The sequence below is a fragment of the Lynx rufus genome, unplaced genomic scaffold (assembly GCF_022079265.1).
Source record: "Lynx rufus isolate CCGP_SWC_20201006 ecotype Redwood Valley unplaced genomic scaffold, mLynRuf1.p SCAF_2, whole genome shotgun sequence".
Lineage (NCBI taxonomy): Eukaryota > Metazoa > Chordata > Mammalia > Carnivora > Felidae > Lynx > Lynx rufus.
Window position 1 is genome coordinate 112,157,023 of NW_025814834.1, and position 72,089 is coordinate 112,229,111.

Below are 72,089 nucleotides of genomic sequence, written 5' to 3' on the forward strand. Positions count from 1 at the left end.
AGCAGAAAGAAGAAATCGGTAACCAAAAACAGAAATCAATAAAATTGAAAACTGAAAAAATAATAAATCCAAAAATTTATTCTTAGAAAAAAGCAATAAAATTGATATGTGTAACAAACCTAACAAATTAAAGGAGAGAATATATAAAGTACTTGTTTAGACCTAAATAAATAGTTAAACCATGTTTATGGGTTATGCTCAACAATATAAATATGTCAGTTCCCCCCAAAATGATTTATAGATTAAGTGTAATCCCAAACAAAATCCTAGCAGAACTTTTTAAAGATATAGACAAGCTGATTTAAAAAAATGTGAAAAGTCAAAGACTAGAATAGACAATATCATTTTGAAAAAAAGAAAAAGAGGAAAGTTGGAGGAATCACATTACCTGGTGCTCAGACCTAATCTAAAGCTATAGTAATGTAGTCAGTGTGCTATTTCCAAGTAGATAAAAATAAATCAAAGAAACATATCAAAAAGTCTATGTAGAACCAATAAATTATTTCTTGACAAGAATACAGAAACAGAGTGGAGAAAATATAGTGTTTTTCAACAAGTAATTTTTGATCAATTGGATATTCATATGCAAAAATACAGAAAGCTTGATTTTGCCCTTATACAACTTTAACAAACTTAAAACTAGAATTTTAATTTTAGAAGAAATATGGGGTTAATCGTCTTAACCTGTGGTCAAGAAACACCTAAAGCACAGTTCATAAAATAAAAAAAATAATAAACTGTAATTCATCAAAATAAAAAAAAACAACTTTTGTTTTGCAAAATACATAGTTAAGAGCATGAAAAGATAGACAATAGATTAGGAGAAAATATTTGCTAGTCATATGTACAACAAAGGGCTTGTATCCAGAATATGTAAAGAACTCTCAAAACTCAGGAATAAGAAAATGACCCAAATAAAAAGTAGGCAACAGAGCTGGACTTTTGACACTTTATCAAAGAGTAAATAGATATGGCAAATAAGTAAATGACAAGATGTTCAATCAACATCATTGCCCATTACAGAAATGCAAATTGAAACCACAATAAATTACATCCACACACCTATCAGAATGGATTAAAAAATTCTGATGCTGTCAAGTGCTGGTGAGGATGTGCAGCAACTAAATTACTGATAGATTGCTGGTGGAAATATAATATGGTACAGCCACTCTGGAAGACAGTTTGTCAGTTTTCATGAAGTTAAACATATACTTTTCATATGATCCAATATTCAAACTCCTAGTCATCTACCCAAGTGAACTAATAGTTATCTAACAATTGGCACAAATATCTGTATACAAATGTTTATGGTAGCTCTGCTTATAAAAAACAACTGAAAACAACATAAATGCCCTCTAGCTGGTTACTGGCTGACAGAATAGTAGCATATCATATAATGGACTACACAGCAATACCAAGCAATAGTCTATTAATACACAAAATAACTTAATTCTTAGAGACATCATGATAAAGGAAAGAAGCCATTTCTAAAAGGTTACACATTGTATAATTTTATTTATATGACATCCTTAAAGAGACAAAACTGTAGTGACAGAGAACAGACCAGTGGTTATAGACAGGAAGACGGTGTGACTTCAAAGAGAGTTTTCTGGGGTGCTGGAACTGTTCTGCATCCTGATTATCATGTTTATACAAACCTATACATGTGTTAAATTTCACAAAATTTATGGCAATAAAAGCGTATTTTACTGTGTGTTAATTTAAAAAGATCCCTAATTTTTTAACACTTTTGTTCTATTTAATCATAGACCTTATTAAGCACCTACTGTGTGCTAAGACTGTGTTTATGTAGTCAAGCTCAAATGGTCCTTGTTGCTTCTCCTGAGGAGCCCTTGGTCTAAGCAGTTTTCTGTTTACAAAGTCTGAGTGCTGAGCACATCCTCCCAAGGCCTTGTGAGGTGGGAGGGCTGGTGTTATTATGGAGCACTGAGAAACTGACTGGGTTGTAGGAAGGCCCAGGAAATCACAGAAAGAGTTCCCCTGGGGCCATGCTCTGTCCTAGGCTCACCCCCTTACAACCCCACACAGAGGTCCCCTGCTAAGGCTACAGATGGTATTCAAGGAGCAGGTACAACAACCTAGAGGCTGATTAGTATGTAAAGATGATATATTTGGCCTAATTATGGTAAAGGATCCTTAATTGGGTTGTGTCTGAATTATGAAGGACACACAGATGCCTGTCAGGCTCCAGTCAGAAAATATAATGTGGTTGACAGAGATCAGCAGCAAAAATAGAGGAGACAGTCTCTGTAATCAGTAAGAGCTGGTTTTAGACTCAATTTTGCCCCTTAAAAGCTTATAACCTGCCACTAAGGGACTCAGTACCTACAATTTCCCTCTGTCAATCAGAAAAAAGGAAACGATACCTCACTCACTCGTAAAGATTAAATTAGATGTGATAATCTATCTGAGACATGCTAATAAGGTCCTAGGCCTTTAGGGAGCACACAATTAGTGTATCCTGTCTTTGTATGAAAATACAATCATGAGATATTATTTAATATTACCTTAGTGCTACTTATATTTGTGATTAAGAACATACATGTGATTAAGAATTTCCTCAAATTGTTTTAATCATTTTTTGTAATGCCCATTTAAGAATAGTTATTGGCACCTACGTTTGGAAATATAAGTTATGACTCAGCCTGGTCCTTTGTTTGCCCAGGGTTGGGGTCCTCTCAGTGAGTCTGTTAGCACCCTGCCTCAGGCACCCAGGCAGCTGTCACAGCTCCTGATGCACTGGACTGTGACTTCCTGAGGACAGTGACCCTGGGAGAGCTGAGGTGGCTGTGTTTAAAATTTCAAATAAAGTTGGACAGTTCTGAGATTTTCCACTTGTGGGTTATAGAAGAGAAAAAAAAAGAAATAGATATTTGCCATTCCGCAACCATGCATTAGGTTCGTTAATCTGACTAGCTTCTTTCAGCTTCTTGGCAACAGCACAGGACATGCATTACAATACCTCTTCTATAGCTGCATGATTTTTAGTCCTGAGCTTACATTTCTCTTTGGAAGTGACCAAATAGAAGTATCCACATGATCAAATCTTTCCTTCCTTAGGCTTGCATAAACCATTTACCATTTGCCTACTTTGTAGGAGATTTTAATTTATGCCCTTGGGCTCAGGGTTTCTGATTCAATTTAGAGTCCCCCAGTGTTTTCCCAATGCATTACATGTTACCAACTCAGGGAATATTTGTCATATGGATGAAACTGTTAATTTGCTGAGGGAAAAGCAATCTGTAAGGGGGTAGAGCTGTTATTTCAGATCTGACCCACTGAAATGTGACACATGACACTGACAGTGTTAGCGCTACATCTCTGAAATTCTCCCCCAGAAGACAGATGCAGAAGAGGGAGGCTTTGTGCAATTGCGATGGCACTATGAATTGGAAAATTCAAAGGAGAGAGTCCCGTGTAGTTATGTATCTGTTTGAGCAGGTTATACTTTTCCATTAGGTTGAGCATCCACTATTTTATGTGATATCATACTTTTATATTTTCTCACTGTAGCATAAAACAGGGTAGAGCTTTCCATCTATTTTTGTTAGTAGCTCTAATAAATTTGGTCCAAAATGAGAAATTCAGTATGACACACAGAAAACCATCTAAGTTATACTCTACCAGTTCTAACAGTAAAACACAATGACTCTCAGCACAGTCAATGAATTGTTTTTATTTGTCACATTGGTCACTGGATTTCTTGCTTGGTATTGACATTGAAACATTGGATGTTCTCATCCTTTTGCTATCATATTTGGGGGAGGCATTTCTACCTCTTTCCTCTACTAGATTGGAACTCTCCAAAACTATTTAGTCTTTGTAACAAATATTGACTAAAGACAGAGTGATACGATGGCAAAAGCACACACTTAGAACCCAGTGAGGCCCGAGGTGATAAGAGATGTGACCCCTACTAGAGGTGTATGTCTTTTGAAGAATAATTATATTTCTGTGAGCATAAAATGGGAGTACATATGCTTCTCTTTTCAAAGTTGTGAAAATTAAAAATTTTAACACATAAGATGACTGTATCTGTTCTTCAAATATTAACATTCTTTTTACTACCCCACCACCTTGAGGAAATTTTACCTGTGGTGGTGTGTCAGTTACCAATTTATTGCCTTTCAGCTCTGATTTCACCCTTAAATATATATTGTGTGATCAAGAGTGGAGGTTCATTAAGCATTTCTCCTCCACAGTGATATACATCAACGTTAAGCCTTTTAGTAGGGGGTGCTGGTAGGATATTCCTACCAGCAGAAGAGGTTTTCCGGCAGTTTCCAGTGTACACTGAGAGTTGATGATGTTGGCGTAAAAAGTAAATAAAGGCCACCCAGATCGTAAAGAAGTAAAATTATCTCTACTTAAATATGACATCATCTAATATATAGAAAATTCTAAGGAATGCCACTAAAAATTTCACAAGATCAATAAACAAAGTAAGGAAATTTGCATGATACAGGTCAATATGCCAAAATCAATTTTATTTCTATATATTAGCAATGAATAATCCAAAAATTTTATTAAGAATATAGTTTTATTTGCCACTGCACCAAAAAGAGTAAAATACTTAGGAGTAAGTCAAGTAAAAAGAAGTGCAAGGTTTTAATGTTGAAAACTACAAAACACTATTGAAAAAAAAATAAAGAAGATCCAAATAAATGAAAAGACATCCCATATTTATATATCAGAGTGTTTAATGTTGTTTAGATGGCAAAACTCCCTGAATTAACCTATAGACCTGAGCTTAGTCCCTATCAAAATCCCAGCTGACTTTTTTTTTTTTTACCAGAAATTGATAAACTTATCCTAACAGTCATATGCAACTGTAAGGGACACAGAATAAGAAAAAAAAAATTTGAAAAAGACCACAAAGAGGACACACACTTCTCAATTTCTTTTTTTTTCTTTTTTTATTATGAAATTTATTGTCAAATTGGTTTCCATACAACACCCAGTGCTCATCCCAAAAGGTGCCCTCCTCAATACCCATCAACCACCCACTCCTCCCCCCACCCCCTATAAACCCTCAGTTTGTTCTCAGTTTTTAGGAGTCTCTTATGTTTTGGCTCCTTGCCTCTCTACCCATTTTTCCTTCTTCCCCTCCCCCATGGTCTTCTGTTAAGTTTCTCAGAATCCACACAGGAGTGAAAACGTATGGAATCTGTCCTTCTCTGTATGACTTATTTCAATTAGCACTCTCGAGTTCCATCCATGTTGCTACAAAAGGACATATTTCATTCTTTCTCATTGCCACGTAGTATTCCATTGTGTATATAAACCACAATTTTATTATCCATTCACGAGGTGATGGACATTTAGGCTCTTTCCATAATTTAGCTATTGATGAGAGTACTGCTATAAACACTGGAGTACAAGTGCCCCTATGCATCAGTACTCCTGTATCCATTGGGTAAATTCCTAGCAGTGCTACTGCTGGGTCATAGGGTAGGTCCATTTTTATTTTTTTGAGAAACCCCCATACTGTTTTCCAGAGAGCCTGCACCAGTTTGCATTCTCACCAACAGTACAAGAGGGTTCCCGTTTCTCCACATCCTCGCCAACATCTATAGTCTCCTGTTTTGTTAATTTTAGCCACTCTGACTGGCATGAGGTGATATCTGAGTGTGGTTTTGATTTGTATTTCCCTGATGAGGAGTGATGTTCAGCATCTTTTCATGTGCCTGTTGGCCATCTGGATGTCTTCTTTAGAGAAGTGTCTATTCATGTTTTCTGCCCATTTCTTCACTGGGTTATTTGTTTTCTGGGTGTGGAGTTTGGTGAGCTCTTTATAGATTGTGGATACTAGTCCTTTGTCTGATATGTCATTTGCAAATATCTTTTCCCATTCCGTTGGTTGCCTTTTAGTTTTGTTGATTGTTTCCTTTGCTGTGCAGAAGCTTTTTATCTTCATGAGGTCCCAATAGTTCATTTTTGCTTTTAATTCCCTTGCCTTTGGGGATGTGTCAAGTAAGAAATTGCTGCTGCTGAGGTCAGAGAGGTTATTCCTGCTTTCTCCTCTAGGGTTTTGATGGTTTCCTGTCTCACATTCAGGTCCTTTATACATTTTGAGTGTGTTTTTGTGAATGGTGTAAGAAGGTGGTCTAGTTTCAACCTTCTGCATGTTGCTGTCCAATTCTCCCGGCACCATTTGTTAAAGAGACTGTCTTTTTTCCATTGGATATTCTTTCCTGCTTTGTCAAAGATGAGTTGGCCATACTTTTGTGGTTCTAGTTCTGGGGTTGCCATTCTATTCCATTGGTCTATGTGTCTGTTTTTGTGCCAATACCATGCTGTCTTGATGATGACAGCTTTGTAGTAGAGGCTAAAGTCTGGGATTGTGATGCCTCCTGCTTTGGTCTTCTTCTTCAAAATTCCTTTGGCTATTCGGGGCCTTTTGTGGTTCCATACAAATTTTAGGGTTGCTTGTTCTAGCTTCGAGAAGTATGGTGCTGCAATTTTGATTGAGATTACATTGAATGAGTAGATAGCTTTCAGTAGTATTGACATTTTAATAATTTTTATTCTTCCAATCCATGAGCGGGGAATGTTTTTCCATTTCTTTATATCTTCTTCAATTTCCTTCATGAGCTTTCTATAGTTTTCAGCACACCGATCTTTCACATCTTTGGTCAGGTTTATTCCTAGGTATTTTATGCTTCTTGGTGCAATTGTGAATGGCATCAGTTTCTTTATTTGTCTTTCTGTTGCTTCATTATTAGTGTTTAAGATGCACCTGATTTTTGTACATTGATTTTGTATCCTGCGATTTTGCTGAATTCATATATCAGTTCTAGCAGACTTTTGGTGGAGTCCATCGGGTCTTCCATGTATAATATCATTTCGTCTGCAAAAAGCGAAAGCTTGACTTCATCTTTGCCAATTTTGATGCCTTTGATTTCCTTTTGTTGTCTGATTGCTGATGATAGAATTTCCAACACTGTGTTAAGCAACAGCGGTGAGAGTGGACATCCCTGTCATGTTCCTGATCTCAGGGAGAAAGCCCTCAGTTTTTCCCCATTAAGGATGATGTTAGCTGTGGGCTTTTCATAAATGGCTTTTATGGTGTTTAAGTATGTTCCTTCTATCCCGACTTTCTCGAGGGTTTTTATTAAGAAAGGATGTTGAATTTTGTCAAATGCTTTTTCTGCATTGATTGACAGGATCGTATGGTTCTTATCTTTTCTTTTACTAATGTGATGTATCACACTGATTGATTTGCGAATGTTGAACCAGCCCTGCAGCCCAGGAATGAAATCAACTTGATCATGGTGAATAATTCTTTATATGCTGTTGAATTCGATTTGGTAGCATCTTATTGAGAATTTTTGCATCCATATTCATAGGGATATTGGCCTGTAGTTCTCTTTTTTTCCTAGGTCTCTGTCTGGTTTGAGAATCAAAGTAATACTGGCTTCATAGAATGAGTCTGGAAGCTTTCCTTCCCTTTCTATTTTTTGGAATAGCTTGGGAAGGCTAGGTATTATCCCTGCTTTAAATGTCTGGTAGCATTCCCCCGGGAAGCCATCTGGTCTTGGACTGTTATTTGTTGGGAGATTTTTGATAACTGATTCAATTTCTTCACTGGTTATGGGTCTGTTCAAGCTTTCTATTTCTTTCTGTTTGAGTTTTGGAAGTGTGTGGGTGTTTAGGAGTTTGTCCATTTCTTCCAGGTTGTCCGGTTTGTTAGCATACAATTTTTCATAGTATTCCCTGGTAATTGCATGTATTTCTGAGGGATTGGTTGTAATAATTCCATTTTCATTCATGATTTTATCTATTTGGGTCATCTCCCTTTTCTTTTTGAGAAGCCTGGCTACAGGTTTGTCAATTTTCTTTATTAAAAAAAAAAACAAAAAACTCGGTTTCATTGATCTGCTCTACAGTTTTTTTAGATTCTATATTGTTTATTTCTGCTCTGATCTTTATTATTTCTCTTCTTCTGCTGGATTTGAGGTGTCTTTGCTGTTCTGCTTCTATTTCCTTTAGGTTTGCTGTTAGATTTTGTATTTGGGATTTTTCTTGTTTCTTGAGATAGGCCTGGATTACAATGTATTTTCCTCTCAGGACTGCCTTTGCTGCATCCCAAAGTGTTTGGATTGTTGTATTTTCTTTTTCATTTGTTTCCATATATTTCTTAATTTCTTCTCTGATTACCTGGTTGACCCATTCATTCTTTAGTAGGGTGTTCTTTAACCTCCATGCTTTGGGAGGTTTTCCAGACTTTTTCTTGTGGTTGATTTCAAGCTTCATCGCATTGTGGTCTGAAAGTATGCATGGTATGATCTCAATTCTTGTATACTTATGTAGGCCTGTTTTGTGACCCAGTATGTGATCTATCTTGGAGAATGTTCCATGTGCACTCGAGAAGAAAGTATATTCTGTTGCTTTGGGATGCAGAGTTCTAAATATATCTATCAAGTCCATCTGATCCAGTGTATCATTCAGAGCCCTTGTTTCTTTATTGATTCTGTGTCTAGATGATCTATCCAATGTTGTAAGTGGAGTATTAAAGTCCCCTGCAATTAACACAATCTTATCAATAAGGTTGCTTATGTTTGTGAGTAATTGTTTATATATTTGGGGACTCCCGAATTCGGCACATAGACATTTATAATTGTTAGCTCTTTCTGATGGATAGATCCTGTAATTATATAATGCCCTTCTTCATCTCTTGTTACAACCTTTAATTTGAAGTCTAGTTTGTCTGATATAAGTATGGCTACTCCAGCTTTCCTTTGACTTCCAGGAGCATGATAGATAGTTCTCCATCCCCTCACTTTCAATCTGAAGGTGTTTTTACGTGTAAAATGAGTCTCTTGTAGACAGCAAATAGATGGGTCTTGTTTTTTTATCCATTCTGATACCCTGTGTCTTTTGGTTGGCACATTTAGTCCATTTACATTCAGTGTTATTATAGAAAGATATGGGTTTAGAGTCATTGTGATGTCTGTAGGTTTCATGCTTGTAGTGATATCTCTGGTACTTTGTCGCACAGGATCCCCCTTAGGATCTCTTGTAGGGCAGGTTTAGTGGTGATGAATTCCTTCAGTTTTTGTTTGTTTGGGAAGACCTTTATCTCTGCTTCTATTCTAAATGACAGACTTGCTGGATAAATGATTCTCAGCTGCATTTTTTTTTCTGTTCATCACATTGGAGATCTCCTGCCATTCCTTTCTGGCCTGCCAAGTTTCAGTAGACAGATCTGTCACGAGTCTTATCAGTTTCCCTTTATATGTTAAAGCATGTTTATCCCTAGCTGCTTTCAGAATTCTCTTTTTATCCTTGTATTTTGCCAGTTTCACTATGATATGTCGTGCAGAAGATCAATTCAAGTTACGTCTGAAGGGAGTTCTCTGTGCCTCTTGGATTTCAATGTCTTTTTCCTTCCCCAGTTCAGGGAAGTTCTCAGCTATGATTTCTTCAAGTACCCCTTCAGCACCTTTCCCTCTCTCTTCCTCCTTTGGAATCCCAATAATGAGTACATTATTTTGTTTAATTATGTCACTTGGTTCTCTAAGTCTCCCTTCATATTCCTGGATTTTTCAATCTCTCTTTTTCAGCTTCTTCTTTTCCATAATTTTATCTTCTAATTCACCTATTTTCTCCTCTGCCTCTTCAATCCGAGCTGTGGTCACCTCCATTTTATTTTGCAGCTCATTTATGGCATTTTTAGCTCCTCCTGACTGTTTCTTAGTCCCTTGATCTCTGTAGTAATAGATTCTCTGCTGTCCTCTATACTTTTTTCAAGGCCAGCGATTAATTTTATGACTATTATATTAAATTCATTTTCTGTTATATTGCTTAAATCGTTTTTGATCAGTTTGTTAACTGTCGCTGCTTCTTGGAGTTTGTTTCGAGGAGAATTCCTCCGTTTCATCATTTTGGTTAGTCCCTCGATTGGCGGGGAATTGCAGGGCTCTTCCTCTGTGCTGTCTGGAGTAACTTGCATTGGTGGGCGGGGCATCAGTCAGACCTGATGTCTGCCTCCAGTCCACCTCTGGGGCCACAGTCAGACTGGTGTGTATCTTATCTTCCCCTCTCCCAGGGGGCAGGACTCACTGTGGAGTGGTGTGGCCTCTGTTTGTGCTACTTGCACACTGCTAGTCTTGTGGCACTGCTTCGATGGGATCTGGTGTATTAGCTGGGGTGGATACGCAAGGTGCACAGGGGCAGGAGGAGCAGGCTCAGCTTGCTTTGCCTTCGGTGGTCTGTTTCCGGAGGGGCCCTGTGGCACCAGGAGGGAGGCCGACCCATCAGAGGGATGGATCCGCAGAAGCGCAGTGTTGGGTGTTTGTGTGGTTTCAGCAAGTTCCGTGACCGGAACTGGTTCCCTTTGGGATTTTGTCCGGGGGATGGGCAAGGGAGACAGGGCTTCCCAGCACCTTTGTTTCCCACCAAGCTGAGCTCTGTCCTCCGTGGCTCAACAACTCTCCCTCCCACTCTCTGAGCAGAGCTGTTAACTTATAACATTCCAGATATTAAGTCCCACTGGCTGTCAGAACACATTCGATCTGGCCCCTCCACTTTTGCAAGCCAGACTCGGGGGCTCTGCCTTGCCAGGTGGGCTGGCTGCCCCTCCACTGCCTTGGCTCCCTCCTGCCAGTCCATGTAGCACACACTGCTTCTCCGCCCTTCCTACCATCTTCCGAGGGCCTCTAGTCTATGCTTGGCTCCGGAGAGTCCATTCTGCTGGTCTTCTGTTGGTTATTGGGGTAAATTGGGCAGATGTGGGTGGAATCTAAGCAATCAGCAGGATGCGGTGAGCCCAGCGTCCTCCTACACTGCCATCTTCTCCCTCTTCCCACACTTCTCAATTTCAAAATTTACTACAAATCTACAATGATCATGATAGTACAATGTGGCATAAGGATGAACCAATAGATCAGCACAATATTTGAGGGTACAGAAATAAACCCTTACATTTATGGTCAATAGATTTTTGACAAGAGTACCAAAAAAAATACCAAAAAGAAATATAATAGTCTTTTCAACAAATGGTACTGAGATAATGGGATATCTAATTACAAATTCAAAATAATGAATTGGAGCCTTTCCTCACACCTTACTTAAAAATTAGTTCACTCATATGTGGATCCTGAGAAACTTAATGAAGACCATGGAGGAGGGGATGGGGGAAAATTACAGAGAGGGAGGGAGGCAAACCATAAGAGACTCTTAAATACTGAAAGCAAACTGAAGGTTGTTGGGGAATGGGAGAGAGGGGAAAGTGGGTGATGGGCATTGAGGAGGGCACCTGTTGGGATGAACACTCAGTGTTGTATGGAAACCAATTTGACAATAAATTGTTATAAAAAATTAGATTGTGGAATTTGGTGTTATATGTAGGTGATGAATCACTGGGTTCTAATACTGAAATCAAAACTACAGTGTATGTAAACTAAAATGTATTTAAATAAATAAATTTTTTAAATAGCTAATGGAACTAAATGTTCCAATATTTTATTCCAAAAAAAAAGATAAAACAACTCAATTTCAAAATGGACTTGAATAGAAATTTGTCCCAAAAGGATGTACTAATGGCAATCAAGCATATGGAAAAATAGGAGGCTTCAGATATTCCTAGTGGGGGGTACAAAATGATGCAGCCACTGTGGAAGACATTGTGACAGTTCTCCAACAAGTCAAACAGAATTACCATATGACCAATAATATTACAATATATTCAGGATAAATAAAAATATTTGTACACACAAAAATCTTGTACATGAATTTTCATAACACCATTATCATAATAGCCAGAAGGTCAAAGCAACCCAAATATCCATCAACTGATGAATGGATAAATGAAATGTGGTGTATATCCATGTAATGGATTATTGAAGTTCTGAGGCAGATAAACATGGGTGAACCTTAAGAACATATGTTCAGTGGATGGAAGCAGTCACAAATGACTACATATTATATGATTTCATGAATATAAGATGTTCAAAACAAACAGAGCCATAGAGGCAGAATGCAGATTGCTATTTGCTTAGGTATGGGGAGATGTGGAAGTGACTACCAATGGGTTTCTTTTTTGGATGCTGAAAATGTTTTAAGTAAGTTTTGGTGAGGTTGCACAGTTCTGTAGATATACTAAAACCACTAAATGTACACTTACCTAGGCGAATTTTACGGTATGTAAATTATATATCAATAAAGCTGTTAAGACAGAAAGAAAAGAAGGGGAGGGGATAAGGGAAGGGAAGGGAAGGGGAGGGGAGGGGAGGGGAGGGGAGGGGAGGAGAGGAGAGGAGAGGAGAGGAGGACTCAGGTGTCAGTGGTTATGCCCAGAGTGGCAACTTTGCAGATGGTGCCCCAATGCCTATCTTTAACACCTCCTGTTGACTTGCAATGATCATTCCTCTTTGCTTTCTCACCACCTCAAGAAATGGGTATGTGAGGAAAATCAGAGTGCCCTTCCTGCAACAGCACCATTGGTGACATTTCATTTCAGGATGCATCTGGAAATCCATTGATTAAATCTGCTGGTGCCCTCTGGGACACCCCCCACCCCCCACCACCACTGCCAGCTTCCTAAAGGCAGCCCTTCACTGATTTTCAACTCTCTAAAGTGCCTTAATATTTCCTCTCCCTTGATTGGCACATACCTAACCAAGCTTATCCCACTCAGTGTTTAGTTTTTACTCTTACATTTAGCAGCAAATACATTTATTAAATTTTAACAAATCCCTGAGTGACACAATGTGAAATTTACTGATGAGGTTATAAATTTAAGTACACAAACTGTAGAAACAGGATGACTTTTCTCATAATGAAACATGTTTGATATTGAAAAAGACATGAATTTCGTAACTAGTACCTATTTCAGTAAATTTTTGCAAATGAAATTATATTATTATGAGTGGGGCTATGTTACCAGAGAATTCTGTTTCCCAAATCCTAGTTTTGTGTGTATAATTAGGTAGCTTTGTTATAACATCTTTGTGGCCCTTTATGTCTTCATTTTATATACAATATTAATTACAGTGCAGGCATACAGGCTTGCTAAAGAGACACTTTTCAGCTGTCTTTGGGGGAAATTAGGGAATATCTTTGAGGCAATGATCATGTTTAGTTACTAAATTATAATCCTTACCAGATTAAGCATTTTGCCAAATAGCTTTTTTTACAATTATTTATTTATTTTAAAATGTTTATTCATTTTTTAAACTTGTTTTATTTTTTATTGTTTTAAATTTACATCCAAATTAGCATATAGTGCAACAATGATTTCAGGAGTAGATTCCTTAATGTTCCTTACCCATTTAGCTCATCCCCCCTCCCACAACCCCTCCTGTAACCCTCAGTTTCTTCTCCATATTTATGAGTCTCTTCTATTTTGTCCCCCTCCCTGTTTTTATATTATTTTTGTTTCCCTTCCAAATAGCTTTTTAATGTTTCTAAAGTTTTACTTTATTTTTTTTTTTATTTTTAAATTTTTTTTTTCAACGTTTATTTATTTTTGGGACAGAGAGAGACAGAGCATGAACGGGGGAGGGGCAGAGAGAGAGGGAGACACAGAATCAGAAACAGGCTCCAGGCTCTGAGCCATCAGCCCAGAGCCTGACGCGGGGCTGGAACTCACGGACCGCGAGATCGTGACCTGGCTGAAGTCGGACGTTTAACCGACTGCGCCACCCAGGCGCCCCTAAAGTTTTACTTTATTTTTAAAAAATATTCTGGTCATCAAACAGTTGAATGCTTTATCACATATACGCAGGATATCACTGTTTCGAAAACACTTTCATATTGATGGCCCATTTCACACCTTGTCTGAGGGCCTCCAGGGCAGTGGTGGGGCATGTGTCTCATACCTGGACCCTTCCTCTTTCCCTGAAGCACCTGACTTTTCAGCCTGGCTGACCATTTGAGCTCCTTCTCCAAAATCATCCTGCTGGTCTATGGCTGAGAAGGACTCCAAGCTGGGGAGTGGCACAAGCTAAGCTACTTTGAAGAAGAGGACAATTATAAAATAATTTGCAATATCCAGTGCCTAAATTGGGAGTTACAATTTTATTTCCTCCCTTCTTTACTTTCCTCCTCCCACCAACAAATACATTTTGAGCAGCTGTGCTATGCCAGGAAGAGTGCTGGGTGCTGGGGAAATTGTCTGGTTCATCTGCTTTAAACTAGCTTCAGCTTTATGGTGGGCACACCACCAGAGGCTAGGTGCCAGATCACTCAGCAAAAGCCTGGGCCCCTCCAGCTTCCGTCTAGTACAGTTTATACAACTACTAGCCCTGCTCTGTCCTAACCTTGGGGGTTGCTAACAGCCTTGATTGTGACCCCTAATCCTTCCATGCATGAACTCCCTTATTTGGGCTTCAACCTCAACTCCATTAAAGTAGCATGTTCCTGGGCTCCAGGTCATACCTAAACACTGAGGATATCTGTAGGTGAGAACTATGAATCTGCATTTTTCATAAACTCAGCAGGTACATTATGGTTTGAGAACGAGTGGCTTAGACAGGAAAGAAAAATATAAAAATAAATAGAAACACTGCTTATAAGTCTGTTGTGGGAAATATATGGCTCTGTCTCTTCATTGTGGCTCAGTAAACTATAATTTATATAGCACCTGTATAACCTGGTGCTTGAGAAATATGCACTCATTTAATCCTCAAAGTGCCCCTAAGGGGATGGATTGTACCTGTGCACTGCCAGAATGTGGTGTGTGAGAAGCCACTGTTATCCATAGTGCCAAGGAAGGCCAGAATTCTACCCCAGAACAATTTTCTTTCCCCCAGAGCCACAAAAGCACAAGGCACCAAGGAAAGACCAAGGGACCCTGGATCCTTACCTGGAACTTTGATACCCAGTCAGCTGGGGGACAGGTGTGTGTGTGTGTGTGTGTGTGTAGAAAATGCCATTTTTTTCTAAGCTAATTAGGCTTAAATAACTTTAGGCCAAAAAAGTGTATCAGACCTGCTGCTCTGGCAGTGACCACCACTGACCCACACGCCTGCTAGACACAAATTTCACCTGGAGGTGGAGAAAGCTGAAGGGTAGATGCACAGAGCCAGGTGTTAAGCTGGCCTAAGACAAGACCAGCCTTTAACTACCCAGCCCCAGCTCTAGTTGGTGTCATTGAGGCAAGATAGAGACCACAGACAGGTACCATCTTGCAAGGAAGTGGCTCCTGACCCTTACAGTTCTAGCTGAAGAAGGAGAGGATGGAAGAAGAGCCATATTTCTACCTGAATGCAATGACTTCCATTGCACATCTGCTTCCGTCCATAGGTGCACAGCCCTCTCAAGGCCTGGGACATGAACCAGCTTTCTGATCATCAGAGTCACCTAAAATCCTTGTTAAAACCATGGGCCACTTTTCTGGAAAGTCTTATTTGCTCTATCTGTAAGATGTTCTGGAATTTGATAGGGACCAGCAAGTTCCTACCATCAGGGAGATATGGCTTGGGAAAAGGGTGAAGAGGGTGATGAGGACAAGAGCAGAGAATGGCTTCAAATCCCTGTGACACAGGGCCCACTTGGATTTACTCCCCTCTCTCCCAAATCCCTGCTTCTGTATTTCCCTTTCTGCCAGCCTCCACTGTGCTGGAAGAAGCTCCAGTCCCTCCTACACAGTAGTTTGAATGAGCAGACACTCAGCAGTGCTCAGGAAAATGTTGGAAATGCAAATCCAGAGGGTCAAGGATATGGAGATGATGTGGGAAGCATGGGGCCAGGGCGCAGACATGCCATCTGTGTCTGTAACGAGCATCCCAGGAGAGGCCCAAGGCAGGCCCTGGAATGTCTTCTTTCTGAAGAATAGGGTGGATCTACTCTTCTTCCCTGGGTCTGTGGGATGATTCCTTCTCAGGAATTCAGAATAAATCACTCTGAAGTTTTAAATAGCTCCTTCCCAGCCAAAAACCCCTGGCAGTACTTTGTCCACTGCCCTGTGGGGGTGGGCAGAACATGACAACATGGGTTCAAACACAGTTCAAGACATTGACATTTCCGGTCACCTGAGGCTTATCTGTGCCTTCATCTCCCTCCTTCCTGAAGGCATTAACCTGCATCCTTCCTAAGGCCTGTTTTGGAGACCTCATGCTTGCTTACAGGGAGATTGGAGCATGTCTCTGAACCACACTGTCCTCTGCACCTCATTTCAGGGCCCATGCAGCTCTGGGTGAAACACTCAGGATGGAAATATTTGTGGTAACTGGGATCCCTGCCCCATGTCATTCACTGGCCCTGAAGCCATGGAGAACACTGAGCATCTGGGTCTGTGCTCACCTTCTGCAACCTTGGGCAGTCCCCAAGCCTCTCTGAGCCTCAGTTTCATTATCTGTAAATGGAGCATACTGGGTGCATGCTGGCAGTCCCTCATGCCCTCAGGCATGCCATCAGGGGTTTAGGGACACTCAGCCTGATTTTCTCATGTCCTCCTTCACTGCCAGTGTTGGATGGCTATTGCTCAAGGAAGCTACTGCTGCTCAAAGTGATTCTCCTCGCTGTAAATCATGGTGACGCTTTGCAGTTTATGTTGTACGGTGTTTATTTTTTCTTAACAAATAATCCGTTTAAGAAATTGAACTAGAAGTCAGAAGAGGAGAGGGGAAAAAAAAGAAGCGGTGTCTCATGAAAAGTCATAATAAAAGTAATTGTTCAGAGGACTTTGATCAATGATTTTCCATTTTTTTACCCAGAACAAAAGGCCTTATGGTGAATTAGAAAGAGGCTGAAGTGTGGGGAAGCCTGGGTGTGCCCCCCCTCCCCCCCGCCTGGGACTTGCATGTGACTCAGGGTCAGTCCTGTACCATCTCTGCAGCTGCAAGACTGCCTTCTCTGAACCCCATTGTTCTTTTTTTTTTAATTTTTTTTTCAAAGTTTATTTATTTTTGGGACAGAGAGAGACAGAGCATGAACGGGGGAGGGGCAGAGAGAGAGGGAGACACAGAATCAGAAACAGGCTCCAGGCTCTGAGCCATCAGCCCAGAGCCCGACGCGGGGCTCGAACTCACGGACCGCGAGATCGTGACCTGGCTGAAGTCGGACGCTTAACCGACTGCGCCACCCAGGCGCCCCAGAACCCCATTGTTCTTGATCATGGGGCTGGAGAAGATGAGCTCAAGCCATGGCATAGGGAACTCAGCTGGAGATTCCAGTTAGCAAGGACTTTTTGGACGCCTGTCATGCCTAGGGCACTCTGGGCATGGTGGGGCTGGCTGACCTGCACATGTCTCCATGGCAGCTTTCCAAAGCACACACAAAGGGAAAGGTGCAGCATTAGCAATGTATGGTGAGTGACTGGTTAGGTGTATGCTTACGGGTTTGAAGAACATGCAAAGAAATTCACCTCAGCGGAAGACAGCAGCATGCAGACCAAGCATTTGAGGATACAGGGGGCTTGTTTCCAGTGTGGAAGAGAAAAGGCCCTGTGCAGGAGGTCATGTAAGCCAAGAGAAAGGATGGAAAGTCAGGATCTGTAGATCCGGTGCCTGATTGTTTGCGTCAAGCTATCTTCTAAGCAACAGAAAGCTACAGAAGATTTGGTGGTAGTGTGAGGGGGACAGATAGTATGCTTCTTTATGTTACCTTGGGGCAAATCAAGTCAGATTTTCCTCACTTTTTACAGCTGAGGTCTGGAAAGTGTAAATGATTTTTTTTAAGCTGTACAGCTCCTAAGTAATAAAGAAAATCCTTCAGCCCTCTTTTTCTGACTGGTAATGCTAGGCGATATTCTGCTCATGAAATCAAGATGATTTTGGCATAAGGAAGGGGTTTCAGAATGAGATGGGCTTGAGATGCAAACAGCAGAGTGTGCATTCCTAACTCAGGTTCAGGTGTCATGCAATTCAGCAGGTTGCACATTCTGTCTTAGATGCTTGTATGAGTGCTGGGGACAAAAAGAAGAGATAAATGGCTCCAGCCCTCTGAAGGACAGAAGACACAAAGAAATACTCATTGATTCATCCACTCAACAAGATTTTGCTCTTCTTTTCCCATGTTGCAGACCCTCTGTGAGATTTGGAGGACAGTGACATGACAAGTTAAACAGTGGGGTCCCTCCATATATGTGTTACACCTAACAGGGATGAGTCCCATGAAGGGGACACTCTGAGTTCACAGTGAGAGAGACCAACCCCAACAATGACAAGCTGGGAAGAGTTGAGGATAAGGACCTCCAAGGACACTTAGCTAGGTGATGAGTGGGAAGGGTTGCTTTAGGGTGAATGAAGAATAGGACCTAATGGAACATAATCTGTGCACGTAAAGACCATGGCAGACTATGTACTCCTGCTTCTGGTGTGGACACTGGTAAGCTATGGTTACATGTGTTCTGGAGAGGAGGAGCCACAGTCTCCAGGAGGCCAGACCACCAACAAGAAGCAAAGTCTTATAAATGCAGGAAAGTTGACTTCAAGTTCCCTTTAAGCAGGATAAACCTATAATTTATCATCCAAACCAGGGCATTTTTGATCATAAAAGGATATGCGGTTAATAATTTTGATGGATCACCTATCAGGCAAATGGGAATGCTTGAAGCCCTACTTATAAGGCACCCCCAGGGCTGCTATGGAGTGATGGGCAGCTGTGCAGCTGGCAAGGGCTGAGCAGCTGTGATTCTTGAGATTCGAATTTCTAAGGTCATTTGCCCCAGGGGATTTGGTGAGTGGATTAGGCAAGGTTCTTATTCCTTGCAGCTAGAGATTGAATTTTAGTTCCAATCTTCTCTCCTCTTTACCTGGATTGTCCTTTCCCTCTGCTTGGCCCTGTGTGGATGTCCCTGTTGTCAGTAATGGGAGCTGATGAGGGAGGAACAGATATTCAAAGTCAGCATTCAAACCACAGCTCTATCTTTACCTCCTGTGTGATCTTAGACACATTGTCTGATGGACTAAACCTTCTTACCTTTGAAATGGGGTGTTAGAATGCCCACCTCAAAGAGACATTGGAAAAATTTTCCATGGGCAGACTCCAGTCAGTTACCTCATTTGGCCTTTTATGTGAAATTGCTTTTCCTCCAACAAAATTCTGATGTCTCTGCAAGAAGAAAGTCTGATATTTTGTCTTCAAGTCATTAAGAGAGGGCATGAGAACTCTGCATTGGAGCTGGTGGGGAGGAAGGCACAGGTTTAATGGTGAAGGCATTTTAAGGATGTTCCACTAAGTCAGGCTGATTTGGAAGTCCATAGTACTGGGTGTGTTGTTATGCACAGGCTGTAAAGAAGACCTGATGAATTTGAGCCTCCTAAAAAAGGGTGAGAGAGAGAACTGCTGGCCATCATGTCACAAGACCTGTCCAAGAAAGGAGTGTGGGAGTTCATTGGAGAACATTCCTGGGGCCCATACCAGGACTCCTGCAAACAGAAATCGTGTTGCAAGGGGTTTGCATGAAAAATGTGCTCACTGGTGAAACCCAACACCACTGTCTAGGGCCATCATAATGGTAGGTGTCCTTGCATAAGGGCAGACATATTGAAGAAAAGGGTAAATTTAAAAATCCCAGAGGGAGGATTTCTAGGAAGAATGCTGGCATTGAGAAATTCATACATGAGGTCTCTGCTTCTCAAGGTTTGTAGCAGGAGCCCTGGAGAGCACAAGCCCCCTTAGAAGATCTCACAGGAGGAGGCCCCATTTGGACTTTCTTTTCCTCAGCCCTGCTCACAGTACCTCTGCTCTTGGTCCCTGACGCAACCTGCAGCTGTGCTACCCTCCTCTACAAGATGCCATGGTTCATCTCTCCTCAAGAAAACAGTTTATTCAGAACTCTGGATGTGGAAGGAGATATAGTATCCCCAATTCCCATTTGCTCTTACTTAAGCATATAGATTTGTCATGCTTCAAGGGTTTTACTGCTTATCCCTGAAGAAAAATGGACAAGGACTTAACAAAACACAGACACAGAAAAGAAAATAAGAAAATTTTTGACTCAAAAGACTTTCTCCTCTTGGGATCTGAGATCTGACTCCTTACGAAAGTTCATAAGATTTGAAGGGTCCCAACTCTGAGAGTTTAAACCTAAGGGCAGAAATCATCCAATGTCCCTCAGTTTTTCCTCCCTTAGCTTACCCCAGCCCCTGAGATTCTGCCATTTTGAGACGTGCTTTTGGAGATGTGGACCATTAACATTGTTAGACATGCATGTTTTCCAGGACCCTTCAGGCCTGCTCTGGTATGGGCCCCTATCATGTGTGTGGCTCTTACATGTACAGAGTTTGAGACGTTTTGACTTAGCTTATTTCTTTGTGTTGAGAGTGTACAAGTTGCTGTTGGCCAAATAATGTCTGCTAATTCATGCAGACAACCAAAATGTTGCTTAGCAAGTGACAGACCATTGGATGTGAGGAAGCAATAGAAAACATAGACCTGCATCATTATCCCACAAAGAAGGAAAGAAGCTTAGGGAGGGGAGGGTTCCCTAATTTCTCCTCCATCCTTATTATATCTTCCAGTTGATTACAGTCCCACTGATTCCCTAGTGATAGTACCAATGTCCACTCCCCATTTCTATTGTCAGTGTCATTTCACCACTTCTTCTCTTTAGTCATCAACTCAATAACAATTGTTATGTGTCAGGCTCCGTGCCAGATCTGGAACATGACCCTTGTGCTGCCTATTCTGGACAGCAGCCATGGGTACTCTTGGGCCTTCTGGCTCCAGTGCCACCCTCCATGATTCCTTCTTCCATTCTGTGAGTAAGGATGCTCCCTAAGACAAGATGTGACTGCACTGTCCCATTCAAGATGAAGTTGCATACTCTGAGCAAGGGGCAAGATGCTTGCGGGTGTGACTTTGCCTACCTCTCCAGGCTCTCCTCTATTTCACTGCAGCTCATAACTAGCAGTAAGCTGAAACAAAACTATGTGCAAGATGGCACACACCTGATGCATTTCCTCACCTATGGACCTTTGCTTAAACCTCTCTTCCTACTGACTGTGTCCTTCCTTCCTGGAGAGTACCAATTCTACCTTTTATGATGCTATTTGACAAACTACTCTTGAATACAATCCCCACCCTGTCCATGGGCAAGAGTGCCTCCAATTCTGCATCTCACTATGCCTCACCACTGACACCTCCAGGAACACCTCCTTGCTTTCCCACTCTAAGCCCTGGAAGGTCAGGGTGCTGTCTGCTGTACTTTGGGTCTGCCACTCCTGGTCTTAGTGTCTGATCCATGCTGTTACATGATATGTTCCTGCTGAGAGAATGCAGATACCTAGATTTCCTCCTGTGGCACCTAAGTGAAAATGTAAATAGTTATTGGTAAGAAGAATAAAAATAAAATCAGCCCAGCCGTTATTTGAAGTCAGGACTATGTCTTACTGTCTACATTCATGTCTGACACATCACATGCTCACAAAGCTGTTGCTGAATAAAATAAAAAGATGAAGGAATCATTAATTCAGGCCTTCTAGCTCCCATCCCAGGGCTCCTCTTCCCCCTGGAAGGAAGGCATATTTAGCACTGTCTTGGCACCGTTTGAGACAATCCTACCCTTTAATCACAGTTGTGACCTGGCATAGGTCCTAATAGTACATAGGAGCAGGCTCATTGTTCTCTATCAGGTCATGTTTTTTTATCTTTCTGCTTTCATGTGAGTGCAGACTAGGAAATGTCTAGTCTGTCTTCCTGTATCAGGGAAGGCAAATTCAGGGCTGAGATGTATGTGTGCCTTGACTCCCCACTCCTTTACCCTTGGTCCCACGTGGCTCTTTTTTTTTTTTTTTTTTTTTCTGCTGAGCACAGAGGAAGCACAGAATCCTTCTTAACACAATGATATAGTCAATCACTCCAAGTCAATTACACGTAAGGTGAAGTTTGTTTAACATCCTTGTCCAAGAGCTTCCCAGCCCCCCCCTTTTTTTGATAGATTTCTCCTTCTCCAGCCTCAGACATCCCTGTGAAAGTTCATGAACACCTTGAAATACCTTAATATGGCTTCACCGTAGTCTACAAGGTATTGAAGAAAGCAAAGCACATCTTGTAGGACCACCAAGCTGCTGCCTGCCTGGGAGACAGGAGACCTGGCACGGTGAGCAGCTCAGCTTTGGCTTCGAGCTTCTCCACCCAAGGTTTCAGAGTTGTCCTGGCTACTGAAATTGCAAACCTGGGATAACATTAGCAATGTTAATACGCTGTAAAACTTTCTATGTGTGAGAATCTCACCTAAGAAGAAAAGGAGATGAACCCCCAATGGCTGGCTTTTCATCTTCTCGATGGATTTTATTATAGTAGTAACAAGAGCAATTCCACTTAAAAGACTCTTGTCGGATAACAGTTACAGTAGATTATAAATCAGAATGGGGAACAATCTCTACCCTGTACACATTTGGAATGGCCAGAGGGAAAAAAAAAAGCATCAGGAAATAAAGCTCACTGGTACACCCATGAAACTTTTTCGGGATTCTGGGGATGGGCATGAACTGGGGGTCAGCTAATTAAGGAGGCAAATCACATGACTCCATTGTCAGGCATCAGCAGAAAACAAAATGGACTTTTAATAGGAGTCTGGAATTATAATTTTTATTACTCAAAAAAATTCCACCTAAGACTAGGGCAAAGAAACTACCAGGCCTTTTATAAAAGCACTGGTAATTGTCAGTAGTCAGGACAGCATACTTACCTTGGAAGGGGAAAGGGGATTTTCATCACCAAGCAAATGACCAAACAATTTTATGGAGGTATCTCAACAAGAGAGATAGTGTCATATTCCTGGACTTCTCTGTTGCCTGGCTGATGCACATCACCTGTATTCCCTGTGACATGTCATGTCCTCTCTTGATGCCAATCGAAGTCCAGTGGCATTAGTCCTGTGGTCTGAGTCCAGCCATTGGCTGTTTTTATCTTTTACCTGGTTTTCCAGAGATTTGAAGACTTGTTTTATCCTGTTTTTGCAGTGGGCAGTTACCAAAACCTCAGTGAGTGGCCTCCTTACATGTGGGAGCCATTTGTCAGAGCCATACAGGTAACCTGGTTGGAGTCTTGGGGCTCAAGCTCATCTCTCAGCAGAGCTTTGGTCTCTGATTCCTTTTTTCAGCTGTCTGTGGATGCTGATGACAATTTCCAGATCCACTGTATTAGGAGACAATGTAGTATCTGGGACCATGTCTGGGCTTAATTGAGGTAATACAGCAGATGTAAAAAAAGAATGCCTTGTTTATGGGATAGACAAAAACTTCTGAGTACTGCTGTCAGAGGGATGCCAGATCACAGAAATTTTCATCCAAACATTATTAAGAAATTAGCCCCAACAGTAAAAAAAAAAAAAGACAAATTTAGTCAGTAAACTAACCCAGAAAGGTCATGCACCTCAAAGCTGTAGCAAGGAAGGAATAGAAGATTCTGGCACATAGTGACTCTCTATATAACCAAAGCTCTCCCAGAAATTACTGCTAGTGTTTTTTTTTAAGTGTTGAACTTAGGGAAGTGTATAATTAAACTATTATATATCTGTTTAATTATGATCAAGTCATTAACAATAACATTTTCAAATAGTTTATAACAACATGAAATGTTTACATTAGTATAGGACTCAAAATTTTATATGTGACATTATTCAAATTTTGATAAGTGAAAAACTATGTATTAAAAATCCCAAGAGAAAATAAAGACTATTTTAAATAAACTTTTAAAGACATTTTATAATTTTAGATTTATAAAAAATGTGCAAAGATACTGCAATTTCTTTTTTTTAATTTTTTTTAACGTTTATTTATTTTTGAGACAGAGAGAGACAGAGCATGAACGTGGGAGGGTCAGAGAGAGGGAGACACAGAATCTGAAACAAGCTCCAGGATCTGAGCTGTCAGCACAGAACCCGACACGGGGCTCGAGCTCACGGACCGTGAGATCATGACCTGAGCCGAAGTCGGCCACTTAACCGACTGAGCCACCCAGGCGCCCAAGATACTGCAATTTCTATATACCCCACCCAAGTACCCCCTACTGTTCACATCTTACATTACCATGGTACATTTTTCACAGCTAATGAATCTATATAATACTGTTTTTAAGTAGAGAAGATGACTCAAAATCTCTTATGGCAGAGTGATCAATTTTACTTTTGCATGAAATCCACAAGCCTTATCCCCATTGTTCTGTCATGTCTACTCTTATGTCCCACAACAGAATAACCAAACATCACGTAGAAAAGCAAAGGTTGCATCTTGGTAGCTGAAGGCCCTTCCTAAAGCACAGGAATTATCTTCAGTACTGGGATGAGTGAAATAAACTTGGCCCCCACAGAGAAGTTTCAGAGATTCCTGGAGGTTGGAGTGGAGTAAACTGGCAGGTTTGTCTTCCAATTCTTTTTCAGGGTTGCTTGCAGAGGTGGGAAGGACTTGCCCTTGCCCTTGCAGGATCTAGGCACATATGAGGGCAGGGACTCAGCCTAATTGTACCAGCTGACCTCACCTGCTGGCCCATGTTCAAGATGGTCACTAGAGTGGCTACTACCTTTTCATCTGCTTTGCTAGGAAATAGTACTTTCAGTCCCAGCTTCATGGTAGACACAACTATAGATGAGTATGGAAATGCCAAGAGGCTAGATTCAGGGGCCTTGAGTTTGGGACAAGATAAGGTAAGTATGAGGCTAATGAAATGCACTATGTTGGATTGAAATTTAATTCATAGAACTGAGGCAGAAAGAAGTTTGCCATTTATTCTCTGGTTGACTCATCAAAATGTTTGATTAGATACTATGTGCTTAGAATTATACAAGGATGGATTTTAAAGCCAAATTGCTTGGCCCTCCCTCTCACATTGAATAATTTAGAAGTCTGTCCACATTTGATCAAATTTTTAAACATTTTTATATTTCCACTTTCTTGGTGAAGATATAATCCTAAAAGTGCCCTTATAATATATTTAGGATCTATCATACAGATATGTCCCAAATAAAGGCTGAAACATATGAAGGTCTTACATTATATAGCAGGTGATCTAGGAGACAGGGGTATTCTTCAAAAGAATATCACCTTTCCAAGCCAAGTGTGGCAACAACTATGTCCACGAAAACCCATGTAGCAAAATCGTGTCTTGTCTGTCCTTCAACCTGGCTTCCAAAACTTAAATGTAGTTTGCTTCATCCTTGCTTTATGGGCTGGTCATGAGAAATCCAAACAGGCCTGAAGGCCTAAACTGAAACTCAGGCTTTGTACCCAACAAACACACAGTTAAGGTAAGTCTAATTTGATGCTGACTCATGGATTTTTCCCAGAAAGCTGTGACTTATCATACCACCAAAGAGGTCTGCTGGGGACCTGAAGCTTCACTCAGTGAGGACTGATCTGACCAAGGGAAGACAGAAATCCAGAATTTGGGTGTTTAAAGGGAGTCCAGGAAGAAGTTTTGAAAAGTAGATGAAATCACCAGAAATGATAATGATTTTTACTAGATAAAAATACCAAGATGTTTTGCATAGAAGTTTTGAAGCCTAGGCCAGAGAAAAGTAGAATATAACATATTCATTATAGTAACAATAATTATGGTGATTGATTAACAGCAGCCCACATGCCCCAAAGTGCCTGGGATGAGCCAGGCTCAGTGTTAGTGTTTCCCATGCATGCATTATCTTGTTGAATTGGCTAGTCTGTGATGCAGGAATTACAAGCCATGTCTTCTGGAGGAGGCTGCGTATTAAGCACAGAGGTGAAAGTTGGCTTGTCTAAAGTCAAGTTGTCTCCCTTACTTCAAAGCCCCAGGTTCTGAGTACTGCACTCATCCATCCATCCATCCATCCCTCCATCCAAACATGTGGAAGGCTGACAGTACCAGCTGGTAGTGAGCACTGGGTGTTTCAGAGTCATATCTGGGAGCCTTCTGCTTGTCTGGATTATGAAGTGGCGCCCACAGGACCATCACATGGACAAAGTTTAAATAGGAGATTACTTCTTGAGAATAAGTATGAAAATTTAGAACTTTGACAGAAGATGGGTAAAGTTTTTTTTTTCTCTCTCTGAATGATTTAAAACTAGATTTTCACCTCACTTGACTAAGTAATATTTTTATCCAACCAAGAGCAAGGAAATGAATGAGAACATTTCTGTTCTCACTCAATTCTAAGATTAAGTATTTTTTTTTCCTAAGAGTGACTTAGAACATATCTACATGGAGGGGATACTGGGAGGATTGATTTTGCTATTTCATTCCTTATTTTTGCTAAAGGAGAGATGGTTTAGAACAGTGTAACAGTGTAATCTAATGAACCAAATATTTTTTAGGAATCCCAAAATATTGTCACTTTTCAAATGGCTATATTAAAACATTCAATTTTGAAATATGTATCTTAGCACTAGTTTCATTCTAAAATAACTTTTTTATAGCCAATTTATAAACTCCTGCGGTACTGGTACCCAATAAAACTGCCAGGGGACCTTTAACTATAGTGGCACAAATGTTGCCACTGCAATAAGGGAAGGAATAAAAGCATCATCAGACCTGTCTTTTTACATATACTTTGATGTCTTCAGTCTGTAATAGGACAGAGGACTCCTTATATTCATGGAGTTCTCAGAGTTATAAAAACATTGACAAATATATGGCTGTGTACAGAGTGTCCCAAATGAAACATTTTTACTCCCCAGTTCAGTCCTGGCTGGTGACAGGGAGATCAGGGGATGCCAAGCCTCTACATTATTTATTATGGATGTTGCTGCTCTTATAAAAGTGTGAGAAATATCATAAAGCATCTGAGTGGAAAAACTGATTATTTTGTTATTTTGTGCCTTTGTTACATGGCATCCTTCATGTTGGTTATCTGAGACATTTCATGCTGTTAGCAAAGACTATTTTTCCACATTGACAAGACTTCTGTATAGCAAGATAGTAATCTTATTAAACATTATGAAGCTGGGTTCATTAAAAAGAGGGCAAGCATTCCATGAGGCATTCATAGTGGCCCCCCTCACACTGGGTGTTCAGTCTGTGTAAAGAATCACATTCTATCATGATGATAGATCAGGCAGATAAATGTGGGGATCCAAAAGATGAGGTGTGCAGTGAACTGGAAGGCATGTAATGTGGAGATGAAGTTGACAGGGAATTCTACCGCAGAGAAAATTTGATAGGGATCTTGTTCTCGGGGCTGAGAAAAGCTAATATGTTCTGGTGTCTGCCAGACCAGGAGGTCATTTTGTTTATTGAGCCTAACTAGACTGCACAGGTGAAGAAATATTTCAAACTGTACTTAAGAAGAGTAGTTAAGATAATACTTAGGAATGTTGGATCCTGCCTCAGCGGAAGGGAGGGCAAGCCCCTGGACAGAATGTAGATCATTTGAACCCTAAGAGCAACAGGCTTGGGGGATCCATATTTGGAGTATTAGGGCAGGTGTTCAGGATAAGTCCTGAGAAGAGGAAGAGGAAGGTGAATGCCAGCTCCAGTGGGTGCTGACTTGGGGTGAAGGTGGCCTGTGGTATATTTGTCACTTATAAGTCCTGCCTTTCCTTATAGTGAGTGCGTGATCTGCCCCACACATGGGCTCTCCTCCAGCAGAAGCTGAAGCACCTGCCTCAGCTCTGAGGAAGAACAGAACTGCTGCCTTTGCCAGCTGGAACTCCTGCCCCACTGGACTCTGGTCACTTGGAAGTCAAAGACTGTGTAGTACATGTCAGTTTCTCGGGCACTGAGCAAAGCATCCCTCACAAAGTAGTGCTCCTAATTGCTGAGACACTAAGTAATGAAAAATCTAATGTTATAGAGGCTCAATCACTTCCTGCTTTGTCCTAAATTCCCAAAGGACTAGAATGTCCCTTCTCTTTTAATGTGGCCCTGTTCCTGGTGTACACATAGCTGCATTTATATATACATGAAGTAGTACATCTGTAAATTAAAGAAACTTAAACTGTTTCCCAATGCACATTAAGCTTCTTAAAGGTAAGGCCTATTTATATTTATATATGACCCATTACCTAGCATAGTGCCCCACATACAAGGATTTAGTAAATATTGGCAGACTGGAGAGAGGAGAAATCTGACAAATATTGCACTCTCTGCATTAGACCCTTTTTATCTAAATTCAGGTGTAGTGAACATACAATATTAGTTTCGGGTGTAAAATTTAGTGATTCAATACTTCCATAAAACACCCAGTGCTCATCACAGCAAGTGCACGCCTTAATCCCCATCACCTATTTAACCGATCCCCCACCAGCCTCCTCTCTGGTAAATATTAGTTGTTCTCTAAACTTAAGTACACACACACACACACACTACATATTATTTATCCATTTATCCGTTAATGGACATTTGGGCTTTTTCTAAAACTTGACTGTTGTGGATAATGCTGCTATGAACATTGGAGGGAATATATCCTTTTGATTTATTATTTTTGTATTCTTTGGGTAAACACCTAACAGTGCAATTTCTGAATCATAGGGTAATTCTATTTTTAACTTTTTGAGGAACCTCAATACTGTTCTCCAGAGTGGCTGCACAAGTTTGCATTCCCACCAACAGTACATGAGGGCTCCTCTTTCTCCACATCCTTTCCAACACCTGTTGTTTCTTGTGTTATTCATTTTAGCCATTCTAACAGGTGTGAGGTGATATGCCATTATAGTTTTGATTTGTATTTCACTGATGATGAGTGATGTTAAACATCTTTTCATGTATCTGTTGGCAATATGTGTATCTTCTTTGGAAAATATCTATTCATATCTTCTGCTCATTTTTCAATTGGATTATTCATTTTTGGGTATTGAGTTTTATAATTTTTTATGTATTTTTGATACTAACCCTTTATCAGATATATCATTTGCAAATATCTTCTCCCATTCTGTAGATTGCTTTTTACTTTTATTAATTGTTTCCTTAGCGGTTCAGAAGCTTTTTATTTTGGTGTAGTCCGATAGTTTATTTTTGCTTTTGTTTGCCTTGCCTTGGGAGACATATGTAGAAAGAAGTTGCTATGGCTGATATCAGAAGAATTACTGCTTGTGTTCTCTTCTAGGATTTTTATGGTTTCAAGTCTCACATTTAGGTCTTTAATCAATTTTGAACTTATTTTTGTGTATGATATAAGAAAGCAGTCCCTTTAAACCTGGGCAATGACTGAAACCATTCTTTTAACTTTCTGTATAGGGGTATATAATAAGATCTTACCTGACAGAGCCAAAAGCCTGAAAAGACTATAGTAGAGCTTCTAAAATAAAAATGGGAAGACTCTAGGATTCATATTGGGTGATGTCCTACCTTCACATTGATCAGCCCTCTTGTGTCCATCTTGAAGCCTTATACTCAACTGTGAGCATCAGGATTTGATGCTTAGGACAAGATCCACACCTTAGAGATGTATATTGTTAAGTAATGGCAGCATGTGGTGTACAAATCCCAGGCCACAAAGCTAGCATCCTGGAATTGTGGTCCTAGCCTTATAACCTCAGGTAAGTTTCTTTAACCCTGTGAGCCTCAGATTCCTCACATGAGGAATGGGATGTCAATTCTTACTTTTCCTGATTATTTATGGAAATAAGCAATAACATATTCAATTCCTCACATGCAATTGATACTCAATAATTGGTAACTTAAAAATATTGATTTATGACATTGTGAAGTTTTACCTACAGTAAATGATTTCTTCTTTTTATAATTTACAGAAGTAAATTGTAAGTGAATTCTAATTCTAAAAGTTCAAAACACATAAAAAATGTGAAAATTATCTTCTTCACTACAAACTCCCAGTGCAAATTTACCCAAAGGGGTCTAGATTGGCATTAAATATATACACGCAATTTGTGTGTGTTACTTACAAATAGGGTCTTTCTTCACTTATGATTCTACCTATTGCTTATTTGTGTCAACAATCAGTTGGAGATCACTCTAAGACATATCTTCATAATGGTTGCATAGTATTCCCCTGTATGCAATCATACTTCATTAACTACTCTCCAGCATTGAAGAAGGTTGTTTGTAGGATATGGAAGTGAACGTCCTTGTTCATGCCACTCTGAGCTCTGTGAGAGCATTTTTCTAGGAGATATAATGATTTCCCCAGTTCACTGTGTCTCAGCATCCTCATGTCACAAGGCCAACCTCCTTCCTTGGCTTTGTTGTGCCTAGCTTCACGGCGGGGGAGAGGAGTTACCCTCCATGCACAGGTTTTCTTCTTTATAAACTAGAGAGTACCAGATGACATGAATTCTAGTACTAGCTGAATAATTTGTGTACCTTTCCAGCCGTGGTTTCAATCACATTTTTTTAAATAGACTATGTTTTAGAGCAGTTTTTGTTTTACCTCAAAATTAAATGGAAGGTACAAGATTTCCCATGTACCTCCTCCCCTCACACATGCATAGTCTCCCCATTATCAATACATCCCATCACAATGGGACATTTTTATAATTGATGATCCTACATTGACATATTATTTTCACCTAGAGTCCATAGTTTATATTAGAGTTCATCTATTGTATGGGTTTAGATAAATATATCCACCATGGCTTCAATTAAAAAAAAAAGTTACAGAGAGGGAGGGAAGCAAACCATAAGAGACTCTTAAGGGCTGAGAACAAACTGAGGGTTGATGTGGGGTGGGGGAGGGGGAAAGTGACTAATGGGCATGGAGGAGGGCACTTGGGATGAGCACTGGGTGTTATATGGAAAAAAAATCTGACAATAAATTATATTTAAAATAAAATAAAATAAAATAAAAAAGAGGCCTCGTGCGAATGAAAAAAAAAAGATTGATTTTTTTCCCCTAGATACACAGCAATACCTTTTTGTTGACTCTGATCCTGAATTTCTGTTAAAGGCAATGCCACAAAGGGAAATTTCAGGAGGATTTCTCAGAAGGATGGCCATGAGAGGAATGCACATGTCTTATTGGAGGTGGGCCTGTGCAGGTGTATGTGTGAGCACTGCATGGGCCACTGAGCTGCACAGTCTGCCCTGGAAATTTGGCTGTTCTGGAAATGAAATGTAATGGACTTGATCATCACTTTGCACCTACTGTACTCTTGGCTTCATACTAGGTTCTTGGTACATTATGAGAGCTGGACACAGGTACATCAAAATCAAGGAACTGGGGATGTATGTGTATGTGTATGTGTATGTATTTGTGGGTGTGTATATATGTATGTGCGTATATGTGTGTGGGGCTGTTTGTGTGTATGGACATGCGTGTGTATGTCTAGCTGTATATATGTATGGGTATGCATGTGTGTTTGTGTGTATGTGTGGGCATGTATATATGTGTGTATTCTGTGTATGTGTTCCTGTGCATGTGTGTATGTGCATATGAGTGTGTTTGGAGATCGACATGTGTCTCAAAGGCCACCATTACAGCAGTAAGTGTCCCCATAGAAGATTTCAGCAGAAGACAGGAGTGCTATCGTGTGGGGCCCATAGGTGATAGAAAAGGTGTCCTGGTGGTTGCTGGGTCTGAGGAATCAGACAAGAGTGGGAGCACGAGACTCTCAGGGAGACAGCACTGGGCACTCTTGTTGAAGGCATCCAGAGCCTGAGCTCCTGAGAGTGACTTCAGCTTCCCCTTAGGGCATTGAAGTCACAAGATTATCTAGAAGATTAAACCAAATGATAAACACACAGTATTTTATAAACTATAAAGTACTGTATAACGTGGTTATTAGTGAAATTAAAATGTGAGGCAGAGGATTAGAGGTTGAGGTAGGGTGGGAGGACAGAGGAATTGGGCTAAGCAAAGCATAGGATAGAATATGATTCTACATACAATCAAGCCCAGGGATTTGGTCTGTGTGGCCAGCCTGGCTGGCTAGTCAGAAAAGTACCAGCCCTGGAGGTACAGAGATGAACTAGGCTTTGTGTGGGAAATAGAGAAAAAAAAAAAAGAGAACTTCCATGCAACAGTCTCTGCAAGGGCCACGGGGAGGCTGAAGACAGGCCTTGAGGCCAAAATGGGGTGGAGATGATCCCACAGGGAAGGTTGTACTTCCACTAGGGCCCAGGCAAATTAGAGGGGGCACCAGGGCTGGGAATTGGGTAGCAGGAACAACCACATGGTATCTGTCAAGGATGTAGGTAAGCCTGAGCTCCCCTGAGCAGCCATGGGCTTCCTGTATTTCCAGCTTCTGCATACCTAGAGCCCAGCACAGCTCCTGGCTTAGTGTTCAGTGAGTGTTGCCAAATATTCACATCTGTCAGTGGGGCACAGAGATGAGCTCCGACTAGGGTTTGTCATCCAAGTTCCCTCGTCAGCATCTGATCATGATTCTTCTGCATCACCCCTTTCTGCAGGTGTGGGAGCAGTATCATTCAAGCTGCCAGGCACTCACAAGAGGGAAAGGTTGTAGATGTGTCCTTGGAGGGCTGTGGTCCGATTCCTACTTTTCTAAGTCTCCGTGATAGAAATGTCAAGTTGGCAAACAAAAATCAAAAATTATTGTTGCACTAATTCTTAAAAAAAGCAAACCCTCCAAACCCTGTCTGAAAAAAGATTGCTTGCTATGCCAATGTCCTTATTTATTTTTATTTCAGATAAAATGTTTCAAAAAAGTACATAGTTCAAATGATGATACTCAATTGAAAACAGAACAGATTATATTTATTTTAATACATACAAAATGAGTTATATTTCATTTGTGAGTCATTTTCTATTTCCTTCTCTTTCAGATAATTTATTTTTGACAATAATCACCATTGGTATCTAGTGACATTGATATATCTGGTAAGATGAGTACACACACACACACACACACACACACACTGCTCCCTAAGCAGTCAGCTGAAAGATTACAAATCAGTCAAAGATCTGAATGTATACCAAGATCTTGTAGCTTTATTTATCTTCCCTCTAGGGTTTGACAAGCCTCTTACTTGTTTTCTTACTTTTACTTGAGGCTCTGAAGCCTTGAGCCCCCACTGTTATGGGCATCATTTATACTGTATTTGAAATGACCACTGCTGTGTCTGTCTTGATGAGCTATTCTGAGGATACATGCTATAAAAATGGAGGCACGTGATCTGGGACTGCTCTTCAAAGAGGATGATGAATCTTTCTGATGTAAGTATGAATCTTTCAAGCCTCCCAAACAGACTAGTCAGTGAGAGCTTCCTAGAGCTTGTGAAACTGAAACTATGATAAAGTTCCTTATCAATGGAACACCCTTGATTAACTGATTTTCACTAAGGTGCTAATAATAACTGATGTGGAAAGTGGCATTTCCCCAAAGAGAAACAGTCTTATTCATATTTCTGGACCCCACCCCCACTCCGAGAATACATTTCTACTGGTCAGCCTTTTTTTTTTTTTTTTGAATTCTGAGAGAATACTGAAGTTTTAAGGAGTGGACTTTCTGGTCACCTTTAAGTCAGTCTGCACAGGCAGCCTCTTTCTGATCCTAAAGGAGAATCCAGGGAAAACAGTGAGATCCACAGGTTTTGCGGTGACCTTCAGCACACGTGTGGTGCTGGAGGCATTGTGCACCAACATGGTGTTTCCTCTGCTCAGAGCCTTGCCTATCTCTGTACCCTAGGACAACTTGCAGCATGCAAGCACCCATTTTCCTGGACTGTGGATTAGAAGTTCCTTGAAAGTTGGAGCTTTTCTTAACCATGTTTGGTTTCTCAGCACCTACCTTAGGAACTGGAATATTGGTATTGATGAGAAAAGGTCAGTTGTGTGAAGGAGAGCTACTGAATGTTGTCTATGTCTGCCATATTCTGGACCTTCATCATCTCACCTGCACCTCAAGATGTATATGCGGGTGGGGACCATTAGCCCATTTCATACATGAGGAAACTAACAGCATCACTGCTGCCAGCTCTGCCACCCACTTGCCTGCCCGTAGCATTTAGAAATGTCTTAATTTTTTACATATGGAAATCTGAATGACTTTGGAAAAAAAATTCTCTGCCATGTGTGCCCTGGAGTTTCTTACAAATTATACTCATCTTACAAGTCAAAGCCAAGTCACATGCTTAAAGAGAGTTTAAATAATTGATCATGCCCATTTCTCAGTCGACTTGTCTCTGCTCCCCTGCCTGATTTCCTATCACCTTTTCTCACACTGTACTCAGTGACATTAACCAGAGCTTTAAACTTCAAATCATTCAGTGTCAAGAGACCCCAGAGCTATGAAATTCATCCCAAATTTTCTAGCAAGAGACAGAGGACTCCTTGAGCAGTGTAATGTGACAAATAGCCAGACTTTTCCTGACCATGAAGAGAGAAGGGAGTCTGAGCCTGAGGTGGACATGTGTGTAGGGCAGAAAGGACGGCTCTCCAGGGTATGCAGATTCCAGAAAACATCCCCTGGGTACTGTCTCTGGACTTGCAGCTGACTTCAGACAGAGGGAGGGAGAGAGGGAGGGAGGGAGGGAGGGAGGGAAAGGGGGAGAGAGAGAGAGAGAGAGAGAGAGAGAATTTTAAGGATTTTCCACTGGTTTTTAAAGCTAGCCACATTCCATCAAGGAATGGGTTGATGAGTGCACTTTACCCTCCAGGCAGCCTTGACTCAGAGGCAGTGTAGCCCAATGCTTGACACCATCGTGATGTGAATCTTGGCCCTGTCATTTGTTAGCTATATTGCCTTGGACAAATTGCATAACTTCTCTCATATTCCATTAAAAATAATGGAATAACTTGCCTTCCTAGATTGGTATAAACGAATGTTCAAGTTCTTTTTTATTCCAAATCTATGTGTCCTTGAGGAGGTTTTGTGCCTTTCTGGTAACATCCTCAATTTGCAAATATACTATAAAATGTGTGAGGGAATTTAACTAAATTTGTAAAAAAATGTTAATCATTTATGGAAATTTAATCTGAAACCCTATGAATGAATGTACACTTAATAAACAGATGTTATACTAATAAAAACAAAAAATACTGAAAAGGATGGAATAGATACTTCTGTCCCATCTAGTTACACAGTAAGGTAGCACTGCTTCCTTCATGTAACCTTCTCAGTAAAGTCAATTCAACTGTAAAGAACTCATTGTTGTTTAAATTTGAATAAAGTCATGGAGCACTTGTGAGAAATGCTTTCACTGACATAATCTCACATCATTGTCTCAACAACCCAGGTCTGGCCACTGAGGAGTTGCCTAAACTGGACACTGATATTTGGTCACATAGGAGGTCTAGTTATCAAGGAATGAAAAACATTCTCTTCAGTGTGTTTTAATCTGGCTCTAAAGGCATCCCCAAGGAATAAACCCATTGTTCAGTAACCTACATGTTAACATCTTTCTTCCCCTTTGAACTTTAGCCCAAGAACAGGTCTGACACAGGAAAAGATAAGGCTGAGTCCCCAGGGGTCACTGGGGGCCGACTACTGTCTGACAGGGATTTTGGTGGGAAGATTGAAAGCATCAGGGGGCGCCTGGGTGGCTCTGTCGGTTAAGTGTCCGACTTCAGCTCAGGTCATGATCTCATGGTTTGTGAGTTCAAGCCCTGTGTTGGGCTCTGTGATCACAGCTTAGAGCCTGGAGCCTGCTGCGGATTCTGTGTCTCCCTGTCTCTCGGTCCCTCCTCTGCTCATGCTCTGTCTCTCTCTGTCTCACAGTAATAAATAAATGTTAAAAAAATTAAAAAAGAATTGAAAGCATCAGAACCTTCCTCCTGGTATTATCAGTCACTGTTTATTACATGGCTCTGTGTTGTATCAAGCATTTAGAAACACTATCTAAAATGATTTTGACGTGAACCTGCAATAAAGATGCTGTTGTCACATGTACCAGTGAAGAAAGGATGCCCAGAGAGGTTTTAGTCACTTGGTCATTTGTTGGGTATGGCAGTAAGGTGGCAGAGATCTGTGTAGGCACAGCTATCTCCAGAACCTGGCTCCTTCTCTTTGTATTCCTTCTCCCTCCCACTGAGAGTGCTTACATGCTTCCCACTGTTATGCCTCTGGCTTTTAATCCCTTGGGAATTAAACTGAACTCAGAGGCCTCACTTCCTGGTTGGCCTGTACATCCAGGAAGGCCCAAAGACAGACTGTTATTGTAATGAGTGTGCGGCACCCTGAAAGTACCATTTTTGGGTGGAACCCATGCATGCATGTATGCCCAAGATGAGATATATGTATAACGTATTACCCATTCTGAAACATATTCACCTCACCCCTGGACAGCCCTTGAGAGTTGATCAACCACTTACATGTGTATTTCACATTTGATCCCTGCCACTGCTCCAGAAGATGGGCATTCTAGCCCCATGTCCAGACCAGGGAAGTGCCAGACCCAGGCGGTCATGGTCCTTACTCGCATCCCAGGGTGCAGGAGTGAAGGCCATACCCTGTTACACATTGCATCTTTGAACCAGATGCCAGGCTCTTTCCTCCCACCAGGTTTTCTTCTCCTGCCCTCAGTGCCCTGAGGGACAGAATGAACTTTCCAAGACCACAGAGTAAGGGGCAATGCCTGGGCTGAGGCCAAGTCTCTTGATGCTAGGTTGACTTTAAATTAAAAATTGGAAGGGTGCCTGGGTGACTCAGTCAGTTGAACCCAACTCTGGAATTCCACCCAGGTCATGATCTTGCTGTTTGTGAGTTCGAGCCCAGAGTCAGGCTCTGTGCTGGCAGCATGGCCTATTTGGGATTCTCTCTCCCTCTCTCTCTCTTACTCTCCCTGCTCATGTCCTCTCTCTCTCTCTCCCCCTCTCAAAATAAATAAATAAACTTTTAAAACACTGGAATACTGTTGGAAGGAAACTGACCAAGTTATCTTCCCAGTTTTGCTATAGTCTAGGATACACACATAGAAAGAGCAATGTGTGGGTAGTGGCCAGAAGAGGGCTGAGGATAGATGTTCAGGACTCCCCAACCTCCATGCTCTGGCCATCTATTTAATGCTTCAGGGTCTCCATTTTCAAGGAGATGGTGGGGCTGTTGTGAGCAGCAATTGAGGTGACATATGTGAAGTGGCTAGTGGGTGGCCTAGGCCCAAGCAATTTCTCAGTAGGTTGCCTGTTACTGTCTCTGCCCTTACTTGCCCTGGACTCCCTCAAAGCCCCTCCCTGACATGAGCACATTCTTGGTTTGTTGTGCTTATGCATAGTTGTATGTAATTTTTCTATTTCACTGTAAGGACACACTGTGTTCATCTGAATTGTGCATGAGTGTTCTGTAACTCCCTGCAGCTATCCACTATCAGGGCATCTATTAGGGTGGTGACCTCCCAAGAGAGCTGAACAGCCCTTCTGAGGCCAGATTAGGAAGCTGAGAATATAGATATAGTTGTGGCCGTGTTGAGGTGGTACCAAGGTGGTCCCCGCACCTCCCAAAAGAGTTGGTACTCTATACCCTCATGAAGAATCATCACATGCCAGTGCCTAATCGTTGCAACCGTCTGGTATGGTTGCTAAACACCTCTGGCAAGGATCCGTATGTGTATTTCTCCTCTGAACCTTTCTCAGTTCTTAATGCTTTAGTCCTTTGTTCTCTGTTTCCCTCTGAGATTTCCAGACGACTTGCTGTTTAGATGGGTTCTCCTAGGCTCCACAGATCGTTAGTGATCCTGGAGGAAACTTTGCTTCCTGTCCTCCATCTTGTTTGACATGGAAGCTTGTGGGCACTGAATGGAAAACCATAATGGAGTGCATTTCTTATAGCTTGGGATGCTTTAGCAGGAGAAAGACTTTTTGTTGCTTTGTTTTTAGGTTACATTAGTCTTTCTTTTTATGATAGATATCTTTAATCCTTACCAGTAGCAAATTAAACCCTCTTGTTTGCAGTCACTATCCTCATGATAATCAGTTGTGCAAACATCCTATGACTTATGCCATTGTTTCTTTTTGTTTACTTTTGATCCATAAAAAAAAAAAATTCCCAAATGTAATTAGACCTCAGCTCTCCTGCATCCATTATTAAGCAAAATCTGTCACTTTCTGGATATTCACCTATAGCTCTTCCCTAGATGATCCCCAAATCCTTGGGTCTATTTCTAATCTCTCTTGAGATCCAGATGCCAGCTGCCCACATAACATCAATGTCACTGTCACTGGGCTCCAAACTAGCTTGCTTCTGGGACCAGCCATTCATCCAGAAAGGATTCCCTGCTGTGGATGAAGTTGCTGAGGTTCCTCCCACTATCCCTTCCCATGTCCAATAAGTTATCAATCCCAGGTTTATTTCTTCACAACCTCTTTTCCATCCCCAACTCATATTCTTACTTTACATCTAGATCATTGACATAGCCTAAGGGAGAATCATGAGTCATACAAGCTCTAACCACAGCTTTATCGGCTTGCTGCTGGCCTTGTCCAGCCCTCTCACAGCTACCCTGAGGGTTATTTGCAAAATTCATTACTCTCATCATATTTTTTTCCTTGCAAACTTCTTTTGTGACTCCCTTTGGTGTATGGATTTAAAGTCCAAACCCTCCGCTGTGGTATTTGAGGTGTGTCACGATCTACTCCAAACTTCTCCATGGTATTGTTCAAAAATTTCATCCCCTCCAAAAGAATATTCCATTCTACCTTTCCCAACATGTCAACAGTTCTTCAGCTTTGCAGCTTTCCTTTATTCATCGGATAATTACTGGGCAAATGCTCTGTGCCCGGAACTGTGCTGGGTCTTGCTGGTGATCCCGCCTCATCCCCCTGAGAAACCCACTTATTCATGCTGTTTCTGCATCAGGGTGGCCTCCCCTCTCCCTTGTGGTCTTCTCTTGAAACTCTGCAGTGAGACAGGGTATGCCTGACCTGTGAAAAACATTTCCCAGGACATACTGAGCACTTTAAAGATTATTTTGCCCTTCAAACAAGGAATCTCACGTTTGGGAAATCCAAAGATGTCATCCAAACTTCGGAGGAATAGTTTTTGTGCAAAGATACACATTACCACCTTATTTACCAGCTTTAATAAAAATATTGAAAATATGGGAACAGTATAAATAATAGAAGACACAAAGAACATAATAACTTGATATGTTAACACTGAAGAAGGATATTACACATCTTTTCAATTTCTAAATATAAGAGATCCTGATAATATGGGCAAATAAAACCTATCATAAATTATTTGAGAAAATCATACTGAAACCACATATATGTGTGTATATATATATTTATAAATGTATATTTATTTTTATATTTTTATTTTATATACTTAAATATTATTCATTTAACAAAACTATAACTGCTGAACACAGAATTTTAAAATTATATATATCAAAGAAAGACTGAGAGTAAATATATCAAAATATTACTAGTGATTATTTATAAAATGCGGATTATAGGTAATTTCTTTTCTTGCTTTTCTGGTGTCTTCCAAAAATTTCATTGGATATATATAACAAGCATGAATTATTTTCACAATGATTTTTAAAAAACTGTACTTGTAACTTTTAGCCAATTCTATGTGTGCTTTAGCACCCAGATAGAGCTCCATCCAGCCACACATCACTGTTAGGTTACCACACAAATCTGTGTCCCTTCCTGTGAACTACAGTAACACTCACCACCTTTGTCACAAGTTAGGCCTATCCTATGACATCATCTTCTTTATTTGTGTAGGTGATGACTTTCTCCCCAGTTAAATTGTGAATTGGGGGGGGGGCAGGATATGCAGATGCAAACTGTGCCACTTTGGCATATCAATTATTTTGAGCTGAAGGTAATCAGTCCCAAGAGACTCAGGAAGAGGTTTTTGTGTGCGTGTGTGTGTGTGTGTGTGTTCCTTACCTCCCCTTTAACTGCTTAAAATAATTTAGATAGTGGGACTATATCAGGAAAAGAATTATTACCAGAAATAATTTTTTACATCAGATCAGTTTCTCTGCATAGCATGGAAAACAATTGTTTACCAAACATTTGCTCTCCCCATCTTTCTGTGAATTGTGGTCTTTCCCTGGGAGTTCTAGAACCCTACCCCCTTCTCTCAGCTTAGGGTGACATATAAGCCTCAATTGCCTCACTTTTTGAAAACCTCATATCTTTGGAGCTCCTGTACATAGAAAATTCTATTTTTTTTTCTGTCAGTATGTCTTATGTCAATTTAATTATTAGATCAGCCAAAGAATCTAGAAGCCAAGAAGGGGAAAGTTTTTCTCCCTTACATGAACAAGAAGGGGACATGACTTACCCATCACTGTGCACCTTGAACACCTAGCCAAATGTCTTGTAGAAACAGTCCTGAGTTAATAAATTGTGTTAACGTTAAGACCCTTTAGTATTAAAGAGCCATATGAGGGACGCTTGGGTGGCTGTCAGCTGAGTGTCCAACTCTTGATTTTGGCTCTGGTTTCAATCCCAGGATCTTGGGATTGATCCCGACTTCAGGCTCCACAATGAGTGAAGAGCCTATCTAAGATTTTCTCTCTCCCCCTCCCCCCCCCACTTGTACACTCTCCCTCTCTCTCAAATAAAAAGAAAAGAAACTATAAAAAAAGAGCCACATGAATGGCAAGTCGCCCTTTAATTTGAAATTAATAAATGATAACAAAGCAAGCTCATATCAGGTACTTGTTTACATATACATTTTTGTATTTACAGATATATTCTAGGAAGAGAAGACTATAGAGGGGCAGCATTGTTTAAGCACCTGCTGTGGCAAGCATACCGATGACCACTTGATTTTTTGACTGTGTTGATTCTTCCCAACAGCCCTATGGAATAAGTCATTCTCTTCTCCTTTGAATAAGTGAGGAGATGCATGCTCAGCGGTGTAAGTCCATAGTTAGCAGGTGCCAGGGCTAGCTCATTATTCAGGTTTGTCTGGCTCTATTTTTCACACAATAACATTTAGTTGTAGCAGAGATTTCTAGATATAGAGGGCATTGTCTCCTACTCCTTCTCCTTGTCCAGCCAGGCTTCGGGCCACTTAAGAGGATGCTAAGAGTCAGGATGGGAAAACACAAGTCCCAGAGTGTACTAAGATCACGTGTATTATTAACATTGTGGCTGTGGTTCTTTAAAATCATTGTTTAAGCAAAGAAGACCATCCAAATGAGAGCTGAGTGTTTATTCAAGGCTTGCTACATAGCAAGGGAGTTAGCCCCGCCACTTGCATCTGGCAGAGACTCAATCAATGGCAGGCAGAGTGGGAATACTTTATAATGGAAACAGGGAAGGCTTCAGGTGTTGCCTGACTAGAGATTGCTGGCATGAGGAAGCTCAGGTCGACTAACCAAGAGAATTTGGAATTTGTTGGTCATAAATTGAAGGCAGGAACAAAAATTAGGGAAGTTGTCAGCTATTAATCAAGTCCTGACTGCTCTGGACTACTTACTGCAGAAGTTGTGTGTTAGAATTCTACTGTCAAATATGGTTTGGCCATTGTCATTTGATGTATGCACTTTGTCATCACAAAACTCTATAGATTAATGAAAAAACATAAATAGGTAGATGGATAAACAAAGACTTCTTTCAGAAGGTAGGGGATGAAATAGATCTTTAAACATACCACATTTGGGCTGAGTGGAGTCCGGGGCATATGTTTGAAAATGCAGAAATAATTTGTAGTTATTTGTTTATACCAAAAGTGTAGAAAACTTTGTGAATCTTGAATCTGATCATTTTGTAGGTGCCCTCACACTTGCAGAGAAAATTGGAAATGTGAGAGTCCAAACTTCTTGTGTTACTAGTTGCAGAAAATGTTTGTATTTATTTAAATAATATACCAAGTCTCAAAGATTTGGTTTTCCTGTTCTGTGATTAGAATGTCATGCAACAGAGCTGAAAAGGCATCCACTTTGAAACTAAACAGAGCTGTTTTTGAATCCTTACTTCAGAACATTTACCCACAGAATCTTCAACAATTTAATTCATCTTCCTCAACAGAGATCAAAATGTCTACCTTCTGGGCTAATACTTGCAAAGATTAGCAGAAAAAAATACATAGGTATTTAGTGGAGAGCCAGTGCACTTGCTTTTTTATAGGTCTGAGATATCCAATGAGGTAAAATTCAAGAGAAAGTTGTATAATGGCTGCTGGTGCCCTTTTTCCCTGAGCAGGGTGAAATTCATTGTCCTAACCTTTCCTGCAAGGTGATAAATTCTGTGTATGTCACCTCTTTCTCCGACCCCATTCAGTATGGCTCCCTGTTGCCAGTCCTCCAGCAGTGGCACAAAACTACTAAGATTGATTAAACAAATTTATGTCACACAGGTGAACACTGAGGCTGCACGGATTCTGCCATTTACCTTCCCAGAAGGAACCTTGGAAACCTTAAAGCTGTGGTTCCCATTAGTGTGGCTACAGTATGGAATCTCCCATCAGTTCAGGCTGCTATGACCGAATACCACAGACTGGGTGGCTTAAACAACAAACGTTTGTTTTTCACATTTCTGGATGCTGGGAGGTCCAAGATCAAGGTGTGGCAGACCCAGTGCCTAGCGAGAACCTGGTTCCATTTCAGATATGTCTGCTAGATGTGTCTTCACATGGAAGAGAAAAAGAGTGAGAGAGATAAAGAGAGAGAGAGAGAGAGAGAGAGAGAGAGGGCACCCTGGTGCATTGGTATATTTTTCTATTTTTATAAGAGCACCAGTCTCATTGTTATGGCCCTACCCTCATGACCTCATCTTAATCTAATTACCTCCCAAAAACTCCACTTCCTAAAACCATCACATTGGGAGTTAAGGCTTCAACATTGATTTTTGTGGACACAAACCTTCACTTCATAGCAGAGCCCTGATGCTAGAGCAATTAAATCAGAATTCTGGAGGTAGAGCCCAGACATCTGTACGTATCAACAGCCCCCAAGTGGTTCTAAGGTGCAGCCTGCAGAGAGAACCTCTTCTTTATATGATAGAAGAAATGATTCATTCCAGCATGTGCTCAAAAGGAAGCAGCGCAAAGCCAGAGAGGCAGCATGAATGGGTATATGAACCAGAAGGCAGCACACCCAAGGAAAGTCTGCAGAAGCAGAGAATGCAGGGTGTACTGGGGGCAGGACATATAATGGATACTGTGGGAAAATTCTAGACAGAGGCTTTATTTCATTATCCCAGTCAACACTATGAGGCTTATCCAATTCTCATTCCCAGCTGAGACAGCTGAGACTAAAAGTTACATGAGGCAGGTATGGTGGAGCCAGGACCTGAACTTAGCTCTGATTTCTAAAAGCACATAGTCTTGCTTCAGAAAAAAAAGACAAAAAAAGAGAGAAATCAGTGAAACCAGCTAGTGGGTGAACTTGAACACTTCCCCACTCCAACCCAAAGGGAACTTTAATTTTCAGACAAACTAAATCCTAATTGGGCACCCCTGGATTGGTCTCCTCTCTGGAAAAATTCTTGATGCTGAGATTCATTTAGTGAAGGGAAGATAGCCCTGCCTTTGACCATTTCCTCTCCAGGAGATTCTGCCCTTTCTGGACAGAGTTCTCTATCCCAAGTCGGTGGGAGTGAGTGGGGGGAATATTTTACTCTCCTGCTGTATGGAAGTATGGCCTGGGAAAACCATGAACATCAATTAGTTTGACTTTTCAGGTTAGAAATGAGGAAACTGAGCCCAGCAATTTGAGTGCCTTGTATAAGACCACCCAGGCAATGTTGAAAAAAGTCAGTCTTAATTGGTTTCCAACCGACACTGTAATTTGAATGATTCCAAGGCAGTCATTCTAATATAACTGAGCCAACATCTTTCTTTCTTTCAGTGTCAGGTCTTGCTTTGAGCTTGACAAATGGTGCACATGCCTGGGTTGGGAGAGGGAGGAGCTCACTGGTACAGCAGGTGCAGCTTGTGTGAAGTCTGCCTCACTTCTACAATATGTAACATAAAGAGAAGAACAGTTCTGGATTTTGTTTAACCTCTGTGTTCCTGCCAAAGCAAAGGTCTGGCAGGAGAATCAGTGCCTGGCAACTTCAAATAAGGGGTTTTGTTTTCTGCTTCATCAAGTGGTGATCAAGAAACACCCATATATGGGGGGGCAACGTAGGAAAATAAGAAGAGTATGGGCTTTGGAATCAGTCAGGGCTTAGTGTGACCCTTTGCTTTGTCATTTAAAAGTTCTGTGACTTCTCGCATATTACTTAATCTATTTATTTTATTTTAACTTTTATCTGATGGGTAGTAGTTAAATAACATAAATCCTTGTAGAAACTAGGTGTTTACTAAATCGTTGTTCCCACTAAAACATATATCTTAGTATTGAGGGTGCTAAAGCTTCCATCGTAAAAACATCAACATTGCTTGTAGAGAAGAGATTGGAATTCACAGAAAAATGGATGAGAGTTTTTTTTTAATAGACTTTACTTTTTTAGAGCAGTTTTAGGTTTACTGCAAAACTGAGAGGAAGGTATAGAGATTTCCCATACACTCCCTACCCTCTCACACACATAGTTTCTTTCATTATTAATATATACTGAAAGAATTTTTACTGTATATTGTTTGTACCTCCTGAATTTTGAAACATGTGAATGTATTTCCTATTACAGTAATTATTTTAAACAAATAAAATAGAAGCAGAAAACAATTATCTACATCTTATTGGCTATCTCAGATAGGAAGAACTCAGAGCAGAAAAAAGGGGCTAATGTTTGGAATCTATATGTTCACATACTAAGCAAGCACTATCAGTCTTCATTCCCATCCACCCATGGTGCATTTAAAACTCCCAAATGACTCTGGATAGCAAGGGCCTGTGGGTATTTCTTCCATAGCACCCCACTATGAGATGCACATTATTTAATGGATAGATTTCTCTGGCATTTTTAGAAATAATAATTTTTATTATGGAAGTTTAAGTATTCTCAAAAATTCAGTTCTAAAACAAGTGCTGTATAAAATATTTAAAAATGATTTTTCAAAAAAGAACTAGCTAGAAAATATGGAAAATTCTTCAAGAAACCATTTCTCCCCTAGAGAGAGACACAGGGAGAGAGAGAGTGAGAGGGAGAGAGTGAGGGAGAAATAGAAAGAAAGAATAGCAGAGAATAAATTCAGAGAGGCAAAGAAGTGAACCTGCTTCTTCCTGTGGGAAGGAGTGATCTCGGCTTCTATTGTACTAGGGCATCTATTGCACAGTATAGAAGACAAGGTCTGTGGTACTCATGAGTGAGAAAGTTGAGTGGAATATTTCTTCATAAAAATGAGACATTCAAATGAAATGGATGCAGCCATAGTGACTGAACTAAGAAACAAAAGCATCTTTCCCCATGCAGATATTTTTTAAATTTTTATTTATTTTTTTAGCATTTCTGTGATTTAAAGGTATACAAATTTCCTTTCCTGAAAATTTGATAGTAGAAACTAAAGCTCACAGGGATGTCAGTAAAGAATTAGAATCTTTGTGACTGAAATAAACAAAGAACTTAGTTTAATTTTATTCCATGTTGTTAGTTCTCCTGGCCCTAATAGAAACAAAATGAAATTCTCCCAGAAAGAAAGCAATTTAAACAGAGGCTCCAAAGAATTTACACAAATGATATATTAATAAACATGATGTTATAAAAATAAATATATAAAATAAAATAATCAAAGATATAAGGGAATAAAACACTATGAAGGAATGTCAATAGAAACAACAAACAGAAGAATCAGACCCACAAACACCCCAGATGTTGGGATTATTTGATATAGAATACAAAATAAGTGTATAAAGAATGTACTGAAAATATGTGTAAAGATTAGGAGACTGAAATTGGCCAGATAAGTGTGAACAGAATTATAGAAATTAAAAATTATAATAATTAAATAAAAAGTTATTTTTAAGTTAAATAGCAGATTAAGCACAAAAATAAATAAAACAGAAAATGGATTTGAAAAAATTTTACAGAACACAACACAGGCAAACAAAAAGATCAAAAAATTTTAATGGAATTTAAGAAACATGGATGACACAAGGTAAATCTCCAAAATAAGTCACTCACATAGTCAGTGAAATGCTATGTTCAACTTGGTGAGAATGTCAATACAGACCTGTACACAAAGCAATCATATCTTTCTGGAATGAAGGTAAGGTAAAAAAAGTTCTCAAAAAATGAAAACAAAAAACTTTTAAAAAACTGAGTTTATACCAAACAAACGCTCACTAACTGAAATTCCAAATATGTAAAAGAAAGAAAGTGATAGCACAAGGAATATTTGAAATGCAAGGGCAGGAAATGGATGTTAGAAATTTCTTAATAATTTTCTCTCTGAATCAAAACACAGAACGAAAACACAGGACAACAGTAGCATAATGGGTAGGGAGAAAATGATATTTGTACTGTAGAAAAGGAAAGTAATGATATTATCTTTAGTAACTTTTTAAAAGTTACTATTCTTTTGAAAGTTATTCCTAGACACGGTTAACATCACATAATTCACATAATTATGTGAATCATCACATGATTCTACAGAGTCGGTTATGGAAAGCACCATTCACTCAATTCCTTCTCCTTCTTACACCCTTCCCAAAGCATATAATCTTTTAACTAATTATTTACTATTCTAGCTAATTATTTTGATAAATACAGCGATATATGATTGAACAGCAAGCTCATGGTTCTATTTTCTTTTATTTTTCCTTTTGTTTAAGGTATTATGCATTAACTTCCTACTATAAAATATTATGATTTTAATATATTTCATCTAATTCCGTAAATGGACATTCCTCATCCTCTTATCATCCCAGTATAGTTGTATTATATTTTTCATTACATTAACATTCAGAATTTAGAAAATTATAGCTATAGAAATGGCATACACAGTTGAGTATTATGGTAGTCTATTATTTTCATTTCTTTTTTTTTTTTTCTTTCAACGTTTATTTATTTTTGGGACAGAGAGAGACAGAGCATGAACGGGGGAGGGGCAGAGAGAGAGGGAGACACAGCATCGGAAACAGGCTCCAGGCTCTGAGCCATCAGCCCAGAGCCCGACGCGGGGCTCGAACCCACGGACCGCGAGATCGTGACCTGGCTGAAGTCGGACGCTCAACCGACTGCGCCACCCAGGCGCCCCTATTATTTTCATTTCTTACAAATTATTGCTTTTCCTGGATTTGATAATTCTTATTTTCATTTAATTTCTTGGCTTCGATATACTTAGCCCTAAGTCCACCTCAAGTTACCAATTGCCCACATTTTACTTCATCAAAGCATCAGCTGTTCTGGTGTCCATATTTCTTCTTGAAGAAATATCTCCAGGAGTCTTATGATATTCCCCTAAACGGTTTGGTTTTCTTTTAAGGTTATGAATAGCTGTTGCCCTAGAATCTCTCTTCACCATCATCCTGGGGATTCCTTTGATTCTTTTTTTCTTTTCTTTTCTTTTTTGTTTTTTGGAACTCTTGTATTTTCTGTCTCACATATCCCTCTATTTTGGCTTACTTTCTCATTCTGGAGCAGCACAACCTCCGTTAGCTTCCTGGAAAAGGATTATAACAGGTAAAATTTAGAATCTTTGTGGAATGGAATGCAAGGGTCTCAAGGGCAGAGGGGAGTTACATGTTTTACATTGAATATTTTTCTACAGGTATACTGCATACTTTTGCTTATATTTATTCTTTTAATTTAAAAAAAGATATAGATCAGTACAAAAATACATTATCATACAACCTTGTGTCCACCACACAGAACTTTTAAAAAAGTTTTGTTATGCAAATTGTCTTTTTAAAAGGAATAAAATAGTAATTAGTACACATTAATTCACTCCCCTGTCTCAAACCTACTTACTTCTCTTCACTCTCATAAACTATTTGCTAAACACCTTTATAGTCTGTTATTTTAGTCTTATTCTGTAACCAAAAGTAATATAAAATTGTTGTATATATTTGCTTAAATTTAGTCAAATGACATTATACTACTGTTCGTATTCATAATTGCATTGCTGAGATCTGCTCTATATTACTTATACAGTTGACCCTTGAACAACAAGAGGGCTAGGGGCATCAATCCTCATGCAGTCAAAAATCCATACATAACTTTTGACTTCTCCCAAATGTAACGACTAATGTTGACCAGAAGTTTTACCAATAGCATAAATGGTTAATTAACACATATTTTGTATGATATATGTATCAACTATCAACTGTACATGTTGTTTAGGTCAACTTTATATTTCATTCATTTACATTGATATATAACATACCATTATATGTATGTATATATATATTTATATATAGTATATTATATATAATTATTTTATATATAATATTATATTATTACAATATGACATAATATTATATATCATATATTTATATATTATATTATATCATAATATGTATTATATATTGCATATTATATATTATTTATTATATTATATATTATTTATGAATAAAATATATTTATATTAAATTTTATATATTATTTATTATATTATATTATTATACAATATTATATATGGTATAAATATATATTATTTATTTATTTATCCCCCTATTGATGAGCAGTTAGATCATTTAAATTCTTTATTTTTCTTTGCTTTATTTTGAATATGTTTTATTTACCTGTGTTTGTATTTACTAGTCTTCTGCTGTGGTTTCTTTTCATTAAATCCATCCAATGAATTCTTAGTTTCAGATACTGTATTTTTGAGTTCCATAATATATATTTGATATTTATAGACTCAAATTCTCTATATATGCTTATTTTTAATCAATTTTGTCCATATTTTGCTCTATTTTCTTTAATATATTAATTATAATTATTTTGGAGGTTTTGTTAGTTTTAATATCTGCATTATATCTAGGTCTGCTTCTATTTACTATTCCAACCACTGATTTCCAATCATTTGCCTACTTAATCATAACCTAGTGTCTGGTATATTTTTTTATTATAGACCATTCACTGTGGATGATACATTTTAAAAGTTATGAATTATAGGATCTTCCTCCAAAAGGTGCTCATGTTTTTTGTTCTGAAAGCCAATTAAATCTTAATTTTGTTGAGATTTGGCTTGAGATTTTGTTGAGGTAGGCACATTTCAGTTTTTCCTGTATGTCTAATGGGTGTTCCTTGCTTCTACACTGTGGTGTTCCTGGACCCTCTTTTTCTGTTCACTCTATCTTCCCTGAACTCAACAAGACTAAGGTTCTCAGGACTATGTAGTCTCTAAAATCTATGCATAGCTCTTCAGCCTCCAAGTAACTCTTCTCTGCTAAGCCTTCCAGATTACCACCATGGACATGGGGAGCTTATATTGTGGTTATGATTTCAATGGGAATTTTTGCTTGAATTGTGGGAATCCCTGTCTGTGGTGCTCTCTCCTCTGATATCCTGTCCTATATATCCTGGCAGTTTCATCAGCTTGATATTTAGTTTTAATGCCTAACAAAACAGATTGGGCTCTACTTCCTTATTCTCTGTTTACAAAAATTGCATCAAGAGAAAGATGTAAAAAGAGATTGTGTCCATTATGTCCAGCTGAATGTGGAATTCTTCTCATGTGATCGCTTTCTTTCTCTCAAGGATAATACTCCTGGTTTAGTCATTGTCCAATGTCTACAAGGTGTTGTATTATATATTTTATCCAGTTTTTATAATGGCTTTGAGGAGAATTTGACATCAATGATTCCACCATAGCTATGACTAAATACTCTGTTGACTATTACAAATGGCACTGCTATAACATTCTTGTACATGTCTTTCAGTAAACATATGTGACACATACTTTGAGTATCCACAAGTAGTGTCTTTTCTGCCCATAAATATATATTCTTCCATGAGGTTGAGCTACCTTCCTATATCCAGGAACGGGAAATTTCTAGGGCATAGGTTTTACCTTTAGTTAGCATTAGTAGGTATTGCTATGCAGTTTTCCAAAGTAGTTGTTCTACATAAATTCGTTCCCCTAGCAGAAAGGGAGATTTCCAATTCCTCCATATCTTCAATATTATTTGGCATTGACATTTTATGACACATTTTAGTTATTTTATGCATATGTATTCGTATCTTATTGTAGTTTTAATTTGTATTTCCTTGAAAACTAAAAATATTTAGCAATCTCGTATGCCCATTAGACATTTATAAAATATCTGTTCAAAAGCTTTTTCCAATGTTTGTAAAAGGTTGTCTGACCCCTTCTTTTTGATTTGCAGTTCTTTTTATATCCTTTATTTTATAGATGTATTAGTGAGGAGTCTTCAAATATGGCTTCAATTTTTGCTTTTATAATGTTGTTTTAATAAATGGAAACTCAATTTTAATGTATTATTTATCAATCTTTTCCTTTGTGGCTAGGGATTTATTTTTCCTGTTTGAAAAAAATTTGCTGCCTCCTTAAATATTCTCCTATATGTCCTTATAGGAAATGTATTTACCTATCATATACAGGTTTGTGACCAATCAGAAATGAACTTTTGTTTTTGATGTAAAATAGGTAAACATTTGTTGTTTCCTATTTGAATATTTGATTGGACCATTTGAAAGGACCATAATTCTCCCTTATCTTGCATTACTACTTTTGTCATTAGATGTGATTGTGTGGGAGAACATTTGGTTTTGTACTCTTGCTGTATGTGTAGGTTTGCTCTCTTCATCTACATGTTGTCATGGCACTAATACTGCACTGTTTTAATTACTCTAAGTTACTAAAAGCTTTGAGACATAGTAGTGTAAGTCCTCTAAACGTGTTCTTCTTGAGAACTGTATTTTCTCTTATTGTTATTTTTATTTTTGCATTTTCATATAAATTTTGAATCAGATGAGAGTTTGATTGGGATTGCATTTAGTCCATAAAATACTATGAATGAAAATTGACATCTTTTAATGGTCTTATATTAACATGGTAATATATTAACATGGGTTACTATTCCATTTATTTAGCTCTTCTTTGTTTTTATTTCATTGATATTTTTAGTTTTCTTTTCAGAGGTTTCACACATCTTTTATTAAGCTTATTCCTAGGAACTTGAGTTCTATGCTTTTATAAATGGTATCATGTTTTAAAATATCCTTTTTGAATTGCTTTTCAATGGCATAGAGTATTGCAATGAAATGTTACATATTGACATTGTATCCAACATCTTTTTATTATAATCATAATAGATGATGCTATGTGCTAATAAGTACAAGAATGCTGCGTAAGAAATCACCCTAAAATTCAGTGGCAGCAGGTAAATTGGTGAAGCTCTGCATGAAGGTGCATGATTTACAATTATCTGGGATTGCCCTGCTTTGGATGAGAATCCATAAATTGGAACAACTCCAAATATCTCATTCTGGGGCACAAGCTGGACGGACAGACACTACCTATTATGTGCTTTTCTCGAGGAGGAGGAGGAGGAGGAGGAGGAAGAAAGTTCTCAGAAGGCTGGATAAAAACACATGAAATCCTGAAAGCCTAAGCACACTTTCACTTATGCCCATATTCCATTGACCAATGTAAGTTATATAGCTTTGTTCAACATCTGTGAGGCAGGCAGGTCTATTTCTTCCAGAAGGTGGGCAGAAGAAGCAAATATTTGCTAAATATGTCTAATTTATACAGGTGCTAAATTTGCTTCTTAGAATAATCTATATGCATATCTTTTTTGTATTGTCTGTATGCACAATTGTATCATCTTTAAATAATGACATTTAGTTTTTTCCCTTTCAAAATCTTGTACCTTTTATGTGTCTTCCCTTATTATACTGTATAGAAATATATAATTGTTGAATAGAAGTGGACAACTTTGGGGGCGCCTGGGTGGCTCAGTCAGTTAAGCATCAGACTCTTGATTTTGGCTCAGGTCATGATCTCATGGTTCGTGAGGCCGGTCCTGTGCCAATCTCTCTGCTGTCAGCATGGAGCCTGCTTCAGATCCTCTGTCCCCCTCTCTTTCTGCCCCTTCCCTGCTCATTCTCTCTCTCTCTAAAATAAACATTAAAAAAAAAAGAAGTGGACAACTTTGTCTTGTGCCTTATCTCAGGGGTAAAGTTTTCAATATTTCACCCATAAGTATAATTTTTGTATTAGATTTCTTGTTTTTCTTGTTAATTATGAAAGAGCGTTAAGTTTTATGAAATACACTTACTGTAGCCTTTACAATGATCGTATATTTTTCTTGTTTTTCTATAAAAGTAATGAGCTACATTAATTATTTTCTTAATGTTAAAACCAAATCACATTTCTGGAATAAACCCTAACTTGATTATATTTTTATATACTATTAGATTCAGCTTCTGCATATTTTGTTTAAGATTTTTGCATCTATGTTAATGAGAAAGTTAAATGAGAAATTCATCTATAATTTTCTTTCTTACGTCTTTGTCAGATTTTGACATCCTATTTTTGATGACTGCATAAATTGAATTTGGCTTCAAAAATCACCTCATAAAGTAATTCTTTTTTTTCCATTTTCTCACAGACTTTGTGTAAAATTAATATGTTTTCCTTAAGTATTCAGAAGAATTTACCATTCAGCCATCTGTGTCTAAATTTTCTTCATGGAAAAAATTTTAAATTATTGATTTAATTTATTTAATGCATATAGAACTATTCACATTTTCTATGTCTTCTTGGCTACCATTGATAAACCTATTTTTAATGTGTTTCTCCATTTCATCTGAATTTTTAAAGTTTTGGTGCAAACTTTCTCATAATGCCTTCTAATTATTTTTTATGTCTACAAAATCTATAATGATGTTGTTATATTCATTCCTGATTTTGGTCATTGTATCTTCTCTTTTTTCTCTTTTACCTCTATGTCTGTGTCTTTCTCTTTGGAAATTTATCACTTTATTAGTCTTTGTAGAAATGCCTTTTTGCTTTGTTGTCTTTTTCCATTTGTTTTCCTTTTCATAATTTTCTCTTCTCATTTTGTTGCTTTCTTCCTTTCACTTTCTCTTTTCTTTTTCTTTTTCTTCTGGCTTTTGAGATCATTGAGATGAGTACTTAGATCAGGTTTGTTAGGGCCTTGAGATCCTGGCTGTGTTAGTAGCCCTGAACTCTAATCTGTGGTTCTCTATCTCAGTGGGACTGCTGAAAGACAGAGAAACTTGCTCTCTGTGTGGTCTTTATGCCCCCTGAAAATTTGCAAATGCCCTAAGGGTAAAATAACATTGCAAATTTGAGGCCCTCATGTGTTTCCTTTCTCTTGGATTTTGATTGTTCAAACCCTGGGTATTTTGGTAGCTTTAAAAGGAGGGTTTTTTGTTTGTTTTTTTGTTTGTATTTTTTTACATTTTTTATTAAAATGAGGATTAATCTGAACAAGCTACTATGTCAAAATGGAGAATCTTCTCCATCATTAGTGGGTAATGCCAAGCTTTAGTCTACTAAATGGAATTTTTAAAAGCCAGTTCACTATTCCAACAGCAGGATATAAGAACTCGCTTTGCTCTATAATGTCACCAATACTAGGTATTGCCAGACTTTTAATTTGCACAGATCTGGTGAGTGTAAAATGCAAGCTGATTGTAGTTTTACTATGCATGCATTTATCTGATCACTAAAGCAGTTGAGCATCTTTTCATGTTTATTGACCATTCACATTTTGTTCAATTCTTATTCAAATTGTTTGCTCATTTTTCTGTTGGATTGCTTGTCTATTATTGATATATAGGAGTTCTTCCGCTTTTGATATTCATCGTGTATTTTTTATGGGTTGTAGATATTCTTTCCCTGTTTGTCTTTTCACTTTGTTTTTCTCCCCGTGGCGGACAGAGGTTTACCTTCATAGTATGTAAGATTTTTTGTTCTTTGTTTGCTTCACCATCTGCATATAATACCTCTTCAATTAAATGAACAAGAATACTTTCTAGTCCATTCCCTTGTCTTTAATTTTATATAAGATGACTCTTGTCAAGAGAGGCAATGCACTAGGATGTGATAAGGAAGCATCAAATGGCCTTTCTTGGTAGCCTACCACAAGCCGAGCACAGCTTTCAGTGTTCTGCAATCCCTACCTTAGTTAATTCTCATAACTTCGTGGCATAGGCATTGTTATATCCACTGATGAAAGAATTCCATTTCAGTTCTCCTGCTGACCAGTTAACTGCTCTTTGCTTTTTTCCCCAGAAAAGAATTCCCTCTTATTTTTGTCAAGAATTGACATTTCTAAGAGCATTTTCTTGTCATTGCAACATAGTGGGAAAAATTTCCCAATCATAGAATTACTTGCATAAAAGCAAAACAACCCCCCAACAAATGTCTGTGTCCTCCCACCTCTGGATGATCTTAGTGATTGCCCAATGTGTGGCATAATCTGTGGAACTCCCCTGAGGCTGTGGCCAACAGTGTTTACATTCTTATTCCAGCATTTCTCCTGCAAGTTTGATTTCTTCTCCTTTAAAATCTTTATTGTTTTGCTTTAGAGCTCATTTTTAATATTTAGTCTATATTCATTTTACTTTATCATCTTTTGTGTATCTCTGTATATTTTAGATGATTATCTTCATTTCACTTCAAATGCTTTAAGCCCTATTTTCCTTCATAAAACTGTTCATTCTCACTAATGGTTCGTCTTGGGTCTCACTCTGCTCCTACTCACTCATGCCCACCTTCTTTCTTACCTACCATTTCCACCCATTGCCTTAAGGACTGACTGAGTCTTCCTTTCTGAGATTTTTCACCCTGATTGTTTGTATACTAATTACATTTTTCAAGTAGAGTCTCTGGTGTACCTACATCCTGTGTTCCTTCCAGGACTCAGAATCCTCCCTTGGTCTGTGCACCTCCAGTCTTCAGGTTCTCTGGGTTTCTGTCCATCTCCTCTTAGTTTCTCTATAGTCTCAGCTTCCCCTGCTCCAGCCCCACCAGTGGATAATGCTCTTTGACAGGCCTTGTTCCAAATGCTTGGTTGTCCTATTGATATCCCCCAACACTCCCCAGATAAAGATTATACCCAAATCATTATCTCCAGCTGAAAGCATTTTCCTGAGCTTCAGACATGAAAAACCAACTGAACCCAGTGGGACAATTTATACAAGAGATCTACACCCCGAATTGCTGTTTGTTTCATGACTTAGTATCTTGGTGGATAGTGGGTAAACCCAAACACAAGAATCAGCATTGAGTCTCACCTCGTACTGCTTCAATATGCTATTTCTAGGTTCCCTCACCTCACCTGCTATACCTCTCATCCTACGTTTTCCAGCTGGAGTGGAAAACACTGTGACCTGCCTAATTTGGAAAATCTCAGGCCTACATCAACCAAACAGCCAGAAACAATGTTGGGTCAGACAGCAGCAAGATTCTACTACCTTGATTTTTAAAGATACAATTACATTTAATAAGAATAGCTATGATCTTTTAAACATTTACTAAATAGTATCTGATGTACAAAACACTTCAGGTTCATTGTGTATTTTTTCATAATAATTTCACAAACTTACTATTTCAGGAGAATGGAAGCTCATAGAATTTTAATAACTCTCCTGGTGCTATATACTTAGTAAGAGAAAATCCCAGATTTGGATCTAAGTTAACCTGCTCCCTAAACCTACACTTTTCCACCATGGCACACACCTCACAGTTATGGGCAGTTTGCATGATTATAATTTATAATGCCATTGTTTCTGTTTTTGTGAGTGCCTGCAATGGAAAAGCAGAGCAGAGTGACAACTTTGGAATTGGTTTCCTTGACTCTAACTGCTTGGTTGAGTAGCCATTTTCTTTTTCTTCTTTAACTTCATTGCAGTATGTAAAGCATGATAGTAATGCAACATCATATAGCTCAGTAGTAAGCTTGGTTTTGTTTTGTTTTTCCTTCAAGGAGAAGTAAGATGTGTTTTTTATATAAATTATAAAGTTAATTTTCAAAAACTGGAATAAAATAGAAATCCTTTGTAACTTCAAACTTAATTTCCTGATTTGTACAGATAAGTAACATTGACAGTAGGTGGGAAATGATTATAGCCAATATTGTGCGATAGCTTAGTAGCAACCCTATAAAGAATTCCTATTATTATAGATATTTTACTTATAATCTTAGTATCTAATGCACATGGTGGTTATTCTAAGTGCTTTGTGTATATTCACTCATTTTATACTAACAATAATTCCATGAGGTAGGTAATGTTAATATCCCTATTACAAATGAGGAAATTGAGGCACAAAGAATGTAAATGATTTGCTTAATGTCATTGAATTATTGGTAGTACAAGATGAGTGAATATATGCAAATTGCTTAGATTAGCCAACAACTAGGAAAGGAATACAAATATGGATGGCTTTATTACAGAATTTATATTCACATGCACTCACTAACTGACTCCACTGCTTCTACTCTTGGTTCTATCTAGGAACATGGGTATTAAAATTCAAAGGGAAGAGACACTCATGTGTAATGACAAAGAGGCACATTAACACATAGTACTGTGATACAGCTGGCGATGGGTCTTAAAAGAATGACCAAATTACTCTTGTGGCATTTATTGTTTCTGAGAGTCAAGGGGTCTAACAAACCTGCAGGCTGGGGCCACAGTAGAGTTCCTGGACCTCTTCCCCAGGGTCCACCCATAAATATGCCAGGTGCCTTGCTAGGTGTCCAAGATGTGTAAACACGTAAGTCCAGGCATGTAAAACAGTTGCTGTTATTTAAAGAATAGATTAAAAGGGGAAATAGTCCAGCAAACACAAATGCAGCAAAGTGCTTTATGTGTTATATGATTATGGATGGGTCCAGTAAAGACTCAAGAAGTGGTTAATTTTCCCATGATTGAAGAAGGGCACAAGGAAGATTGGTAATCTGACATGTTGTAGGATAAATTTTGTCCCAAATTGCTTGTTAAAATCACTAGGTCTCCTGACTTGAGTGTAGGTTCCTTTGAGCCTGTGATTTGTAGCTATGTTGCCAGCACTATACACAAACTTTCACTACCTTGGATTTAACCTCAGTTTAAAAGTCATGGAACCAGCATACTGCCCTATTCAGATCAAGAGTGGCCCTGTTATATCCACTTTGGTCTTATTTGTCCTCTTCGTTATAGAAAGCTGTCAAAAGAGCTTCCCATGTGTTTCCAGCCAGAATGTCATATTCTCTCCCTCTACTTCCTTTATAATTCTGCTAACTCTAATCCTAAAGTGTGGCTGCTCAGACTGCTACACTCAGACTTTAGTGACCCACTTTAGTTTCTGTAATTACTCTCTATTCTATGAACCCTATCTTTGTGCAACCCAGTGTTTGTACCCTGCTACCTACCAAGTTATAGCCCAAATAGTATCTGCATCTAGCAAGACATAGACAAAAAATTGTCCTTTATTTTTTTCTTTTTGATGTTAAAGCACATTTTTAAAAAGAGGTTTATTGAGATTCAACTCATAACAATTATCCATTTAAAGAATATAAATCATTTTTTAGTATACTCATAGAATTATATAACCATTGCCACAATCTAATTTTAGAACATTTCTGTCACACCAAAAATAAACCCCTCATTAGTGGTCAATCTTTAATTTTCATTTTGTTTATAAATTCATCAGTTGTTTGAATTTTTGGATTATTAATAATGTTATTTATGTCCAAGTTTTTGTGAGAACATATGTTTTTATTGCTCTTGGGGTATATATATCTAAGATTGGAAATGACCTTGTTTAACATTTTGGGAATTACTGAAATACTTTCTTTCCACAATGGCTTCATTATCTTACATCCCTTTAACAACAATGTGTGAGAGTTCTGACTTCTCCACATCCTTGCCATAATGTTTAATCTTATGTGTCAACTTTACTGGACCATTTACTTGGTAAAACATTATTTCAGAATGTGTCTGTGGGGATGTTTCCAGAAGATATTAACATTTGCATTGGTGAACTAAGTAAAGCAGATGTCTCTCCCCAATGTAAATGGGTATCATCCAATACACTGAGGACCTGACTAGTGTTTAAACTATTTAAAGTAACTATTTAAACCATTTAAAAAATGGAGAAAGGGCATATTTGTGCTCTCTTTCTGCTAGGGCTGAGACATTTTTCTCTTGCCCTCAGATGAGGGCACTTGTGGTTCTTGGGATTTTGGATTCAGATCAGGGCTTACATCATCATCCCTTTTGATTCTCAGATATTCAAACTCAAACAATTATACCACTGGCTTTTCTGGTCCTCCAACTTGCAGACACCAGATTGTTTTTTCCTGTTGTGGACCATACTTTTTAATTTCATGTCTTGAATTTTTTTCTGTTGTTGAAAAGTGGAATTTCAAATAATATAATGTGACAACTCTGGAAATAATATTCTCCTCCCTCTCCAGAGTATGTTTTTGCTGCCGCTTGTTGTAGTGGCTGGTATTTGGTAAATGACTTCTGAATTAGTTCTCTATAGTCAGCATACCAGTTTTTACTAGTTAGATTACTACTACTTGTTTCTACTTGATTAGATCACTGACAATCTAATGATGGACAGAAATTTCCTTAAATTCCTAAAACAAACACATCTCTTAGTCTTTCCCAGGAGGCTCTGTGTGTTTATTGGGGTATACTTTTGACACTCAGACAAGCAGTTTATAGTCCTGTCTTAACTTTCACATCCTGTTTGTGCAGAACTTCAAGATCATCTAGAGGTAAGAGCTTAAGGAATTTTCTGGTCCTTCTTGAACAAATGCATGACTCTACATGTGCATTCTACATTTCCAGGCATTTGTTGAGGTTTTTCAATGCCTTATGAACATCTCACACCTTAGTTTTTCCTTCTTGTTTGGGTTTTTGGTTAGTCCATTGTTTGCCTTGACTATTACCCATCATTTCGTTTAGGCATACTTTAAAAATACTTGACAGTAAATATTTAAAAAAAAACTGCCACTGTCCATCATGAAAATGCTTTTAGCATTGGATGATCAATAAAAAACTTTTCAAGTCAGGTCTTCCAGGAAACCACTAGACAGATCAGGAAGAAAGAAAGACAGGAAGAATGGGAGGAAGGAAGGAAGGAAGGAAGGAAGGAAAAAAGGAAGAAGGAAAGAAAGAAAGAAAGAAAGAAAGAAAGAAAGAAAGAAAAGGAAAGAAAGAAGAAAGAAAGAAAGAAAGAAAGAAAGAAAGAAAGAAAGTTCGTTCTTTGAAAATAAAGTTTCTTCTGCTCCCTTAAGGCTACCACTGAGCTGGGAATGGGTGATAGGAATGGTGTACCTTAAAATGCTACCAAGATTCAGCAGGTTTTCTTGTCCTACTAGGGTTGCTGTGTCTTTGATTGACTTCCAGAGCTCTGAAAATGTTTATTCTCAACTTCTTAATTGCTTTCATGGAGGGACAAATTTTCCAAGATTTTTAATATTCCATTTTAAAACATTTTTTTTCGGATTTTGTATATTTAAGTGTTTATAAACTTTGCTACAATTAACGCTTGTATGTATATATGTCATTATCCTCATTATTTCCTATGAAAGACTTTTAAAACTGGAATAACTCGATTACAAGGTCAGCAATCATACTTTGAGAAACACTGCTATAAAATTATACATTATATTGTATGTACATGTATATATGTATATCTGATCCCACTTCCTGGCACAGAGCTTCTGAAATCTTTGGAATTTCCTAAGCGATAAGAGTTCTGGGGACATCTTTTGTTCTAATATTTCGTCTGTGACCCTGGGATTTTGAATGTCTTGGAATTTCCTGGGTGATAGAAGTTTTCTTCTCTTTCTTCCTCCTCCTCTCTTTCTTCTCCTCCTCTTCCACTTCAGCTTCTGCTCCTGCTTCTTTTTAAATGAGGTGATTCTTGGTAGACTCCTGGGAAACTTCAGAATGGGAGCCAGTTTCCAGAAAGATCAACCCATGGGTAGTAGCTTTGAACTTTCAGCCCCACCTCCTCAACCTCTAGGAAGGGAAGATGAGTTGGAGATTGAGTTAATGATTGATTATGCTTATGGGATGAAACTTCCAAACAAATCCCAAAAGTACAGGGTTCAGGGAGCTTCTGAGCTGAACACATGGAGATTCTGGAAGATTGGCATATTAAAGAGGGTACAGAAGCTCTACACTCCTTCCCATACCTCGTCCTGTGTATCTCTTTATCAGGCTATTCATCTGTGTCTTATATAGTATCGTGGAAACCTTCATTTATAGTTGGTCTGTCAGAATTACCAAGCATAGTTGGGACTTGTGACTGACTTGTGAAGTAGGGATAGTTTAGTAGAACTAAGCCTTTAATTTGTGAGGTCTGATGATAATCTAGGCTAGATAGTGTCATAACTGAATTGAACTGTAGGATACCCACCTGGTGTCAGAGAATTGATTGATGTGGAAATAAGCCCACACAAATGGCATCAAAAACGTGTGTGAGCAGAGGAAAGCAGTGATTTTTTTCCTAGACAGCTGCCTTAAATTGACAAGTATGTTTGGGATTAGAAAGGAAAATGAACTGTACAATGAATATTTTCTAATTCTTCATTTTTTTTAGACATGAAATGATTTTGGCTTGGGACTTTGAACATCGAACACCTTTATCCAAAATAATGTCATTATTATTTCTTGGAGGACCTTGTGGGAAGTTGGGTGCATCAGATACTTCAGGGACTGCAGTCCAGAGCTCATAATGCCCCAGTGGATTTGTGACCTGGTATTAATTGCCTTGAGCTTTAATTTTCTACAGGAATACAGAAAGAAGTTTTCCTTGCTCTAGTGAAGTGTTAATTTTTAGAAAAATGAAATGCAGACCAAATTTTCCCCCTGGCTTGAGTTGAGTAGATCATAGATAGCACAGATCTATCACAGATGAACTTTTAAAGGTTAGGGGAGTTAGGATGGCTGCTAATTTTATTAACAAAGCTCTACTGGCTGCTCTATGAATGCAAAAGTAGCCAAAATGTCCTTCCTGAAGCACTTTCCTCCAGCTCTGTGCTGAACACTAACAAAGTAAGACAAGCAGAGATTACTCAGCTAATTGACTGGAAGCTGAGAATAGCTAATCAGGCCAAATGATGCTTTATGGTCTAACCAGGGCATGAATAATTGGGGAAGTCTGTGTTGAATGATGATTATCTTGTAGTTCGTATATGTGGGTAATGGTAATAATGTTTAGGAAACTCTTCTAATGACAGAAAAAATTGCCTAAAAGAGTAATAAATAAACAGCACGTAATTTCAAGAAGCAGTCAGAGACTCAGACCTTTAGGCTAAGCATTGCCTTTTCCAAATTTTATTTTTTTAATATGCAAATTCTTTGGGGAAATTACATATGAATTTCCTAGTATTTCGATATAAATTAAATGGCTGCCTACTGTAAGAGCAGGCCTATTGGAAAAAGACTGACCTAAACTTGTGTCCAGGCCCTTAATGTCTGTGTGAAGTTGGCCAACTTTGTTATTAAAATCCCTGGATGAGTTCTGTAGTCAAGACTTCAAGATCCAGGGTGAGTGTACCTCCTATGCAGGCAACTACCCAGAGTGCTGGCCATCCATCACTTTTGTCCCTGTCCAGATCTATCACAGGTCACTGAGATCTCATACTTGCTTCCCCTCACTTTCCTACAGCCTCCGTTCACTCAGTATTTTTTTTTTAATTTTTATTTACTCTTGAAGGAGAGAGATAGAACGTGAGTAGGGGAGGGGCAGAGAGAGAGAGGGAGACACAGAATCCGAAGCAGGCTCCAGTCTCTGAGCTGTCAGCACAGAGCTTGATGCATGGCTCGAACTCACTATCTGTGAGATCATGACCTGAGTGAAGCTGGTTGCCCAACAGACTGAGCCACCCAGGTTCCCTGTTTACTCAGTCTTTTCAAGGGTGAAGCTCAGAGCTCTTTTCTAATAATGGGAATAAAATTCCAGATAACATGTCCTATCTAGCTATACTTGTGATGAGCTGTGGTGTAGGTGCAGCTGCAAAACCCAGTGGAAGCTAGAAAAGATCAAGAAGTTGCTCTCAAAACCCTGCTTTGGCATACTTCCCACCTGTAGGAAATGGTGTAGTGTATGGATTAGAAACTGCTGAGTAGAATGGTCTCAGAAGCTGAATTATAAGATAATCTTGTGGTAGGGTAGAAACATGAAGGGCTTAAAACTTCCTAATTTTCTGGGTTACCTTGGGCAACATTTCCCCTCTGAACTAGAATTTTCTTATATGTAAAAAAAAATGTATAGGGTAATTTTTTAAGATTTCTTCTCATTGAACGGCCTAAGGTTCATTCTGACCTCTGATCGATATTGAATTGCCTCATAGTTGTGTTTTGGAGATGTTCCTCCATGATATTCTGTACTTCCTCAGCTTGATGTTCATTACAGAACTTGGCATCACATATCTGTAAGTTTCCCTAGTACAAGTTCTATGTGTGTTTTCTCCACCAGCACTGAGTAATTAGCATGTTTTGATGTGCCTGGTACATACCAGTTCTTTGGACATTCCTGAGGTGAGGGAATGGATGAGTGAAAGTGGTTGCATATGTGGCCTTTAGTTGCTATGGGACTCAGAAGCTGATTTGACCCTATGCCTTCCTTAGCCATATCAGATGGGTGGGAACTGGCATCTTCAGTCATTTGAAGTTTTTCTAAATATTTTGTACTCAACAGGAGAATGCATTTGATTTCCCCCCTACAAATAGATTATGAAAACTCTACTCATTGTCTAATTTGCTCCTACAGGGATAGGGTTCTCAAACCCCTCGTATCTGGAGGATATGAGAGGCATGTCAAGGTCAGGCATTTGAGTCAAGTTCAAATCAGGATCATCCTGAGTGGCCAGGAGGAAGACAAAAGCCAAAGCTGTGGGAGTCCTGAGGGGAGGGATGGAAATAGGAAAGGAAAACCCATTGGGGAAATTTCAGGAGACAAGGTTGGTTTTTGTTTGTGCTGTTTACATTGCTCTGGTGCATTAGTGTTGGTCCACAGAGCAGGGCCAGCTGTGGCAAAAGGCTGCTTGATCCTTTTTGCTGTCTGCTCCCATTTTTCTGCCCTGGTCTTTCCCATTTTATCTTCCCTTAACTGTAGCCTCTTTCTAGTCCACCATGTCTTCTTCTCCAGATTTCCTACATTGATCTTCATCTGTAGTGTGTATCAAATCAATTTCAGAAGTCCAAGGTTCAGATAAACTTTAAACAGTATTTCTTGGGGTACCTGGATGGCTCAGTTGGTTGAGCATCCAACTTCAGCTCAGGTCATGATCTCACGATTTGTGTGTTCGAGCCGTACATCAGACTCTGTATTGACAGCTCAGAGCCTGGAGCCTACTTCAGATTCTGTGTCTCCCTCTCTCTCTGCACCGCCCCCCCCAACACTCTGTCTCTTTGTGTTTCTGTCTCACTGTCTCTCTGTCTCTCTCTCTAAAAATAAATAAATATTAAAAAAATTAAAAAAAACAGTATTTCTCAACTTTGACTGTACATAAGCATTGCCACCACAGCTTAAAAAAATATCCATCACTGAGCTGCAAGCCAGACCAACTGAATCTTAGTCCCTTAAAAGTAGACTATCAACATCAGGGTTGTTGGTTTCTGGGTTTCTTTTAGTTCACCATGTGTGTCTAATTTGCAACCTAAGCTGAGGATTCTACCTTAGAAATCAGCAATTTTATGGGAGAACAGCTAGTTTTGCCTCATCATTGCTTGGACTTATTCTCTATTGCTTTCTGTGAATTCTACACCCACTTTCTGCTTCAGTTCCTATTAACTATACCATTTTTTTTCCTCTTCATTTGGTCATTACAAACATCAAGTGCCCTAAGAGATTGGGGATAAGATAGAAATATTTTGATGGGTACACTCATCTTCACTTCATCCAGTATCCACCTCATCAACTGAACTCAAGGACAATGAGTCTCATGTCCCACTCAATGTTTTAAGAATGCTCTCCACCTCCTATAAATTATCAGCTTGCTTTTGCTTTGATTTTGCTTATAGTTATCTTCAAACTTTTGGTTCCTATATTAGTTTTCTATTACTTTTGTAACAAATTTTCACCACTATAGCAACTTAAAACAACACAAATTTATTATCTCACAGTTCTGTAGGTCAGGAGTTCAACATGGGTCTCACCAGGGCTGCATCCCTTTCTGAAGGCTCTAGGGGAATATTGGTTTCCTTGATCATTTGTGTGGTTGATAGAATTCAGTCCTTGTGGTTATTGAACTGGGGCCTCCATATTCTTCATGGTTGTAAACTGAGGTCCATTCCAAGTTCTAGAAATCATCACCCATATTCCTTGGCTTGTGGCTCCTTTTTACATCTCCAAAGTCATCAATAGAAGGTTAAGTCCTTGTCATATGCCATCTTTCTGACAGCCAGAAAAGGCTCTCAGCTTTTAAAGACTCATGTGATTAGACTGGTCCCACTTGCATGATTCAGGATAATTTCCCCATCTTAAGGGCTGCAACTTAATCACATCTACAAAGTCTCTTTTGCCGTGTAAGGTAACACATTCCCAGGTTCTAAAGATTAGGGCATGGATATGTGTAAAAGGGCATTATTTTGCCTACCGACTTCAATCGCTATTTCACTCTTTAACTTGTGAGAATTTGCATCTCACATGAATTTAATACCTAGGACAGGCTGAGCACTTAGGTTTTTAGTGAGGGCTTGTGTGGTACATGGATGGATATTGAGTGAGAATATTATCTCCAGTATTTGGGCTGAAGCTTTTGTAACAGATTTTGCTTGGTTTATCCTTCCTGCTATGATAGGTTAAGCATTCTGTTCTTATCTCAGATTTTGGGACCCCAGCCCCCACACACAGGCTTTCATCTAAGACTGGAATAACCACAACGAAGCCCTTTGGACAGAGACATCATGTTCCTGGCCTTTCCAAACCCAGAGTTGTCGAGGTCTAGGCCTCATGATATGGGTGAGATGGACCATATGAAAAGGGAAAGTGATTCATGTGATTTACTCACTGTTCTCTTTGGCTTCTTTTCTAAATTATGAAATTAGCATTTCAAAGCCCAAGGAACACAGAGTGTAGAAATCCATTGATAACACAATTTTCTTCTTAGATGCATCGAGGGTGATGCTATGCAGAAAATTTAGTAGGCTATTTGATTCCGTAAATTATAGAGTGGTGGAATATGGCCCGATTTTGGCAGTTTGTCAAATGCAGCAATTTCAAGCACCCATGGTGGAGCAGCAGGTTTCTGAAAACTGTGAGAGGTCAAGGACAGTAAAGAAGCTGCTTTCCATGAGGATTTGTTTACAAGCTCCAAATAGAAATGATGCAACCTCCCCTAGGCTCCTCTTTCTTTCTCTTTATAATTCATTCCTCAACATATATTGATTTTTCCCTCCAGTCATTTGTTCACTTAACAAATATTTACTGAGAGTGTACTGAATGCCCAGCACTGAAGTTGCATCAGCAAGCCAACAATGATCCCTGCTCTTGTGGATTTTTCATTCTAAATGCTGAATTTATTGGGGACCTTACCTGTGCTAGGTCCTAGTGGTGGAAGGAGACCCAGCCTTGCCTGAGTTGACAGTGGTGGTGGACATGCAGGGAAATAGTATTGGTGAGGATGTCCAGCACCATGATGAATAGAATAGTAGAAGTGGACATCTTTGTTTTATCTCTGGTATTAGGACAAAAGTATTCAGTCTTTCATAATTATGATATTATCTATAGGTTTTCATAGGTAATCTTTTCCAGTTAAGGGAATGCATTACTATTCTTAATTTACTGAAAAACTTTTATCATAACGAATGCTAAATTTGGTCAAATGTGTTTTTTTAATATGTTGATATGATTGTATGAATTTTCTGTTGAAATGGGGATATTTTTTTATTTCCTGGAATTTGAACAAACTTTTAGTGTTTTGTTGAAGAGTTTTGCAACTGTTTATGAAAGTTACTATTTTATAGATTATTTTTTCTACTAATGTCTCTTCTTGATTTGGGCATCAAGGTAATTCTGTCTTCATAACATAATTTGAAAATTGTTCCCACATTTACTATTTTTTGGAAAAAGTATTTGTAGAAATTGTATTATAGCTTTCTGAGATATTTAATTGAATTCATCAGTGAAGATTTCTGGGTCAGAAATTTTCATTGTGAGAAAGACTTTTGTTATTATTTTTCAAAGATATAGGATTATTAAGGTTACTTAAGGTTATTTTTCCTTAAGTCATTTGTATCATTCAAAAATTTGCCATGACATTTAAGTTTTCTCATTTATTGTAAATAAATTATCCTTTTAATGACATATGATTTGTAGTGGTGATATTTATTTCATTACTGCTATAGGTAATTTGTATCTTCTTTCTTGGCTTGATCAATACAATATTTATAGTTTATTTTTCTTTATAAAAATCACTTGTTGATTTTATGAATTCTATTTTTTATTTTTAATTTACTCAATTTTACTTTTTTATCATTTCAATTTCCTTTATTTTGCTTATTTTTAGTTTAATTTGCCCTATAATTCAATTTCTTTGATTATTATAGATCTATACAAGATTAGGGTAGTTTCTCTTTTTTGAAGACTTGGTTCATTTCTTCTAAATTGTTAAATTCATGAGTATTATGTTGTTTGTAATATTCCCTTCATTATCTCATTAATGGCTGCAAGATCTATAGTGATATCTATTATTTTCCTCTTGCTACTAATGTGTTCTCTCTTCTTCTTTTTGTCAATCATAGGCAATTATGCTATTTTTTGAAGAACCAGTTTTTGCTTTATAATTTTATGGATTTTCTTTATTGTATTTTATTTTTAATTTATTTCTCTTCTTACCTTTGTTATTTCTTTTCTTCCTTTAGATTTGCTTTGCTCTACATTTTCTATTTTTTGATAGATCTTTTTTCATTTCTAAGCTAAGCATTTAGTGCTATAAATTTCCCATTAGCCGCATTCTACAAATGCAATATGTTGTGCTTTTTAAAAAACTTTATTCAGTTCTATGTGTATTTAAAATTTCTTTGAGACTTCTCTGTATTAAAGAAAATTGCTCAGAATTATGTTCTTTAATCTCTATACTTTTAGAGATTTTCCTTTCTTTTTTTCTGTTTTGATTCCGTTTGATTACATTATGGCGAGAAACATACTCTGTATGCTATCAGTTCTTCAAAAATTTTTAAGGTTGGTTTTATAGCACAGGATATGACCTATCTTGATGAATAATTACATAAGTGCTTTAAAAATGTGTATTGTATTGTTGGGTAAAATGTTCTATATATGTCAGTTAGATACTGATGCTTGATTTTATTGTTCAGATCTTATGTATCCAGTGACTTTATCAGCTTCTGAGGTGGAAGTGTTAAATCCCCAATTATAATTGTGAATTTTTTTTATGTTTACTTTTAGCTTTGCCAGTTTTTGTTTATGTATTTTGAGGCTCTGCTCTTTGGGGCATAAACCAAATTTAGTATTATCATATCTTCCTGGTGGATTGATCCTTTTATACTTATATAATGCCTCCCTATTGTTCCTAGTAATGTTCTTTTTTAAAAAGTTTAACTTATCAAACATTAATATAACCCATTCTTGCTACTTTTGATTAATGTTTGAATGGTATGGCTTTTCTCATTGTTTTATTGTCAATCTGTGTCATTGAATGTAAAGTATTTTTTATAAGCAAATATAAGCTTATATTTCTTGTAGACTTCCTATAAGTTACCTGTGTGTATGTGTGTGTATATATACATGTAGATTTATTTACAATTCCATATTGATTTATTTATACTGCTTTCAATTTTGTATATTTAATAGGTTTTTGTACTGGTTGTTCTCTATGTTATGTTGTGTATATACATATATATATTATAAATGTATAAATATATAATATATGTGTATCAAATATACAGTAGTAACCAGTGTGTACATACACACACACACAAACACACACACACACACAAACATACACACACACACTTATTTCACCAATTTAGTAAGTTTTCTCTTCTTTTTCTGGAACTTTGACAATAGAAATGCTCAATCTTTTGTTATTGTTTCATATGTCATTTACAGTTTTTTCTTCCAATCTCTTTTCTCATTGTCATTCATATTGGGTGAGTTATATTGTTCTCTATTCAAGTTAACTAATTCTATCCTTTGTCATCTTTACTCTACTATTGAGATCATCCAGTGAGGTTTCTTTGTTTTTTTTTTTTTTTTTGAGGTTTCTTTGTTTTTAATTCTCTTATTGTATGTTTCAGTTCTATGATTTCTATTTGATTCTTTTAAAAACAACCATTTCTTTCCTGTGGTTTATTTGTTTCAAAACGGTTTATAATTGAATGTTGAAGCAGTTTTATGACTGTTGCTTAAACCCTTTTTCAAATAATTCCAACATATGATTCCTCCTGATGTACCTCATAGAGGTACAATCATGGTTCTTTTTCAGATTGGTAAATCTTTATTGTATTCTGGAAATTGTTTTCTATTATCTTAGAGAGCTATAAGATTTATTATTATTTTCACTTTATCAAGCATTCATTCTGTTTAGGTTTAGTGTACATATTTCCCCTTCCATTTATTGTCTCTATTTCCAAAGGCAGTTTTATTCCCAGAGACTTTGCTGTGTTCTTTTAGTGGTATATTAGTTTTTATGGTACCATTAGGACTTCCACTGGTTTCTTTTGTGTGTGTGTGTTTATTTATTTTTGAGGGAGAGAGAGACAGAGACAGAGACAGGGACAGAGAGCAGGGAGGGGCAGAGAGAGTGAGAGACACAGAATCTGAAGCAGGCTCCAGGATCAGCTGTCAGCTGATGTGAACCTCTAACCAAGGAACTCTGAGATCATGACCGGAGCCAAAGCTGAACGCTTAATCAACTGAGCCACCCAGGCAGCCCGTGGACTCCCACTTGTTTCTATTGCTGCTGCCTGCATGGGTGGGGGGAGATTCTACAGGCTGGACCACTGGTTGTATCTCAGTAATGGAGGGGTGTGATGAGATCTCTCTAACTTGGTGCCTGCTTGCCCAGGTGTCTCTGGGACCAGAAGAAGACAGAGAGTATGGTCTCATAAGGCCAAAGATCCTTTGCTGTGGGTGGTTCCACCTGATTACCCTGATGTCTCTTAGTAGGGTATTAGTGCCTCTGACCAGTGGAAACAAAGAGATTTGCTGAACATAACTACCTGCCGTAGCTAAATGCTTCATACTGACTCTGCCCACTGGCCTTGGTATCACTTGGTACAAAAGGGGACTATCAGGTCTATCAGTAAAGGAGAATGCTTCTGCTGGTTACTTATTCCCTACGGGGATTCCATTCCATTCCCCTTCCAAATAATTCCGGATTGTCAATAAAGGAGAATGCTTCTGCTGGTTACTTATTCCATTCCATTACCCTTCCAAATAATTCTGGATTGCTTGATATTTTCAGGGGAAACTTCATTTGATCCATGAATGGAATGAACATATTTGTGTTGCCTTCTATTGATGGCTTAGTAGTCAGGAAATGCCAGATCAGGGTAGCTATCCTGAGTGGATGTTCAGTGGATAAGACAAAATATCTTACCAGTATGGAGTTTATCCAGTCCTTAGGATACAGACCGGTTTGTCTTTCCCTTACAATCACTCAGAGTTTGTTGGTTGCCCTTTGCATTACTTCATCTGAATTCATTAAACATTTGGGAATGTTTGGTTATTACCAATTATTATTACTTTAAATAGTTTCCTTTCCCATTCTCTCTTTTTGTACACCAGGAATTATAATTTTGTATATGTTAGTCCAATAGTTACTGGGGGGTTATTTTAAAATATTTTTTTGTGTTTTTTGAGTTTTTAACTCCAGTTAGTTAACATACAGTGTTATATTAGTTTTAGCTGTACACTATAGTGATTTAACACTTTCATACATCACACAGTGCTCATTAACATGTACTCCTTAATCACCATCACCTATTTAACTCATCCCCCTACCAATATTCCCTCTGATAACCATCAGTTTGTTCTGTATAATTAAGAGTCTGTTTCTTGGTTTGTCTCCCTCTCTCTCCCTCCCTCTCCCTCCCTCTCCCTCTCTCCCTCTCTCTCTTCCCCCTCCTCTTTGCTGATTTGTTTTATTAAATTCCACTTATGAGTGAAATCATATGGTATTTGTCTTTCTGTGACTTACTTATTACACTTAGCATAATACTCTCTAGCTCCACCCATGTCGTTGCAAATAGCAAGATTTCATTATTTTTCACGTCTAATATTTCATTATATATATATATATATATATATATATATATATATATATATATACCACTTCTTCTTTGTCCCTTCATTAGTGATAGGCACTTGGGATGCTTCCATAATTTGACTATTATAGATAATGCTGCTATGAACATCAGTGTGTATGTATCCTTTTGAATTAGTATTTATATATTCTTTGGGTAAATACCTAAAAGTGAAACTGCTGGATCATAGGGTAGTTCTATTTTTAACTTTTTGAGGAACCTCCATACTGTCCCAGACAATTTTTAGATCTCTGTTTTCACACTGTCTGCCTCTGGATTGCTTGTCTTCCTAGAACAGTGCAGTGCAGTTGGGGCTGTATCCCAGCCAAGCCTGTTGACTTTTATAACTTCAAACTGTAGGGACCTGGTGTGGTGGGGATCTGCACTGGTCTTTTGGAGGATGGTCTCCCCACCCTGAGACTAATGCATGTTTGTTGAAGAAGGGCAGTTGCACCAGAGAGCAGGGGTGTAGGATTTGGACAAAGAATGTGAAAGAGAGAATGTCTGGGTTAACTCCCCTCAGCAGGCATTTCTGGGTCTATGCTGAGGGGAAGAGACAGAAATGATGCCTGCTGGCTCTTTTGTCCGAAGACAGGCATCTCTACAAATGCCACTTCTCACAGATGCACTCTAAGAAGTGCACTCCTGTACATGTTGGGCAATCCTCAGATTGCATCTTCTGCCCTGGGGTTGCTGGCCCACCTTCTCTCCAGGAGTAGGGAAGTACCCTCAGAGCTCTATCCCAGCCAAGCCTGCCAACCTCTAAAACTCATCTTTGAGCCCTGCTGGTTGAAAAAACTCACAAAAATAAGTCCTTCTTGTTTACCAGCCAGTGGATTTGGGGAAATGTTGTCCTTGCACATATCCCTGTGTGATCCACTCTATTTCGCCTTTCTCATTGACCAAATCTCCCTCCCTTCCTATGCACACGTGATCTTTTTATTCCTCAAATCCCGCCTCCACACTTCCTACCTTTCTCAGTGTGGCTTATTCTTTCCCTGTATTTGTGCAGTTTGTTCTATCAGTCCTCAGGTTGATTTCTTGGTTTCAGAATGATTTGATAGTATCTAGCTGTGTTAAGGGATGAGGCAAGCCTAGGATTCTCCTACTATGCCACCATCTTAACACCCCTCCCCATTTCAATATATTTTTCACTTATTCTTTTATTTCCTGATTGACCCATTTATTGTTTAATGACATGTTATTTAACCTCCATATATTTGTGCTCTTTCCAGAATTTTTCTTGCAGTTGACTTTTAGTTCCATAGTGTTGTGGTCAGAAAAGATGCATGGTATGACATAGATCTTGAATTTGTTGAGGCTTATTTTGTGGGCCAATATGTGATCTCTTCTGGATAATGTGTCATGTGAACTTGAAAATAATGTGTATTCTGCTGCTTTAGGATGAAATGTTCTGAATATATGTGTTAAGTTTGGTCCAGTGTGTCATTTAAAACCATTCTTTACTGGGGTGCCTGGGTGGCTCAGTCGGTTAAGTGGCCGACTTCGGCTCAGGTCATGATCTCGCTGTCCGTGAGTTCGAGCCCCGCGTCGGGCTCTGTGCTGACAGCTCAGAGCCTGGAGCCTGTTTCAGATTCTGTGTCTCCCTCTCTCTGACCCTCCCCTGTTCATGCTCTGTCTCTCTCTGTCTCAAAAATGAATAAACGTTAAAACCATTCTTTCCTTATTGATTTTCTGTTTACATGGTCTGTCCATTGATGCAAGTGGGGTGTTAAAGTTCCCTACTGTTATTATATTAGTATCTGTTAATTCCTTTAAATTTGTTATTAACTGTTTTCTGTATTTGGATGCTTCTATATTGGATGGATATTTACAATTGTTACATCTTCTTGTTGGATTGTCCTTTTTATTATTATGTACTGTTCTTTTTTGTCTCTTGTTACACTCTTTGTTTTAAAGTCTATTTTGCCCAATATAAGTATTGCTACTCCAGCTTTCTTTGACATGCATTTTCATAATAGATGTTTCTCCATCCCCTCACTTTCAATTTGCATGTGTCTTTAGGTCTGAAATGAGTCTCTTGTAGGCAGCATATTGATGGGTCTTGTTTTTTCATCTATTCTATCACCCTAAGTCTTTTGATTGGAATGTTTAGTCCATTTACAATTAAGTAATTAGTGATAGATTTTTTTATTGTAATTTTATTATTTCTTTCGTGGTTGTTTCTGAAGATTTTTCTCTAATCCTTTCTTGTCATTCTTTTTCATGTTTTGCTGATTTTCTTTAGTGACATATTTGGATTTCTTTCTCTTTATTCTTTGTATGTTTATTGGTGGTTCTGAATATATGGCTACTATTGGGTTTTTATATAACC